At 39.4% G+C, this 72,089-nt stretch overlaps 3 protein-coding genes across 3 annotated transcripts; all 3 read right to left on the bottom strand.

The window, feature by feature from the left end:
• Window positions 1–8,172: 8,172 nt before the first annotated feature.
• Window positions 8,173–12,960, bottom strand: LOC123722896. Its single transcript, XM_045685460.1, has 3 exons — window positions 12,806–12,960; window positions 9,976–11,091; window positions 8,173–9,603 (listed from the first exon to the last, which is right to left on the bottom strand). The coding sequence occupies exons 1-3, from the start codon at window positions 12,953–12,955 to the stop codon at window positions 8,173–8,175; spliced, it is 2,697 nt and encodes an 898-aa protein (XP_045541416.1). The 5' UTR covers window positions 12,956–12,960.
• Window positions 12,961–26,498: 13,538 nt separating this feature from the next.
• LOC123723168 (putative nuclease HARBI1) lies at window positions 26,499–27,531 on the bottom strand. The gene is made up of 5 exons (XM_045685731.1): window positions 27,496–27,531; window positions 27,183–27,367; window positions 26,973–27,105; window positions 26,759–26,900; window positions 26,499–26,669 (listed from the first exon to the last, which is right to left on the bottom strand). The coding sequence occupies exons 2-5, from the start codon at window positions 27,338–27,340 to the stop codon at window positions 26,539–26,541; spliced, it is 564 nt and encodes a 187-aa protein (XP_045541687.1). The 5' UTR covers window positions 27,341–27,367; window positions 27,496–27,531; the 3' UTR covers window positions 26,499–26,538.
• Window positions 27,532–59,605: 32,074 nt separating this feature from the next.
• LOC123722894 lies at window positions 59,606–60,466 on the bottom strand. Its single transcript, XM_045685459.1, has one exon. It carries the CDS (start codon window positions 60,464–60,466, stop codon window positions 59,606–59,608), a length of 861 nt encoding a protein of 286 aa, XP_045541415.1.
• Between the last annotated feature and the right edge of the window lie 11,623 nt (window positions 60,467–72,089).

The raw sequence follows: 72,089 nt of genomic DNA, 5'->3' as shown, positions 1-72,089 counted from the left end.
GGACCACACAGATCGGTATGCACTATTTCCAGTAATGCTTTTGCCCTTAAACCTGCATGTGGGAAAGGTGATCGTGTTTGTTTACCCTCACAGCAGGGTATACAAACAGTATTAATATCTTTATTGGTAATAGTTATCCCCTCTGCACATGACTCTAATCTCTTAACATCTGCCAAATTTAAATGACCCATTCTCTTGTGCCATGTAATTATATCTGCATTATTATTTTCACATGAAATTGCATAAGCTTTATCGGGAACAGTGTTCAGTTTATACATGTTATTGATTAACTTTGCATTGGCTAATATAACTCCATTGGCATTAAGTATTTTACAGCCCGTGTTAGTAAATTCAACTTTACAGCCATTTTTTGTTAATTGACAGACTGATAAAAGATTTGCACTCAAATTAGGGATAAATAAAACATTTCTCACCTGAATAGGAAGTTCAGAACAAAATCTTGTTTTAATATTGACTTTACCCATTTTTTCAACATTGATGACATCATTATTAGCCAGCTTAATGCTAAATCGGTGAGGGCTGTATGTCATACAACCACTGGCTGTTTTTAGTCATGTGCATTGTGGCACCAGAATCTATGTACCAATTATCTTCATTAATATTATCAAAAGCTGAAAAAACTGCAAAAAAATTGTTGTGATTAAATTTTGTCTCTTTACACTGACTTTTAAAATGACCATAGTTATTACAGTTGAAACAGCGTGGGCCTTTTCCCTTTGATTTAGCATTGTTGTAAGAATAATTTCTGTGTTTTGTATAAAAGACGGTAGAATCAGAAATTTTCACTTCCTGTAAAAGTTTCGTTTTTACGAAATCTGCCGAGATTACTATTCCGGAACTTTCCAAACCCATGATCATTGGTTTACAATCATCTGGTAATCCTGCTAACATGAGTGTACCCAGCCATTGATCACCAACTTCGAAACCAACATTTCTCAATTTGTATGCGGTAGTCATGATTTTATTAATATAATCTTCTACGTTTGCGCAGTTATCCAACGTAGTATTTATTAAATCTCGTAATAGACCAACTTTCCTTGATAGCCCGAAGTCTTCGAAAGCATTTTGGAGGTTCGTCCAAACTTCTTTGGATGATTTTGCGTTTTTAATATGGACGTAATTTATTGGGTCGACCAACAAAATGATTTTTGACTTGGCTTTAACATCCTTTTTTATGTCGATATCAGTACCCGGTTCGACACAATCCCATAAATCTTCATGCTCGAGATAAGATCTGACTGCAAACTTCCAAGTTGTGTAATTCTCCCGGCCGGCTAATTTTTCTATTTGCGGGTTGAGAGCGGCCATTGTTCTCAGCGTCGGCGGGTGAATGCGTCACGACGAAATTAATACGTTTTACAAATATTGATGCAGTTTTCTTCTTCTCGACAATTAAATTATACCGAGTCGTCACAAAACTATTTAGGTATACGGCCTGGGCCCATAACCTGTTGGAATTTAATAAAACTCCCGATGATTTGATGACGACGTTTTAATGAATACATTAACAGAGTGAACAAAAAGGATGTGACACAAAAGAAAAAGCAAAGAGTAAACATAGAATAATATCATAGAGTAAATAGATGAACAGACACAATTTATGTTTATTCTATCAGGATGCACCAATAGCGTAGCGATTTGCGTCGAAATAGTTCAGGTACGATTGATCAATACATGGATGCCCAGGCAAGTTTAAAAAATGTTTATTAATTTTATCGGGGTCTGTCAAATGCGAAGGTAAATAAGTATCTTGCCTCGGTGGCACAGTCGACTTTTAATTGTGCCATAAAGGTTTTGGTCTTTTAATATTATTATTAACGTTGTGATTGAAATATGCCGTTTTTTCATTGAGTATGGAGTGGGTAACTAAGGTTTTCAAGGTTTTATAATATTGTTAGGACTGTTGAGGGTAGTCTCACAAAAGGTTTTATAAGGAAGCGTGCGCTGCTGCTCGAGGCAGTCTCTTTCCATGGGTCATTGCGGAACGTCTGACATTTTTGTTTGTTTACGTTCGGTTTGAGTTTATACTACAGCGAGGATTATTATGAAGTAGAGTTAAATTCATTATTTTGCTGTTAGTTTAATTCTTTTAAAATACTTTTGCATCAAATATCTTACATCAGAAGTGGGAAAGGATCCACGTGATTCTATCCACTTTGCTCACTCTGTGTTTGTGTTTGCATTTTCGTGAAAATAAATGCAAAGAGAAAAATGTCAGATCGTTACCGTGATAATTGTTGTAGTCGTAGCAAGTTGAGTAGATATCAAAGTCGTACCAGTGTTCGCGAAACAAGGGTAGCGTGGACCAAGCCGTGTATTCTGCATGGGAATATGTGAGTAGTGAGGCTCACGCGCTGTCTGTGTATTTCACAGCAGAAAGGATTGTGGACGCGATCTATTCAATTTGTACTGCGGTAAGATCGAACCAATATTTTTATATTTCAAGTTTTGATGCCAAATAAGTCAACATCAGACTTTTCATTTAATTTAAACATGTGTTCTTTACTAAAGACTGAAATTGAATATCTCGATCAGTTTATTAGTGAGGGTCAGGTAAAGCCGAGTCGTGGCAAGATTTAACACGTTACGTGCCAACATGATTTTTTTCATTTTAAAGTGAACTTGTAAGGCTAGTCGGTTGCGCTGAGCGTGTTAAGCCATTACCTGAGTCAGACGTATATCATTATGTCATAATAGTCATTGATGCCCTTTATTAGTTCAGTTTGCTTTGTCCATGTATTGTCGAGATGCTCTGCGTTGCGTAGACTGCGGGATACCCAACTGCAGAAGTGAGATTGTGAACGGAATGTGAGACGTTCTGTATCAGGAGATGCTTCTAGGGTATTTTCAGGACTGACAAACTGCGGGTTGCCATTAATATCATGTAGAGAACGGACTGCGGGACGCTTGCCCTACATGGTGCCACGGTGAGGGGAGTGGACTCCCGAGACATGCTCTGCTTTTTTTTTAACGGTGAGACATCTTATGTTCGTATGACACGCAAACGTCGTGCCTATGTTATACGAACGATTGTGTGATACTACTTGCGTATAATAAGCGAACGTCGTGCCTATGTTATACGAGTAGTTATGTATTTGACATGTGTATAATAAGCGAACGTCGTGCCTATGTTATACGAGTAGTTATGTATTTGACATGTGTGTAATAAGCGAACGTCGTGCCTATGTTATGCACATGTAGATGACACATGATATGCGAACGTCGTGCCTATGTCATGTGCTGAAGTCATTTGTGTAGATGAACTATGCAAACGTCGTGCCTATGGTTCACTATGTTGTTGTAAACGAACTATGCAAACGTCGTGCCTATGGTTCACTATGTTGTTGTAAACGAACTATGCAAACGTCGTGCCTATGGTTCACTATGTTGTTGTAAACGAACTATGCAAACGTCGTGCCTATGGTTCGCAAAGTTGCAAAGAAGTACAGGAGGACGAGGACGTCCTCCAGTCAGGAGAGGCCGTGTTAGGACTGTTGAGGGTAGTCTCACAAAAGGTTTTATAAGGAAGCGTGCGCTGCTGCTCGAGGCAGTCTCTTTCCATGGGTCATTGCGGAACGTCTGACATTTTTGTTTGTTTACGTTCGGTTTGAGTTTATACTACAGCGAGGATTATTATGAAGTAGAGTTAAATTCATTATTTCGCTGTTAGTTTAATTCTTTTAAAATACTTTTGCATCAAATATCTTACAATATGTTTTATGTGATTCTAACTTTGTTTTCAAATAACGTTTATGGGCCGCATTCCGAAGTCTCATCATTATTTTAATTGTATTGGTTATCCACGGCTGGTTTTGTTCTTTAAACACACAAGTCTTCGTTGGGGCGAATATATCAAAAACAGACGTGACGTAGGAATTGAAGAGACATACCTTATGATCTACGTCCGGAGTAAGGACTATTTTTTCCCAATTTACAGAATCTAAAAATAAATCAAGTTCTTTAAGAGGTCTGTAATTAATTTTTTTCCCATGAATTTTCGACTTTTCGCTTAGTAGTTCGCAAGTTAACAGGGCGTGATTGCTCAGGGGGGCGACCGGTTCTATCTCAATATGCCTTACTCTGATATTAGTACAGATAACATCTATAAGAGTTTGGCTATGATCCGTGAAGTGTGTCGGGGACGCTACCAATTGCACTAAGTCCAAACAGTTTAAAAATGTATTGAATTTGTTAATTTTCGCATCATTAGGACGGAGCATATCAATGTTAAAATCTCCAAGCAATATGATACTGTCACAAAACGCTAATGAGTTTATCGAAATGGTGACTGCGTCAAAAAATGAATCGACGTCAAGCCACGGTGGGCGGTATGCGGTACCGATAGCAAGCATCTTGTTGTTCATCTTAAGCGTTAGCCACATTTGTTCTACGAAAATGAGCGATGGTTCGACGGGGTGAGCAAAGACGTGAGCGTTGATACCGCGCTTTATGTAAAAACCAACCCCCCCACCCCGGCCTCCGCGCACAGCGCGCGGGCGCGACGCGTGCAGCAACCGGTAGCCGGCGGGGCGCGGGGCGCTGCCCTCCTCGCCCGCACGTAGCCACGTCTCGCCCACTGCCATAACATCTATAGCATGGCGCTCCACGACCGCAACAAAATCTTCACAGTAGGTGTTCAGTGAGCCGACGTTGAGAAAACCGAGCTTGAGAGATGACTTAAGGCCGGCTAATACATTTGCTCAAATTTAATGTAAAATGGTAAAAGATAAACGAGAAAATCAATAAAACTATACCTAAAAATAATAAAAAAAAAATAACGTTCATAATTCCAATTAGACTAGTATCATAAAATAATAAAGTTGTTCGCTCACTTACATATTTATTTAAGTACTTACATAGATAGTACTTCAAATGAACAATGAAAACACAACAAAGACCCCACCGGACTGCATTGCCACAATAACACAAACTATAACATAACAGCGAGACCAAAATAAAGACAACATTAGCAATATACACATTATATGAAAGAAACCAGTAAAATTTGATTTTGAATAAATCGTCTTCACATAGATTAGTTAGGTTAATTTTGTGGTGGTTAGTATAACATTTCTCCACAATGCAACAATAACAATCAATATTAGGCCTTTGCAAATTAAAACGTATAGATGCATGAATAATTACATATGGATCGTCGGCGCTTACGTTGTTTAATATTACTATTATAATATTGCACCGTAGTAAAGAGTTGTGAAACAAAAATAAAATAAAATATAACTTATTAGTAAAATGAAAGACCAATGTATACGTGGTGAAAAATTTAGCAAGGAATAGGCAAAAATTAATTATGATTAAATCGGCGGCACGCAGACTAATCAGTTTAAAAAAATGATAATTAAAAAGAAAATTGAAATAGTATACAAGAAAAAATAAATCTATTGTAAGCCTAATATAATCTACGTATCTGAATAATGAGTAATAACTACTAGTTTTGAATAAATGTATAAAATAAATGTAATAAATGCCTGATAATTTATAAGAGATACGTGTTGTGATATTATAATTTATTATAGCGTTGCTTATAGCCAAACTAATTATTGAAAAAAAAATTGTTTATATCTTCTTCGGTGCGAATGCGTTCTACAACCTTACCATCATCCTTCCTTGTAAATACTTTTTAATGTTCACGGGTTTTCGGGTATTTTGGAGTAAAACGACAGTTAGTTTGACAAATTTAATAAAGGTATTTTACAATCAACTTTAAGAAAACAACACTTTATATCTGCGCACACGCGTCGGTAAAACGGTACTTTCATCGAGAGTGTTCGCGTCTGACTAGTCACGCAGGCGCGATGGAAGGACATAATGGCGGCGCGGCCGCGGACTAATCACCGCCGGTTGAGGCGCATTCCGAAGGACGCGTTGATGGCACTTAAGAGCGCGTTCTGAAGACCTTTGCGTTATAGGCTCCCCCTCCAAGTTGGTAACACGTCCCGGGTCCAACTTGGTATCTGACTGTTTAATACGCGGCCTACCTCTACCTTTCTTTGGAATAACGGGTGTAGTCTGCTCGTTATCAGGTGTTTGAGTAAAGGGGGTCAGGTCCGAACTGTGATACTTACCTATGACAGTGTCGTCATCAGTCAAATTCGAGAGTATGAAAGTAGTGGGAGTTACAACTCGTTTAACGCGATATGGGCCATCTCGTTTAGGCATGAATTTGCGAGTTTTTCCTTTCGAGGCATTGCTCAGTACGTGTGTTTTGACCAAGACCAAATCATTCTGTTTATAAGTAGGTACAGAACGCCGTGCAGTATCACCTATCTCCTTACGCTGATCTTGCTTTTTCTCAACACGATCTCGAATATCCTGTAAGGCACGTACGAAGGAACGCAAATATGGAGTGGCCGAAGGAACAAAGTTTTCCTTATCTAAGATTGCACGTAAATCATGGTGCATCTCAAAAGGTGTGCGAAGTTCGCGAGCGAACGTTAAAAAGGCTGGGGTTTTCCCAGTGGTGGAACAGACGGCGCTATTCAAAGCGAACCGAACATGGGCAAGATATTTAGGCCAGTTACGGTGTTCGTTTTTTACTAACAAAGACAATTGTACTTTGAGATCCCGATTTTTGCGTTCGGCGGGATTAGCTTCAGGGTGGTAAACTGGAATGAGCTGTTGTTGAACACCTAAAATAAACATCGACAGCTGCATTACTGAGGATATGAACTGAGTGCCGTTATCGGACACAACTCGACGTGGCAATCCATATCTGAGAAAGTATTCTTCTATGAGAAGTTTGGCGCAATTTTCCGCTGTGGCCTCCACAAGCGAGAACAGTTCCACCCACCTAGTAGCTACGTCTTCAACAAGAAGGACTCAACGTTGTCCTTGATCTCCTTCAGGCAGGGGACCGAAAAGATCCACTGCAAGGACTTCAGATCTTTGTTGGAGCACGGGTGTCTGGAGGAGACCAGCTGGTTTCTGATTTGCGGCTTTATACTTGAGACAGTCCACACAGTTTTTTAGATACTCTGTAACGTAACGACGCATCCCGGTGAAAAAGAAGTGTTCACGGATGCGTTGCAGAGTCCGCTCAATACCCTGGTGGCCTGCAGTTGGGGAATCGTGAAACGACTTTAAAATTTCTTCCCTTTTTGAAATTGGCACTACCATCTGCGCTTCTTCGGAGTCGTTATCTGGATCATAACGATATAACACACCCCGCTGCAGTACGTATCCACGTTCCAGCCACCGAGTAGAGGTAAGTTCGTCTGTGCTTTCTAAATCTTGAATAATTTTAGCCACTTCTGGATCTTCAAGCTGCTCGGCTCGGAGCTGACTCGGCAGTGCTTGAGGTAAGTCGACGATTACGGAACACACTTCGCATTCGTTGATACCATTACAGGTAGGTCGACTTAAAGTATCAGCTAAGGTATTAACTTTACCTGGACAGTACTCTATCTTGAGATCAAACGCCTGGAGTTTCAGGGCCCATCTGATGAGACGACCACTTGGGGACTTGAGTGTAAGCAACCACTTAAGTGGCTGATGGTCACTTTTGACTATGCATAGATGGCCATCAATGTAACCCCTAAACTTTTCCACTGCCCATACGACTGCGAGGGCTTCCCGCTCGATGGTAGAGTAATTCCTCTCGGCTGAAGTCAGAAGTCTGCTTGCGTATTCGATTGGTTTTTCATCGTTATTGTCACCTTGTAAAAGTGCAGCCCCTAGAGCATAATTGCTGGCATCGGTGCGCAACAAGAAGGGCTGGGTGTAGTCGGCCTGTATCAAAATAGGAGCGCTAGTAAGCTTACTCTTTAGCACGTCAAAGGCGCGTTGCTGTGCTTCACCCCAGGTCCACGCTTCGTTTTTGCGTGTAAGTTTTGACAGTGGTTCGGCAATACGCGAGAAATCAGGAATAAATTTCCTAAACCAGGAACAGGTCTGTAAAAATGATTTCAAATGTTTGAGATTGTGTGGTTCCTTCATTTTCAGGACGGCGTCGACTTTGGTGCTATCCGGCTTGATTCCTTTGGGTGTGATCACATGGCCTAGGTATGAAATTCCTGGCGAGCGAAGTGACATTTTGCGCGGTTCCCGTGGAGCCCAAAGTGACGCAGTCTGTCAAAAACCTTGTCAAGATCCTGAAGATGGTCCTGAAAACTTCCCTGTGTGATCACCAGGATGTCATCCAAATATGCCAACAAAGTGATGTCCTGCAACGATCAATCGCTGAAAGGTAGATGGCGCGTTTTTTAAGCCGAACGGCATGCGCTTGAACCTATACGTACCAAAAGGACTTATAAAGGCGGTTTTGTCTCTGTCTTTTTCTGCTAGATTGACTTGCCAATATCCGGCACGCAGGTCAATGGTGGACATGTGACAATCCCGTTTGGTCATCTGCAATAAATCATCGATTAAGGGAATTGGATAACTATCGGTCTTGGTGATCGCATTGAGGCGACGGTAGTCGACGCAAAATCTAAAAGATCCGTCCTTCTTCGGGACAAGAAGAGCAGGCGCAGACCACGCAGACTCACACTCTTCAATCACGTCGTCTGCTAACATTTTCTCCAACTCTGCCTTCACTATCTCTTTTTTTGCTGGAGTGAGCCTATATGGTGGAACGGCTATAGGAGCGTTATCGCCGGTGTCGATGTGATGCTCTGCGTACGGAGTTGGTCCTCCCCCTGGTTCGAACAGGTCTTCGTTCTGTTTCAGGAAGTCGGACAACAGCAATCTCTCTTCGGGATGCAGCATAACTCCTTCCTCCTCACGTAGGAAATCTGCAGAGGATACGGACACGCATGGTCTGGAAAGTTCATATTCCAATGGGTAAGTAACCTCATCACCAGAGAAATACCAAATTGAAGCAGCGAAATCAAGCACCATACCCGCTGAAGCAATAAAGTCCATACCAAGAATAGTATCATTGGATTCGGTGTCTGGGAAAATAATGAACTCCAAACACAATAGTTTACTTTTTAGTTTAACATGCAGGTTAGTAACCAATAACTCACGAATCTGCACGGAGCCATCAGCGAGACGAACGCGTTTAGTGGTTTCTTGGCAGGCATGATTATGCTTATGCAACACCTGATATAAGGAAGCACCCGCAATACACCCTTTAGCACCTGTATCCAATAGTGCGGTACCCCTTACACCTAGAATTTCCACTCCAAGAATTGGTCTCCGTTGGGATTGACAAGTGTCTGACACTTGTGGATGAGCGTTTGAATTAGTTGAATCAAGAGTCGACAGAGAAATGTTCGAACATGTGGTCGCTCTATTTAATAAAAATTGTGACTCAACTTTAGGAAATAATTTTTGATTATTATTAAAATCGTCCTGCATGGTCAACCTAGTAGGCGTAATAAAATTATTTTTCAAATTATTTATAGTTCCGGATTGTTCATGGAAAACATTTTTCATGGTCACCCTAACTTCTGTGTTCGATTTCCGCGGATGTCCGGAAAAAATCATAGTCACCCTATTCTTATCAGTTGGTGTCGAAAATGAGATTGATTTGGTTGTGGTCAAATTGTACTTACTTATAGAACAATCACCAAGTATGTTAGTGAGCTTAGAAGTCGGAGGAGGCACATCATGTGGCATGCACTCAAACATATTAGTATCACGACTTAAATTAACGACACACCCATTATCACAAAGAAAGTATTCATATGGCAAGAATGCAGTAAAATCAATAGGCAAAAACTCTATGTGATCAATGTTAGCATAAAATAACTCAGGTAACACAGATATAAATTGTTTAGGTAAAAACTCTGTGTGTTTATTTTTAGTATGAAACAATTCAGGTAAAGCTGATTTAAATTGAGTAGGCAAAAAAATTTCAGAGCATTCCCATGCAATATTATTTACCAATGACGGTTTATGGTTCACTGAATCAAAGTTGGACTTGGGAGGTGGTAACATGCTTGAGGGGAAACCTTTATGTAACACACTGTTATAAGATGAAGCGGAACTCACCTGGGACTCATCCTTATCACAAGATGATTTGATAACAGTGGTGGAATACCTTGTACTGTAAGTTCCCATCAGCGCGCCTTTCGGACGGTCGTATTCACACGCAGAGAAGTCCGAATTGCATTTAGCACACTGTGATCGAGTGACACCTCTCTCGTTGCATCCGTAACATGACGGGATAGGGTCGGCGGCATTATCAATGTCCTGTTTGCCTTTAGCTGCTAACCTACGACACTCATCACGTGTATGTCCATAGCTCTTGCAATAGAAGCAATATCGACGTTTGGCGTTCGCGAACGGAGTAGAAGAGCCGTGGGGTTGTAGAGACGACGGTGTGGGCGGCATCACGGAGCAGCGAGGAGAACGGCGGTAGGTGCCGTGGCCGCTGGACTCAGCGGCGGGCGCAGGCGGCTTGGGCGCGCTCTGCGGCGGTAGTGGTGGCGCGGTCGTTGACCCCTGGGCGGCGGCGATGCTTGCGGCGTGACGAGAAGTTGGCGGGAACTGGCGTTGTCGCAGTTTGTTCTGAAGGCCACTGGTTGATAGACTCTCGTCGCAAGATTCTTCTATCTCTCTAGACTTTCTGAGTAGCGCATCGAATGTATGAATCTCCTCTCTTCTCAAACGCTCGCGTATTTTACTATGTAGTAGTCCGTACACCATGTCCATCTGTACTTTGGTTGTCAGATCGTCCTTTGGTAGACGTGATAATAACGCTCGTGTTTTTGCGATAAAGAGTTCCGTTTTCTCACTTGCTTGTTGTGGGTTGGCGAATAGCTCCTTGTATATACGATGCGGAGGTCGGCTATCACCAAACGCACCTCTGAGGGATGTGAGGGCGTGGTCCCACTTGTTCGTGGTGGTTTTAACCCCTTGCCACCATGTCGCGGCTTCATGAGTTAACAACATTGACAACCCACGTAGTGCATTAGTTTCGTTTACATTTGCACATTCTTTGTAGGCTTCTACGGCGTCTATAAAACCGTCGAGAGATTCGTCTGGCGCTCCGCTATAGCGAGCCTTGCACGAGGCGAAGTTTCCATGAGCAGGTTGAGCGGGCGGGGACGATGGCCGCTGCGAGTGGTTGAGAACTGTGTTCAGTAGTTTCTCAAAAGTTTCCTCTTGTAGAGCAAGAGCCCGTGAACCCCAGACCTTCGTTATTTTATAAAAGCTGAAAGTTTGTGAGCGCATGCTCCCAACACAGGTAAGAACGATGGACTATTATGAAGTTTGGGTTACCGTGGCTTTGGCAGGTAAATGGTACTAAAGGTGTGTAAAATACCGATCTAAATTCATCAAATAATAAAGTGTGATTTTTTGGTATTACCTTCAGAATATTATTAAAAATCACGTTATGGATTGCCAGACACTTAACATCGTGGCAACCCCTTGCCAGACACCCCTAATGTTCATGAAATTATAATTCTACTTATGTTATAGTATAAAAGCTGATTTTTATATATGATACTTAGGTAATAATTAGATGATGTTTCCTCATCAGCCAGACATTTTTGATAGTTCCAACCCCTTGCCAGACAATGATGTAGGGTCGCTGTAGGAGCGAGCGCGAGACAGTGTATGTATGGTGGGTGCGAGTGAGATGGCGAGATAGGTCTATCGCGATCCCTCACTGCGCAGTTGTTATTTCTACTGGGCATGTATTGTTTAGTACTTAGTACATGTTTACATCAGCTAAAATAATCTTATATGCTATCTTCAAGTATTATTAATTGAATAGTTATTATAAATTTACAACATAAAATATTTCGAATATATACAGACTATAAAGTATATTCAATATATTATTAGTGTATGATACGTACATTATATGCTTACAATTTGTTTATGTGATTTTTTAAATGAAAGTGATTTTGTTTAAAAAATTAAGTCATGGGTGATATGTTAATTTGTGTTATTTGTAAGAAAAGTAGTGGTAAAATAATATTATTTTCTGACGAGACATTGAAAAAATGTGAATTAATTTTAAAATTGCGAGAAAAACATAACCTTAAATATAATAACATCATTCTTCCACGTGAATATACAGAGAGTGGTTATCACAGGGAATGTTACAGGACTGATGAAAAAATATTTTACCCCAGAACCTAAAAATTCTAAAAAGACTGTTGAAACAGAGCAAGAAAAAGAGCCATCTAAAGACAATCAAACCAATCAAAACAAACACTGATTTTTAACAAAAGATGATAGGTAAAAAACAAATAAAAATGGAATACACATTGATAATTCATAATTTCAAAAACTACAATCAAAGTAAGATAAATTATTGTTTAAAATAATATAGTATTTATAACAGTTAATCAACTCTAAATAAATTGAATTGTTATCCATCATTGACCTCTATAATGGCAGGCCCACCATACATATACTGTCTCGCGCTCGCTCCTACAGCGACCCTACATCATTGTCTGGCAAGGGGATGGAACTATCAAAAATGTCTGGCTGATGAGGAAACATCATCTAATTATTACCTAAGTATTATATATAAAAATCAGCTTTTATACTATAACATAAGTAGAATTATAATTTCATGAACATTAGGGGTGTCTGGCAAGGGGTTCCCACGATGTTAAGTGTCTGGCAATCAATAACGTGATTTTTAATAATATTCTGAAGGTAATACCAAAAAATCACACTTTATTATTTGATGAATTTAGATCGGTATTTTACACACCTTTAGTACCGTTTACCTGCTAAAGCCACGGTAACCCAAACTTCATAATAGTCCATCGTTCTTACCTGTGTTGGGAGCATGCGCTCACAAACTTTCAGCTTTTATAAAATAACGAAGGTCTGGGGTTCACGGGCTCTTAGACTATTGGCTGCGTTGCCACGTGGACATCATGGCGACCATGTCGTTGACAGACATATTTCCCGTTGTAGTCGGCGGCGGGGAAGAACCGTCTTCCGCCGGGTCGAAAAACTCAGATTGTCGACGAGACTGACGACGTGTGCGCGATTTTGTCATACTTTTTTTTTACGATAATAACTTTTCACGAAGTTACACAAAAAGTTCACCTTAAAGTTTACCTTAAAGCCACTAGTTGGGCGCCATTTTAATGTTCACGGGTTTTCGGGTATTTTGGAGTAAAACGACAGTTAGTTTGACAAATTTAATAAAGGTATTTTACAATCAACTTTAAGAAAACAACACTTTATATCTGCGCACACGCGTCGGTAAAACGGTACTTTCATCGAGAGTGTTCGCGTCCGACTAGTCACGCAGGCGCGATGGAAGGACATAATGGCGGCGCGGCCGCGGACCAATCACCGCCGGTTGAGGCGCATTCCGAAGGACGCGCTGATGGCACTTAAGGGCGCGTTCTGAAGACCTTTGCGTTATAACTTAATTATTTCAATTATTAGGTCCTTACATATGAAATTGGCGTTTTGTATGGGAGGAACAAAAAGTCGAATATTTTTTAATATAATATATTTAATTAATCAAAGTATGAACCATTATTTTCTATGCACTTTTGCCATCTCATAGGTAGTTCATTGATCCTTTTACTAAAAAAATCAGTCGGACGGGAATCAATAAAATCTTTGAAGGCGATTTGGACTGCCCCATCGGAGTTGAATTTTTTCCCTTGCAAGAAGTTATCCAAATTTCGAAAAAAATGGTAATCTGTTGGAGCAAGGTCCGGGGAGTACGGAGGATGTCTTAGACTTTCCAATTGAAGCTCTTCTAATTTAGTAGCCGTCTGTTGCGCAGTGTGTGGTCTAGCGTTGTCGTGAAGCAGCAGTGGCGTGGAGCGATTGACCAGCCTAGGTTGTTTAGCCGCTAGCTTTTCCATCATGGTTTGCAATTGCTGACAATAGACATCAGCCGTAATAGTCTGGCCAGATTTGAGAAAACTGTAATGAACAATACCGGCACTAGTCCACCAAACGCTTACAAGTAACTTTTTTGGGGTTAATTTTCGCTTGGGGCAGGATTTGGCTGGCTGGCCAGGATCCAACCATTGCGCTGAGCGCTTCCGATTATCGTAAATAACCCATTTTTCATCACAGGTCGGTTTAAAATACCTTCATTATTGTGCCGGTTTAGTAATGTAACGCAACAGTCGACGCGCGTTTGCCGGTTTGCTTCAGTCAATTCGTGAGGTACCCACCTTTCAAGCTTTTTAATCTTCCCAATTTGCTTCAAGTGAATTAAAACAGTTTTATCACTAACATCGCAGCCTGCAGCTAACTCGGACGTGGTTTGCGATGGATCCGCTTCCACAATAGCCTTCAACTCTTCATTATCAACTTGAGTCTCAGGCCGTCCACGGGGCTTGTTCTGCAGATCGAAATTTCCAGAACGAAAACGTTGGAACCAAAAACGAACTGTGTTTTCTTTTGCAACACGACCGCCATACACATCATTCACCCTTCGAGTCGTTTCCGCAGCACTAGTGCCACAGCGGAACTCGTACTCGTAAATAATGCGATATTTTAAGTTTTCCATTTTGTAAAATGAGTGACGCAAACAGAAAAAAACAGAAGAAAAAAAACAAATGAATGACGGTCATCGAACCACAAATACATGAGTCTATAGCTGTACAAATTTGAATTTGGAATTCCTTACCAAAGAGGAGAAATTCGTGATTAAAGTGGCCAGTACGAAAACGCCAATTTCATATGTAAGGACCTAATATTATTTTTAAAAACAAATCTATTTCAACTACGAATGAAATGACGGGCTTATTTTATGACAAAAATTAGTAATAAATGAATATTTATTAAAGATAATTGTACATATATGACAATTTTTAATCAAAATTCAAATATTCAAAATGTTATGTTGAAAACACAATATAAGACCGTTATCGACTGCCGTGACACAATGTCTTAATGGAATCCCTATTCTGTAAAAACAACAAAGATAAAAATAGGGTCACGGCAATGGACTTTCATGGCAAAGCTAACTAAATAATCAACAAGACAATTCATTTAAGTTTAGTTTTTAATATAAAAGATATAAAAAAGTAATAAAAACGTTTTTGTTCTTCATATTCGAAAAAAGCTTTAAGGAATGTAATGTGAGAATGGAGTGAGGAGAATGTGGTTAGTTTGTAAGGGGGGTGTCAGAATTATGTTTGATAATGTCTTACTATATATTTAATGTGGTCATATTATGTCAATGGTATTCCGTATATCTATAGGATAAATTGAAATTGTATTAAGCCGGCTATACACGTACGTTTTAACCGCATGAACGATGCGCTCGTCTTTTATGATCGCTTAAATTTTTATTAATTCGTTTTTCATACTTAACACAATAGCTAATATAGGAACGGCTAAAACACTCATGTACATATGTCAGGTGTCGGCACCGACTAGTTTCGAGCTCATCGGGGCCCTTCATCGGTGCCGACATCGGACATATGTCCGTGATTGTTAGCCGTTCCTATATTAGTGAAAATGTTTTACGAAAGTTTGAATAATTTAATTAACACGATAGGTTGTTTTGGTTTTTTATTTATAAGTTGTTACTCGACTTTTTTTAGATTTTTTTTTTAAATTTATTTATTTATTTATTATTTATTATAGCCTTTATTCGGATACAATATTCGTGACATTAATTTAAATTGATTTATTATACATTTATATTTACATAATATATATATTATCCGTTTGCCCCGTGGACATAGGCCTCCTCCAATCCCTTCCATTCTTCCCTTATTTTTGCCCTCCTAGACCACGTCCTTCCAGCTGTAGCTCTTATTTCGTCTTCCCACCTCTTCTGTTGTCTTCCGCGTTTCCTTTTACCGTTTTTAGGATACCAGTAATTAATGACTTTGCTCCATTTATCCGCTCCACGTAGTGTGTGGCCAGTCCACCTCCATTTGAGTCGTTTTATTGTTGTGATGATATTCGTTAGTCCAGTTGTTTTTGTGATATATGTGCTTTTGATTTTGTCAGTTTTTTTAATGTTTAACATGCTTCTTTCCATTGATCTTTGACAAACTTGTAGTTTTCTATAGTGTTCTTTTGTGGGTGCCCAAGTTTGGCAGCCGTATGTTAATACGGGAAGTACACAAGCGTTGTAGAGCTTTCGTTTTATTTGTACGCTCATTTCTTTATTCTTCATGACTTCTTTCAGCGACCAATATCTCTTCCAGGCTTTACCTATTCTTGTTTCTACCTCTTTAGAGTTTAGACCTGTTGGTGAGATTATTTGACCAAGGTATGTATATTCCTGAACGTATTCAATTTCTGTGTCGTTTACTACAATAGGTTCTTTTAAGCTATTTGTCATTACTTTTGTTTTCAGTGCATTCATAGTTAATCCTACTTTGCGGCTTGCTTTATCTAAGTCTCTTATCATCTCGGTTAATTCAGTCGGGGAGGAAGAAAGTATAACCAAATCGTCTGCGAACCTTAAGTGAGTCAAGTTTTTGCCGTTTATGTTTAGTCCGTAATTTTCCCATTCTAGTGAGCGGAAAATCTCTTCTAGGACCGCCGAGAAGAGTTTTGGCGACAACGGGTCTCCTTGTCGCACCCCTCTTTTTATCGCGATGTCTTGACCTTCGCGCTCAAGTTTGATTTTTGCGGAACTGTCGTTATATATATTTTTAATTATTCTTATATATTTCTTGTCAATGCCTTGGTTGTTTAGGGTTTGCCAGATTGCTATATGTTCTAGTGAATCAAATGCTTTACAGTAGTCAATGAAACAGCAGTAGAAGGTGGTGCCATATTCATTGCTTTTTTCTATTATTTGTTTGATTACATGGATATGATCTAGCGTTGAAAAATCACTTCTAAATCCAGCTTGCTCTATTGGTTGGTTTTCATCCAATTTTTTGGTTATTCTATTCAGGATTATTTTAGAGAAGATTTTGTAGATGTTTGACATCAAGCTTATTGGCCTGTAGTTAGATATGTCGCTCTTGTCACCTTTTTTATGAATGAGGACAATCGTTGAATTTTGCCATTGTTTTGGAATAGTTTCTGTTGTCAACACGTCGTTAAATAGGAAAGTTAAAATTGGCACCAAATCTTCTTTTTTTTTTAAATATTAAAGTTCAAATAAGTTGTATTGTTGATTTGTTTTTTTTTTGAATAGCATCAAACGTAAATCGTGGTGCATTCAAATTTTATGTATTGTTTAGAATTCTGGAAATAAATGTGTTTATTATAAAAGCATAAATGCTGTTTTCGATATTCATATATTTAGGCCCTAGTTTGGAAACAGTGTACTTCGGTTGAATTCTAGATTTTAAGGGACGGACACTGTAATAGTCTGTAGCCGTAATGTTAGCCATTTTAAAATATCATAAAGTTATTGTATTTTTATGTAACTAAGCGAGGCGCGCTTTATGCTTGTACATTATGCCAGTACAGTAAGACAGCAACGCTGGCATGTATTACATATATTCTATTTCTATTCTATATTCTTGTAAAGGATGGCGGCGATGCAGTAGAATTGAAACACAGGTTTTCAACATGGGTGCGCACAGTACGTTCGACGGACGACATTCGACTGCAAAAGTGCCGTCCACCCTCCAAAATCATTTTATTTTTTATATTTAAAAACTACTAAATATTTTTACATCTACCTTGGTAGGTTACAGATAACAAATAGTATTTATGGAATTAATGTAGTAGAATACAACAAAGAAATTAAACAAAATTATATGTTACAATATCAGTAAGGTTAAATCACAAATAAAAACATTATGACGGCTTTTAAGTTCTATCGTCAACACCGCCCCCTAGTGCTGACTCCTCAGCACTACAAACCTATACCTCAAGCAATGCTACTCTAGTTACTGGACGCTTTAAAACGCCCGTGCGCGTTTGCACATCAACGCAACGCACTCTGCCGTCCTCTCCGGCATGGGCCGCACTCACTACGCCATGCTTCCACGAACCGCGTTCTAACTGTGGGTCGACAATCAATACGTAATCACCTACTGATAATGCTTTTGCCTCGTCATTCCATTTTTGCCTAGGTAACAATGTTGGGAGATATTCTTTTAACCAACGACTCCAAAACAAATCCGTAAGCCTCTGTGCTACTCGCCAACGCTTGCCTAAATTACAAAGGTCACCGTTATCGTACTTACCGTAAGGAGTTCCACTCGAGGAGGTACCTATTAGAAAATGGTTAGGTGTTAAAGCTTCTGGGTAATTAGGATCAGTAGAAACATGAGTGATGGGTCGGCTATTGATTAAAGCTTCCACTTCGCACATCAGAGTAGACAAAGTATCGAAATGTGGTGCTCGTTCCTTAAGTACGACCTTTAATGCCGTTTTGACAGAGCGCACCAATCGCTCCCAGGCGCCACCCATTTCTGGAGCACCTGGAGGAATAAAACGCCATTCTATGCCTCTTACCAAACCGTCGTCCTGTAGGCGTTCAAAATTCAGCTCCTGGAGACTGCGCTTAAGCTCGGCATCTGCACCTCTAAAGTTGGTTCCATTATCAGAGTATAAGATCTCTGGGGTTCCTCTACGCGCAATCATCCGCCGCAGGGCCATTATGGTCGCATCGGTTGACAAACTCTCGGATAATTCTATGTGAACGGCTCTGATGGTTAGACAAGTAAATAAGACACCATACTGTTTAAGCCGTTTTCTACCTGAGGTGATCTCCATCGGTCCGAAAAAATCAACGCCCGCAGAGGAAAATGGACGCCTGTGGTGCTGGAGACGTACCTGTGGCAGGTCCGCCATGCGCTGCGCGCGTGGCGCTGCTCGTCTGTGCCGGCAGAACAAGCATCGTGCCGCCACTCCGCGGACGGTAGGGCGTAACCTTATTACCCAATACTTTTGGCGGATTTCATTAACCACCATCTCGTTCGCTCCATGCAGGGCTCGCCGATGATAGTCCTCGACGATCAGTTGGGTAATCTTATGACGGCCATCGACTATGACTGGTCTACATGCGCTGTAACTTACCCCGTCTGCCTTATCAACTCGACCTCCTACACGTAAAATGTCCCGGTCGTCCAAATACGGAGTTAACTTAAGCAAGCGACTATTCTTAGATACACTTTTCTTTTGCTTGAAAGAATCAATTTCCAAAGAAAAACTATCTAATTGAATTTTCTTTAATAATAGTTCTTCTGCCCTCGACATAAGATCTACATTAAATGTTACCTTTCTTCTACGGCATCTATCTATAAACATAAGTACTCGAGCTGTCGAGCGGAGCAACCGTGACCAGGACAATAATCTTTCTTCGTCTGGTAAACATAAAGCGAGGTTAGTGGGAGAGCTAGCGCCGATAACATTTATACTACGTTGCTCGCAAGCTACCTCTTCAGATATTTTTTCTGAGCTGCTTAGGTCTGCGGGCCAACTCACTTCTGGAAGTCGGAGGTATGCTGGTCCCTGGAACCACTGGTTGTCAATGGTGAGCGGTGGGGCGTCCTCACGCGTAGCAACATCTGCTACGTTCAAGCCTGTTGCCTCCATTCCATGACGCGAGTCAACTCGTCTATCTCGCCCAACCTATGGGCGACGTACGGTTTGAACGTACGTGGATCGCTTCGAATCCATTGCAAGACAGTTTTAGAATCTGTCCAAAAATACCGTCTAGTCGGTGTGATGTCGGTGTGCTCCGTCCGGACCGTGCTCGCCAAACGTGCAGCTAGCAGTGCTGCTTGAAGTTCCATCCGGGGTACGGACACCGGTCGTAACGGGCTCACCCGACTTTTGCTAGTGACAAAACAAATGAACACCTTACCATCCGTGCGAATAAATCGCCAATAAACAACAGCTGCATATGCCTTCAAGGAGGCATCGCAAAATATATGCATCTCGGTGTTGATTATTCGTTCAGGATCATCTGAGTTTGTTTGGGGATAACAATCAGTCCACATACCTGTGTTGTTGTACCAACGCGGGATACGAAGTTGTGCTAATAATTTTAAATCGTTAAGCCATTTTAAAAAACATTCATAATCTTTTATATGGATAGGGCAATTCCAGCTCACTCCACTCCTATGTACATTTTGTAAAATTATTTTACCCTTTATAGTTATAGGCGTTATAAAACCTTGCATGTCATATATAGACATAATTAAACTTAACATCTTAGCTTTGGTTGGTGGTTCACTACCATTAAGTACATTATCCGATAAGCGGTTAAATGAAATGTTAAATAAAAATGTGTCATCTGAGGGATGCCACATCAAACCTAATGTGCGCTCGACTACATTTGTGGCTCCGTCTTTAAGTTGTATAGCGCTGCTAGCTAATGACTCATTGGGTAAACAATCTATTACCTGTTTACTGTTGCTCGTCCAACTTCGCATGTTAAAGCCGGCGTGCCCGTGAATTTCAGTAATAGTTTTTATTAATTTAATTGCTTCCTCTACAGAAGTCGTCGAATGTAAACAATCGTCCATGTAATGATTATTTAAAATAACTCTAACGGCCTCTGGATGTAAATCTTCGTACATGGATGCATTTTTATTTTTAACATATTGAGCTATAAAAGGTGAGCACGTCGCGCCAAATATTAAACACTGCATAACACATACCTTGATCGGTGCGTCGTCACCAGCAGAGGGGTCTTTCCATAAAAAACGAAAGACATCTTGATTATCAGGGCTTATCCTTATGCGTAAAAACATATCCTTTATGTCACCCATGATAACCACTGGATGAGTGCGGAACCGTAACATTATTCCAAACAAAGAATTATATAAGTCAGGACCTGTTAATAAAAAATCATTAAGACATAAACCACTGACCTTAGCTGCTGCGTCGAACACTAGTCGCAACTTCCCAGGCTTGTTAGGGTTCTGTACGCCAAAGTGTGGTAAATACCATACATGACTCGATGACTGCTCGCTGCTCTTAATTTCCCTCGCATAACCTTCGTCGAACAATTTTTTTATTTCTCTGCTGTACCTGTTAGCATAATCCCTATTGTTGTTAATTTTTTTGTTTAATGAAATCATTCAAGACAAAGCATTATCGTAGGAATCAGGCATAGTAAATTCGTCACTCTTAAATGGTAAACAAACTTCATATTGTTCATTTACTTTACGAAAAGATTTATCTAAAATGTCAACCGCACGAATGTGAGCTTTATTATCACGACGTAACGGCGATATTCCAATCGAATCTATAGCGAAAGAATTTGTTATTAACTCATTAAGCTTCTCGCCGTCAGAGTGAGCGAGATGGAAGATACTACGCGCGGAGGGAGTGTGAGTGCGACCGCTGTAGCCGTGAATAGACCAACCTAACCTGCATCGAGTAGCATAAGGTTCATTTTTGCTCCCACAAATTATTTGAAAAGGTGCAATAACATGATAATTATCTTCGCCTATTAACAATTTCGGAATTACATTTTCTTTACAGACATAACCCTTTATACATGTTAAATGTTTACAATTAATGTTATTTATAACAGACAAATTTTGCATAGGTAAATTGAGCTTTGACACTTTGCGAAATTGAATTTTACAATTATAAATATTATTACTATCGGTACTGCTAATGTCCACCGTAACCTTAGGCGTGTCCTCCTGATACACTTCTATACCGAACGCGTCGACGAATCTTACCGCACTAGATTCGCTAGCCACTAGGCCTAACTGGTCGGCTAAGTTCGCGTCTATCACTGACACCGAGGCACCATCGTCCAGTAAGGCATGCGATATAAGTTCAGCTCCGGACGGACCGCGTAATTTCACTCTCACCACTTTTAACAACACTTCGTCGCGCGGAGCACTGGAACCAGCGGCTAGATGGGCCACCGTGCCCACCGCGGCGGGCGACGGCGACTGCGCTGACAGGGACTCCGGCGCCGGCGGCGCGGGCAAACGCGAGCGATCAGCGGCTCGCGCGTCGGCCGGCGCGTGTACAGCTCCTTTATTAAAATGTAATAAGCGATGATGTTGAAGTCCGCATTTATCGACGTCTCATGGCGGTGCATTGCATTGCATGGCGGCGGTGTGTCGTCGATGTAAACAAACAAAGCAAAGACCTTGCGATTTTACAAATTTCCATCTGTCCCGCCGTAATGCACGCCGAAATATTCGACAATCCGTTAATTTATGTACAGATTTATTACAATATTTGCATATCTCATTGGCGTTATAGTCTGTAGTACTCAAATTAAATACATTGTATCTTTTTCGTGTCTTGTTTTCTATCTGTTGACTATTATATTTATCCAATGGAATAGTTCCCACGCTTAGTAATATCTGTGATTCTTGTTTTAAAAATTCGGCTAATAATGTAAGCTTAGGCAAATTATCTAAGCGCTTACTGTAAGCATAGTCTGTCCATTTACTAAGCAAAGTGCTGGGCAATTTAAATATAACTGCATTTATTAACTCTGGACTTCTAAGATATTCTTCTTTATTTAATGCTCCTAATGTGGCAACTGAATTAATTATTTTAGTGGAAAATTCTACTAAGTTGCTTTGATAAAATAAGGGTAATGGTGGTAGCTTCTTTAGCTGTGTTGTGATTGTGTGTACAATAAAATCAGAGCGTCCAAACCTCAGTTCCAGCGTGTCCATCACCTGCGAGGGCACCGTGTTGCCGATGAGCAGGTCTGCCACCGCCTCCTTGGCTGCGCCGCGAAGCGATCTTCTTAGCCGCCACAAGTTTTCACTGTCACTAAATTTACATATTTTCGTGGACTCCTCGTAAGCATTTTTGAAGTGAAGCCACTCAACATAGTCACCGTGAAATTCGGGAAGATCTCGTGGGGTGGCGAGGCGGCTTAGGAGCCTGTCCTCTCGCTGTGAACTCGTTTGGGTCATCATCTCCTTCAGTACATGTGCCAGTTGTTGGACGTCAGATGTAGCCTCCTGTGAAGGCTGATCGGTGGTCAGGAACGTCGGATAGGTCCGAGCACATGGCTCGAGGGCTGCACAAGGTTCCCCTTGGCTATGGTCCAACCATTCCCTTACACTTTCTCTCATACGTTCGTCTGCAACAAACCGACTTTCGGTGACGTCATCAGCCACCTCCTCCTCTTCCAATTGTGCTAGATCTGCCTCCAGCTGCTTTTCTATGAGCTGCATTCTTATCTCGGCCTTCGCCTGTTCAGCTTTTAGTTCCAATTGCTTCCGTCTAGCGATAGACGAAGATGAACACGATCTCCTTTCTGTTGCCGACCTGAACGTGTTTGCGCTGGGTGGTCCCTTCGGTGTCTCCTCCTTGGCAGCCTGGGTTCCTCGCGAAATTATAACATCGGCTCCACGAGAAGGCTGATGTGCTGCCACCGGGGCAGGGTCCGAAGCAGACGCTTGCTGCTGCCGCCGCGTAGTTGGCATCATTTACCGTTTTATCCACGCGAAATTAATAAACAATAAGCTCCACGGGAATCAACCAGTTCAAGATGCGGCTCGAAGTGACCAAAATTGTAAAGGATGGCGGCGATGCAGCAGAATTGAAACACAGGTTTTCAACATGGGTGCGCACAGTACGTTCGACGGACGACATTCCACTGCAAAAGTGCCGTCCACCCTCCAAAATCATTTTATTTTTTATATTTAAAAACTACTAAATATTTTTACATCTACCTTGGTAGGTTACAGATAACAAATAGTATTTATGGAATTAATGTAGTAGAATACAACAAAGAAATTAAACAAAATTATATGTTACAATATCAGTAAGGTTAAATCACAAATAAAAACATTATGACGGCTTTTAAGTTCTATCGTCAACAATTCTATTTTACGTATATTTTACATTCATTTTCATTCAAATTTCAAAATAATAAAATAATTGCTTAATTTTAAAAATCTAAAAAACTTTGTGTGTTTTAAACATGATTTTCGATCAGGCAAACGCAAGTTGCTTTGTTAGATAAAAATAATATAACTTAATGTCAAATCTATGTAAGACTTAGTCAGCGACTTGATTTAAACTTAGGCCTTTCGTATGCAAGGTAAACTAAATCTATGAAACGCAAATCGACTATCGCATTTCCCGTGGTCCGTACACATTGAATTGTTGCCGCGAGTCCTCTATCTAGTATCGAGTCAATGTAGGTAAAGCGACTACACGGCTGACACCTATTTACAAAATGTCAACCGTATAGATCTGCTCTGTGCCTTCTTGAGAATCGCAATGATTTTTCTATCTTTACAAAACGACTGGTAAGCGACAAAACAATAAAATGTCGCCGACGCGTACCTGTCTCTATGACATTGTATTTTGCAAGTCGCTTAGAGACTAAATTCACGTTTTATCGGAGATTTGCGTAGCTTTGTTACGAAGGGCCTATTACTTCCTTTTTATCAAATAAACGCTCAATTCCATTTGGACAATTATTGTCTAGGTTAAGAACTTTCAAGTTCTCTCTAGTTAAGAAATATCGATGTCTTGATGTAACCGTAGTGAAAATAAAATTGATAAAATGTAAAGTATTTTATTTTTATCCTATACTAGCTTTTACCCGCGACTCCGTCCGCGCGGAATAAAAAAAAATGCACACAAGATAAAAAAGTTCCTATGTCCGTCTCCTAGTTCTAAGCTCCCCATAAATTTTCAGCTAAATCAGTTCGACCGATCTTGAGTTATAAATAGTGTAAATCCGCATTCACATTTGTCTGACGTGTTGTGTCGTGATGCTTTCTGTCGTGATGGCTACTGTTCACATCTATATGACGCGTTATGACGCATTTTTAATCAGTTCCGTTATAGCTCTCAGAGAGTTTACACATTCGCAATGTTTTTTCATGAAGCATACGATTCAGATTCAGATTATGAAGAACATATGCAGTTATTGGCACTGGCAACACTTCTAATAAAACAAAGAAAGAGAAGAAGATATTGGATACATCAAGTAAATACAAAAAGAGAGACTAAAGGCGAGTTTCATTGTCTCGTTAAAGAGCTTGAGAGTGATGCTGAAAAATTTCATCAGTATTTTAGAATGTCTAACTTCTGACGCGTCACAACACAACAAAATGATGCGTGCACACTAGTCCGACCCGCTGTGTCGTGTCGCTGCGCCGTCCCCCGCACCTTACCCAACTGACGCGGACCGGCGGGGTTAGGCAGTAAAAAACTAAAAACGAAACGTTCGATCGTTTCGTCTAAGCGATAGCGTCTCTCGTTTTTCCGTGTAAGGCTAGGCAGTAACAGACGACAGTCGCTTTCGTGCAAACGAAGGTGAATCGTCAAAAAAAAACAAATTATTGTCTATACTTGACGATCAACATTGTGTCATTTGAATTTGACGTATAAAGTTCAAATATTCTCGCGGTAAAAATACAAAAGTTTAGTGAAGTGTTTGTGTTTCAATTTACGTTTTGTAAAATGAATTCTAAAAACGCAAGCAGTGAGCAAATCGCCATAATGGTGGAATTTATGGAAAGGTACGTCAATAACGTATTTAAAATGGTAAACACCCCGCAGGGAAGAGTGAGGCGCCAGGAACTTTGCCAACCATTAAAGATATTGCTGGGTCAGGTAGGTAGTGATCCTGACAAGTCTATGGAGCAATGGATCAAGGTTGGTTCTAATGTAATAATGATTGTAAACATAAAACAAGACATTCATTCTGAAGCATGATTGTTATGGCAGACACATCCTTTTTTATTTTACTTATCCTTTGCAAGTGCCCTTGCTATTGAATCATGTATTTTATACAACAATAGTTTTGTAGTTGCCATTTTCCTAGCTACAAATATCACGTTTCATCACCCAAACTTTATATTTTAGGACTACCAGTAGAGGAACAGTCAAATGAGGAGCCTCCAGTTGAGGAACCATCTATCCAAATACAAATTTTTGAGCAGATCACTGACAGTAATTTATTACAATGCTATGTTATTTTATTTAGAAAACAGATATGCAAATCTTGTTGAAAAAGTTGATAACTGTATTTATAGAAAAATATTTAGTACCTCAATTATTTGCCCATGTTTCTTTTTAATCATTTGGGTAAAATAAATTAATTAAAATCCATTGATATAATTTAATGTTTAGTTTTATCTTATTATATACAGTTTAAACATTAATATTTACTAACTTTATCATGATATTTCAGATGATGAACAAAATGATATATATGTTGCCTCCTCTTCAAGAGTATATGCTGCCCCATCATCAGTTCAAAGGAGAGGGAAATGGCATCCAGGACCCTCACTCACTGGCTTATTAATGTAATGCTTATGCTTTGAGATGCAGTCTCAAATGCAAAAAAAATGTAACATTTACATTGGTTTTGGTTGTAACTTGTGAAATTAATGTTTAAATTAATTTTGAAATAAAAAATAATTGTATATAAATAAAGTTTATTTTTAATTTGTAAAACATTCATCTTCATCATATTTCTTCTTAAAAATACACTTTTAGACATTATTGTGTGGGCTTCTTCAACCAAACTAAAAACTGCCAATAATTAGTCTATTACTAACAGCCCGCCCCACAATCACATCCAGCCCGTTTTCAACAACAGTTGGTTGTGTAAGAGCAGTGGACAAAAGTACTTCTGCATCATCTGTAGGAGTTCCTCTTGAATCTATGAGCATGTTATGCAGTACCACACATGCAATAACAATTTCTGCTGCATAATCAGGTTGATAATAAAGGATACGCTGACCTAACAAATATCAAAATCTATATTTAACCAAATGCCCTTTCTATGCAGTTTCGGGCCTTGACATGCACTCTAGTGTAGTTCTCTCCTCTAGATCCTGGTTCTGCATTCAGAATAGGTGTCATAAGGTAGCTCCTTTGAGGGTAACCACTGTCACCTAAAATGTTATAAGTAATTTAAAGTTACAAATAATATTTAACATAGAACATCACCTATTAAATATTTTTCTACTAAAAATGCAATTACCCAACAACCAAACTGACTTGCCAGATAGTTGCAGAGCCTCCATATGGCTTTGCAGTCTTCTACTTGCCCAGATATGACTGTTGTGACTTGCACCACCAAACTTGGCATTAACATTAGTGATTCTGAGATCACTGTCACATACCTAAAATATTTAATTGAGATTAATCTTTAATTTATCTTATAATTATTATAACAAACATAAAAAGGTTCATACCATTTGGACATTAAGAGAATGAAAGCCTTTTCTGTTATAAAAACAAGGTACATCTGCAGCTGGACGAACTATGGCCACATGGGTGCAATCAATGGCACCAATTACACCAGGAAAATTAAACTTAGTATAAAATCTGTAAAATAATATTTGTAAGTAGTTGTATGTGCTCAAGGTAATAAAATGACAGAATTTATATATAGTAACCCCTACCCTTGCTTAATTTTAGTTCTTTGTGTGCTTGTTTGTGGGAATTGTATCCATTTATTTGAAATCTCATTCAGAGCTTTTGTCACCTCTCTGATACACCGACTTACACTTTTTTGATTCATATGTACCTCATTAGCAACACCTTTCTGATATGAACCCATGGCATAAAAGCTCAATGCTGTCAGCACCTAAAATATAATAATTGTGTCAGTATAAGACTCAAAGTGACTAAAGTTAACATTAATCATATTAAATACATAATCACCTTTTAACACACATATATTAAAAAAACATATATCATAAAAAATCAATTTACCTTAAGTTCCAGTGAAGTTGTTTTCGAACCTTTTAAACTGGTTGCTGGTGTTTAATTGTGCCAGAGCTCGTCACACAACGAGTGGAACTCTTCCTTATTCAGCCTGTAATGAGCTCTAAACTGCCACTCCGGAATTTTTTGGAGTAACCGTTCGCGATTCTTTAATCTTTGTAGAAGCATACGCTGCCGAGACATCTTTTTAGCTTCGGCATCTGCAGCTTCTAACATCAAGGCGTTCCACATGCGAGACATATCTATAATATGCCAAATCATAAATTGTTTACTTTATTCAACTAACAAATCATTTATAACATAATACCAAATTGATTTCTCACCTTAGAAGTTTTATTTAATATTTAATAATAGTTTATTGTCCAATGAATTTATTGTCCCAATCATTACCTACCTGGTCAATCTATGCTTTGAGCAGGGTATTTTTCCTTCTGCATTAAAGGAAGCTATAGTCACCCCTGTGCACAAGAGTGGAGACAAGACGGTTATAACAAATTACAGACCGATATCAGTTCTAACGCCCCTTTCAAAAATATTAGAAAAAATTATTAATTTTAGACTAGTAAATTACCTTAGTAAGAACAATATCATATCGTCATCACAATTTGGGTTTAGGCAAGGCATGTCCACAGAGGACGCTATCTTGCAACTAGTTTCTCTTGTTACTAACAAAGTAGACAATGTTGACAAATGTCTGGGTGTCTTCCTAGACTTAAAAAACGCTTTCGATTCTGTTTCTGTCTCCATACTATTGCACAGGCTGGAGGAGATTGGCATTAGAGACCAACCTCTTAGTCTTTTCAATGACTACTTGACTAATCGTAAACAGAAGGTAAAAATAGGTGATTTCATTAGTTCATCGGAGACCATCACCTATGGGGTTCCCCAGGGTAGTGTACTCGGTCCAACTTTATTCCTCCTATACATAAATCATCTTTGCAATATCAAGGTTCATAATGGACACATTTTCTCCTACGCAGATGACACGGCTCTAGTTTTTTACGGTAAAACGTGGGATAGTGTGCGGACAAATGCTGAATGTGAGCTAAAGCGGATAGCAGGCTGGTTGGACTCTAACTTGTTAACTTTAAACACTAAAAAAACAAGCTACGTCTGCTTTACCAAATATGACAGAACCCAACCGCCAGACAATTTTACAATAAAAATTCATAAGTGTTCAGATTTAAATAACCACACATGTACATGCACAGCCATTGACAAAGTAAAGCGTATTAAATATCTTGGTGTGATGGTTGACCAGCGCCTTTCTTGGCATGATCATATAGAACTTATCTTGTGCAGGTTGCGGAAACTTATGTGGACCTTAAGACATGTAGCCCCAAAAGATATTTTACGACAGATTTACATTTCACTTGCCCAATCAGTTATAACGTACTGCTTACCGATCTGGGGTGGAGCATCCAAGGTTAAATTCTTGGAAGTTGAAAGGTCCCAAAGATCCCTCCTAAAAGTTATTTATTTTAAACCGTATAGATTTCCAACTGAAAACCTTTATACAATTGCTGAAGTTCTGACTGTCAGAAAATTATTTATCTTACAAACTATATTAAAATTTCATAAATCATTAAAATATGACCCAAAGATAGATAAAAAAAGAAGAAGAAATGTAGTAGCGGCTCATTTATTTCCCACCCGAGATAATAGCTGCCTGGACCACATATTACTTAAAACTACGAATAGCGCGACAGCCTTAGTTTTGGATTCTTATATTACTGATCATGCCCCTATTATATTAGGTATCGATTTAAAAACTAAGTTAGAACAACCTAGTTGTTGCATCCGTCGTATTGACTTTCCGAATGTAGTAAACGATCTACTGAACACTAATTTCACCCCAGTCTTAAATTCTACAGATCCTAACAAAGCTGCAGAACTCCTTGTTTCGATCATTTCAAATATTGTGAACTCGCATACTAAAAATATTAAAGTACCACAAAGAAAAAGAATACTTAAACCGTGGATCACTCCTGGCCTTCTCAGATGTATAAGAAATCGAGACAAATTGCGTTCCAAGTACAAAAAAGATCCTCACGATATGATTAAAAAACTTACTTATACTAGATACCGTAATTTTTGCAACAACCTTTTGAAAAAACTAAAATGCGAGTATGAAACCAACAAACTACAACAAGCCAAAAATAACCCTAAAGCAACTTGGGATATAATTAAGTCCATTATGGGATTTAACAAACGTATAAATAATTCATGCGAATTATTAAATCACCCAGGTACTACTAACACAGTAAACTCCATTAATGAATTTTTTGCCAATATTGGGAAAAACTTAGCCATGGGTATAGATACTGAAGCATCTATGGTGAGTCCTCTAATCAACAACCCCGAAGTACAAGTAAATTCCTTATATTTGACTGAAACTGATGAACGTGAGATTAATGACATAATTATGGGTCTTCGCGATAACTGTGCTGTTGGTTGGGACAATATACCGGCCTCGGTGATTAAATCTGCCAGACACGTTCTCATACCTTCTATTACACATGTGTGTAATCTCAGCATTTCTAGAGGTATTTTTCCGACCGTTTTTAAAAAAGCAATAGTACATCCTATCTATAAAAGTGGAGAAATTGGGTTAGTTAATAATTATAGACCGATTTCTATTCTTACCATTTTATCTAAAATATTAGAAAAAATCCTTAACAAAAGATTAGTTCGCTTCTTAAATAAATTTAATATATTAGCTCATAACCAATTTGGATTTCGGACTAACAAATCGACAGAAGATGCAGCACTTGAACTAATCAACACAATAGTTAAAAATATTGACAATAAAAACAAAACTGTAGGTATTTTCTTAGACCTGTCTAAAGCTTTTGATTCGGTTTCAATCCCGATTCTCTTGTCCAAGATGGAAAGCATTGGAATCAGGGGTCTAGCTCTGGACATTTTCAAGGACTATTTAACAAACCGATCACAATGTGTCAAATTAGGAAATCTGGTCAGTGATGTAGAGAACCTTACTTTTGGTGTCCCTCAAGGAAGCGTTTTGGGTCCAACATTATTCCTGATCTATGTAAATAGTCTGTGTCTACTAAACCTGCCGAATTCTAAACTATTTTCTTATGCAGATGATACTGCTATAATCGTTCACGGCGATTCGTGGGAATCTGTACATCTATATGCCGAAAATGCTCTTTCTACCGTTACGCAATGGCTTTCTTCTAATTTACTGACTTTGAACTTGGATAAGACAAAATACATAACTTTCAGCTCTCGCTTGTCATCTCAACCTCGAAGTAATAGTTTCAAAATTTTGGTACATACCTGTCGACCGTCGCTGAATCTAAATTGTCAATGTAAATCTATTCAAAGATGTTCGGATACGAAATATTTAGGCCTTGTAGTTGATAGCACATTAAATTGGCGAAAACACATATCTCATACAGCTTCTCGTATCAGAAAGCTCATGTACTCGTTCAAAAGGTTGAGATCTTCTGTCGAACCAAACTTATTAAAATGCATTTACTTTGCCTTAGCCCAATCGTTGCTAAACTATTGCGTTTCAGTATGGGGTGGGGCAAACAGAACTAACTTACTTCCGTTAGAAAGAGCACAGAGGGCTATACTAAAAATTATGCTGGGCAAGCCTTTCACTTATTCAAGTTCAACTTTATACAAAACCTGGAATGTACTAAGTGTAAGGAAATTATTTGTGTTACAAACTGTGTTACGTCATCACAAATCAATCCCATATTTAGATTCCGTGCTTAACAAACGGAGAAAAAACGTCGTCTTTAAATGCATAAAATATCGAACTAGCGTCGCTGATCACCACTACTCTGTATTAGGACCTCGACTTTATAATACCATTAACAAGGCTGCCAACATATACTCCTTGTCGACTAAGAAGTGTAAAAGAGCTGTTACGAAGTTTTTGCTAAACCTAAATTACGAAGAAACCGAAAATTTACTTTGGCCTTATAGTAAAATATTATAATAAGAAGAACACATACGAAACATTATTCACAACGACACACAATAACACCACACACACACACACACACACACACACACACACACACACACACACACACACACACACACACACACACACACACACACTCTACACGCACAACACGTTACACACAAATGTAACATACCGCACTACGCACAAAACACTAATCCAATAATTCAAGTTCATTGTAAAGGAAAGGCGCCGGTGCTTGTCACACAGTTCATACTATGACAGGCTCCAACGCTCAACCTATTTGCATAACCTTATGTTTGTAAAAAAATTTATAAATAAATAAATAAATAAATAAAAAAAAAAAATAAATAAATAAATAAATGTTATCAAAGTAAATTCTACTTTTGCTGCTAGACAATACCCACGACTATCCTCTTATTTATACAATTTAATAAACAAAGAAATTAACATTTACCCCCTTAAATTCTCAAAATGCAAAAAGACTGTAACTGACTGGTTGATGACTAAAACTTTTGATGAGACTGAAACGTTGATTCAAACAATACCAACAATATGAAATCTGCGCCTTATTACACTGTCACATAGGTACAAACTTACACACACTCACACACACACACACACACACACACGAAATTTACTCTCATATACACTCAACGCACATACTCTCGCACACATTACTTATTTCATTATATATTTTGTTTTTGTATAATTGTTAGATTGCATTTGACAGGTTAAGTTACCATCATAATGTAGTTACATGGAAGAGCGGGACTTCCTATCACAAGTACCTACCGGATACTTAAATGGAATTCCCAACACTAGTTTAACTTTGTACTATGTATTGTTAAGCCAATAAATCATTTTCATTTTTTTTTTCAGTTTAAGATATTTAACTAAAGTTGATTCGGTTGACTTCGCGGCAAAACGAGACACCTTTGACGATCGTCTCAAAAACGAACGATCGTGTCGCTTTTAAAACGATTGGAAATGTCATTTCGTGTTACTGCCTATGAATTTCAAAGGAATTAGTCGAAAAACGATAGACGATAGACGACGCTTTCGTCTTTCGTGCGTGTCACTGCCTACGGTTTTAACGCGTGACGTCAGACGTCAGTCTCTCAACCAATCACAATCGAACGATAGTCGCTTTCGTTTCGTTTATGTTTTTTACTGCCTTTTTTTTTTTTTTTTTAAAGTCTGGAAATGCATTTACGCACCCCCTACGCCGGGCTGTGCAATGGCGTAGGGGAGTGTGGGACTCGCCGGCCGCAGAAGGCGACCGGAATACCCACTAAAACCAGACTGCCCTCTCACGCGTTACGGCGGGGCCACGGGAAACGCGTTAGCTTACTTCCGTGACCCCGCCTGCGTTTGGCCTCTACGGGCCCTCAAATCTAAGGCGTGGGGAGAAGGGCAGCAGCGGCAAATTGCCGCCTCCTTCTCCCCACTCTTCTCTGCCGGAGCGGGGGCGCTAGGGGATCCCCTTCGCGTTCCCGCTCCTTCTCCTCCTTCTGCGACATAACTGTTTCGCAGAAGGAGGAGACCGCGTTCCAAGACCTCTCACTTCCCAACATGGCGCGTACAACGCCGGGAAGTGAGAGGTCGCCGCCTATCGCCGCCACCAGGGTGCGGCGCTCTTCTGTCCAGGCGCAGCACACTTCAAGTGTGTGCTGCGCCGTATCCTCATCGGCGCCGCACCCGTGGCAGCGCATCGTCTCTTCCCTTCCGATCCGACACAGGTACCGTCCGAAACAGCCATGTCCGGACAGCACCTGTGTCAGTCGGAAGGTAAGGGAGCCGTGGCTCCTCCCACACCACTCCGGGAGCTGTGGGCGTATGGCCTCTATGGTGCGCACGCCATATTGGGCGTGCGCTAGGCCACTCGCCCAGAGCTCCACGGTCGTCTTTCTCCTCGCCTCCCGGGCGCGGGAGCGAGAGAGCGAGTCCGTGTTGTATGTGTGTGTATGCGTTTATTTTTATGTGTGTGTGTATACGTGTGTGTATGTGTGGGTGTGTTTGAAATATTACAAGATCTTGAACCGAGAAGATAAAAGCTGGTTTTGATTAGTATCCTTACATGTTTTACTCAATATTCTGGAATTTGATGAAAAACTTGACTTTGTCAAAATCTTGTAACATATTAGAACACAGAAATGCAATCGTGGAACAAATATCTACATATTAGTGAACTAAACCATTGCCATCCCTAGCGCTCAAAATGATGATCCCTAGCGCTCAAAATGATGATCCCTAGCGCTCAAATGCAAAAAACATTATTAATTTAACACTCTCAGATATACTAAATAAAAATTCACCATAAAAAGTTTTGGCTCCCAGCTGTTACCTTTTTTTATTTTGTAAACAGTGAATTTGTTAAGTATCAAAAACACCAAATCTAGATTAGAAAATATAATTATTAGGCACTTGACTTGCAATCTGCAGGGCCTGGGTTCGAATCCCGCTATGTACCAATGTGTTTTTAGATTTAGATATGTACATTTATCCGACGTTCCTACGGTGAAGGAAAACATAGTGATGCTGCCTGCACATATCTGAGAAAAAATTCAATGATATGTGTGAAGTCAACCAACCCGCACTTGGCCAGCGTGGTTGTCTATGGCCTAGTCACCCCTAATTTGGGGTAGGCTCCGAGCCCCTCAGTGGGGATGTATAGTGAGCTGATGATAATAATGATGATGATATATTACATGGTTATCACTTATTCAAAAGTACATTTAATAACTCGTAAGTATGAAATAGTCACATTTTGCCAGTTGTAAAATTTTATATGGACAACAACTAGACAGTTTACTCCAGCAAGAGAAACTGATTGTTTCAAACAGCAGCAGAAAATATTACGCGCTTAAATTCACGAAAAAGTACGTAAACAAACAAATGCGACAAGTGCCGAAAGGCCGCGCACGGACTGCGCGTCTCGCGCCGCGCATTTGGATCTCTCAGCCGTCGTAAAGTTCCGTTTTATCTCCGTTATAAAAGTTGCGGAAACAGAAGCAGAAACGGATGTTGAAAAGCATGCGGAACTTCCGCACTTGCGGAAACGGAAACAGACATCCGTTGCATCACTAGTATTAGGTATATTTATTGATTTAAAAAAAGCATTTGACACTGTTAGTCACCAAAAGCTATTAATCAAATTAAGTAAACTCGGTGTTACTGGAACAGCCCTCAAAATGTTAACAAGTTATCTAAAGAATAGGAAGCAGGTCGTTAAAATCGGTAATTCTAAAAGTTCAATTCGGGAACTGAATGATTTTGGTATTCCACAAGGATCAATATTAGGTCCACTGTTGTTTTTGACTTACATGAACAATATTAATACAATAGGTCTCACAGGCCATCTTACGCTATATGCGGATGACACATGCCTATTCTACTATGGTAAATCTTTTGATACTCTATTAACGGATGCTCAAAACGATTTAGACAGACTTAATGAATGGTTCCTAAATAATTTGTTAACAATCAATATAAAGAAAACGTCTTTTATAATATTAACAGCAAAAAATAAGCCCATACCAGATTTTGTTCCCCCCAAAATAAATAATGACACTCTTCAAAGATCATATGAAGAAAAGTATTTAGGGTTAGTAATAGATGACAAACTAACATGGAAGCCGCATATAGAAGTTAGTTAGTAGTAGGGGCTCAGTTCTCCGCAACTCCACGACAAGCGCGTATTTTGCGTGAAGGCAGGCTGTGGGTTACTCCAGCCAGCCCAGCTCGCCAAAGAACCCCAGCAATCCCTTAATGTTGCTGGTGATCTCTGGCGGCGACCTCGGCGGACCGAGGTATCTGTCCCTGAAGTCGGACACTGCCGGGCAGTGTTGTATAACGTGCAATGCTGTTTCTTCTTCCTCCATGCACGCCCTGCATAAAGGACTGTCTGTGATACCTAAGTTAAAAAGGTGTTTGTTAAAGTGGCCGTGACCTGTCAGAGCAGCTACAGCTATTCTGAGCTGTGGCTTACTTAATTTAAGTAGCGTGTTTGAGATTCGCTTATTAATTTCCGGCAGAACTTCTTTGGTCTGCCTGCATTCACTAATGCAATCCCAAAGCGCGCTGTGCTGGTCGTGGCTTCTGCTTGTTACCTGCGACCTTAAGTATCCTAAAGGCAGGGGGACGATGGGTTCAGGGCCGATTGCTCGGCTACTGGAACCTTTGCGGGCCAGCTCGTCCGCTGCGTCGTTGCCTCTGGAGCCGCTGTGACCTTTAATCCATCGAAGGTTGATATTGTTGACTGCTCCTAAATCATTCAGAATTAGGTGACACTCGTATATAAGGCCTGAGTTAACTGTGTAGCTGTTAAGTGCCTGGAGCACAGCCATGCTGTCGGTAAGTATGCAGATGTTTTCATCTTTTGCTTTCCTTGCAGCTATGGCGTGTGCACACGCCGCATATAGAAACGATTAAGTCAAAATTAAAAGCAGTCCTAGGAGCTCTTTACAAAGCAGCTCACTGTATCCCTAAAAGAGTTAAGACAGTTATATATAATTCTCTAGTAAAATCGCATATTGAGTACTTAATAGAAATCTGGGGATCAGCAGCATCGACTAATTTACTTTCATTACAAAGAACACAGAATAAAATTATAAAGGTATTATATAATTTTGATTACCGAACTCCAACTAATGAACTTTATAACAAAACAAAATTACTTAATGTCACTAAAATGTTTAAATTTAAAACCTGTACTCTCATAATGAACATAACAAATAAAAACATTAAGTCTAACATTAAACTCGAAAAAAGAGATAACAAACATAACTTACGTAACAAACACAAATTAAAATCAATTACTCCGCGAACTAACTATGGAAATAAAACTATTTTGTTCGAAGGCGTTCAAATGTTTAACAAACTGCCGGACGAGATAAAGAATTGTAACAGTATTAATGTTTTCAAAAATAAACTTAAATCATATATCATCGCTGAACTTTAATAATCTCTCAATATTATCTACATATATAACTTTGTAATTCCTGTCAATTTAGATTCTTTTCTATAGTTGTGTTAAGGTTTATTTTGTTTTATATTAATCCTGTATTCTGTATCGATATTACGTATTAACCCGCAAGCCTGTATGTTATATATACTTCTTTTTTTATTTTTCTCATTGTAAGTGAAACATTGTGTTTTTTATGAGAAATAAAGATCTTTAAACCTAACCCCGCGGGATCGCTTCTGACGCGACACAACACAAGCCATCACAACACGCAGTGTGTTCAGAGAAGTGTGCACGCAACCATATTAATTGTATGAGACCGATACCTTTCTGATGCATCACGACACAACACGTCAGACAAATGTGAATGCGGCTTTATAGTATGTCTGTTTAAGGATGATTAGTCACTAGAGAGGGGGTGAGAAAAATTTGTTATGAATCTTGGATTTTGGATATTATCTTACTATAAAATAAATGCGAATGTTTGGATGAATGTTTATTTGAAGCTATCTCCAGAACGGCTCAATGGATCATATTTAATTTGGTGTAGATGTAGAAATTTCAAGCGGACAGTCGCGGGCGACAGCTAGTTATAAATTAAGTAAGATTAGTATAGGATTTTTGGTGTACTCTACGCCCAACAGGGAGCGCTGTTCAAATTTTATATAAATTTTGTCGATGACGATACGATGGCGCTTGTCACCAATATTCGCGCTAGGCCCACTGAAAATTTTAAACCTAAAAATGATTTGTTAAATGTTTGTGCAGTAGATTAATTTTTAAAAGCGCCATCTTTTGTCGTTTTAGTAGTATTCTAAAAATGAAGATGCGAGTGACCTATAGTTACCTTAAAATTATATGAGATGGCGCTATAAAACATTCGCATCCACACAAATAAAAATGGAAATTGAAACTCTTTCATAGTAAATTCATCTTCAGTCGTTTCTTAATAAAATAATTGTTTGGGTACATAAAAGATACATCTATCATCAGGATTATTATTTCGAACTTATATATTCTGCTAAAAAAAATAAAATTAATAGAAAGTGTCGATCAATCTTCTTTTTATTTTTAATCTTCAGTGTTTTTTCTTTATTTATCTTATATAGGTTATTTTCAGATATTCCACGAGGAAAATTTGGAAAATAAAACCAAAGAACTTCACTTAAAAGATCTTAATTGTAGGTTTTTTGAAAATAATATTTCAATTATTGCAAATAACAAATAACATATTACTTAACCGTGAGTTTTTTTAATAAATTAAACCGTAAATAGTACAAAGATAATCCAACTGAAACCGTTTAATGGCAAAGCTGTAGTGATTGAAGTGTAAGGATAAATACGGCGGCAATCGCCAAGTCTTTTGAAAACAGAAGTTATCTTAAGATTCTGTGGAAGCACCGAAGTGGAACTGAAGTGGTTTTATATAATCACTGCTGGGATACTGCTTCAACACCCGATTACAAAATAGAAATATCCGTAAAGTTTATTTCCATTTTATTTTCAACTGAATCTGCCAAAAACAAAGTAAAAATGATGTTCTAGTCTTATTATAATTATGGTTTAGAGCAAGCAAAAATGTACTGAACACAGAAAATACGATAGTGTAATATGCTATTTAAACTGCCTTGTTTTGAAATTTTACAAAACTATGAGTAAGTAAAAAATAAATCGCTTTAAGATCTAATAATATAAACTTCAGTTATATTCTATACATTCTGGTCTGAATTTTCGTTGTAAGGTTTCGCTGGTCATGAAGGATCTTATCATAACAATTGGCAAGTGATCAGATAGTACCCTCATTTGTGCGTCTATTCAACAAGTTAAGGCGAGATTCCAACCAATTTTGTTATTGTTGATCGGAACGGAACACACTTTTAAAGTTTTTGCATCTCGAAGTTATTAATACTATTGTATGCTTTTCGAGGCCAAATTATAGTGTCAATTTCATACAATAAAGTTGAAAATTAAACAAATAAAAACAGAAAGACAAATGCTGGCAGTTCGGTTGCCCGAGGCACTTGCGGGTTCCCCACCCTATGCCGGCCATGTCCGCTCCAACTGTTTCATTTTCGACAATATGAAATGCTAACAAACGTTGAAATTAAATTATTTCTCATTTACCAAGGTAATTTATTAATAAACATTTTTCACGTTGAATCCACACTACGGGTGTATTGCAATGTTATGACATAAATTGTGGCATCCCTTCGTACGTTATTCATTTCTGTCACATCTATGGTATGAAAAGATTATCTGATCTGGTTACGCATCTGCGATTCCTCTGGTATTGCAGATGTCCATGGTCTTCGTTAAACACCTTGGTGTTCCAGCTGCTCGTTTGCCCCCTTCTCATATATATAAAAAAAGTGAGGCTCTGTTGTCGCGTTTAGTTCTGTCAGAAAATATGTCAACCCATAGTCATAGTAGATAGCGTAAAATGCGTAAAATAAATCACATGTCATGACGGCTACGTACGAAAAGGGCCTTGTGACACTTATTTGATATTGACAGGAAGGCACTAGTCAGTTGTCATAATTTATTTTGACTTATGTCCAAAGGGGCAGAAAGCCTGTCGGTTTATAAATTGTATCTCTTGTGGTGACAGTTTGCTAAACGATATTTGATCCTAAGTGGGAAGCGAATTTAATTGACTGTAGTTCATTCGATTATCCAAATAACAAAATTAGCACTTTGATATTTCTATAATGATGTTTATTTTTTGATATAATAAGTAGTTAATAATATAGCTGTCGCTCTCGACTACATTAGCGTGAATATATAAAAAAAACTTAGTAGCATATGTTTTATTCCAGGCTCTACATCTATGCCATATGCTCTATATCTATGCCCAAAGCTGGGCATTAACTCGTTAATCCCTTAATCGTTAATTAACGAAGTTAACATTTTGCTTAACGGATTAACTTTTAAGTTAACTTCAAAAAGTGTTAACGCTTTTGTTAACTTCCGTTAAATTCAACTTCCGTTAATTTAGTCCGTTAATCGTTAAATTAGAAACTTGGAGACGTGCTGTAATTTTGTTTTAATTACGCGCTACGCCATGCTCGTAAGTTCAGCTGTGTTGGGCGATTGTCGGCGACTCGAATGATGAACAAAAGAGTTATGTTCAGTACAGAACAAGAAATAAAAAACTGCTTGCAATTAGATTAGATGCGTTTTTATTGAAAGGTAGATTGGTAGAATGAAAGAAAGAATGAGTAATTGAATGACTTTCCCGCGCCGCTCCGCCAGGTGCGTGAAGTTTGGCGCAGACATCCTCCGGGGCCTTGAAGGAGACATCCTTCAAGATAATTCTTCTTCCGGGGAGCGAAGAAGGCATAGGCGATTGAGTGCTCTTCGAACGGTTCCATGAGAAGTCACGACGTCAGCGACACGAGGGACATCATCAGGGCCAGGATACAACCTGTTGACTCGACCGAGGCGCCAACATAATGGAGGTGTATTGTCCTCCTTTACAAGGACAAGATCGTCGATCTTCAAGTGTCTTGATTCAGTACGCCACTTTGAACGTTGTTGTAATTCCGCAATGTATTCGTTAGCCCAACGTTTCCAGAAATGTTGCCTTATCTGCTCTAGGTACTGAAACCTGTCGAGTCGATTGGTGTTGCAGTCAAGGAAGCTCGGTGACGGTAGTGAAGTAAGCGGCCTGCCAATCAAAAAGTGTGCCGGGGTGAGAGGTTGGAAATCATTAGGCGAGGGACTGAGGGGACACAAGGGTCCGCTGTTTAGGATGGCAACAAAGAAGTTAGCTCTTCAAAGGTTAAATGACTATTTCCTAAGACCCTACGAATATTAAATTTAGCGGATTTTACTCCAGCCTCGGCTAAACCGTTGAAGTGAGGAGCGTAAGCAGGTGAGAATTTAAAATCGATACCTCGAAGAGCTGCATAATCACAAATAGCATCAATATTTGACTGTAAAAAAGATGAAATTTCTTTAGACGCGGCAACGAAATTCCTACCGTTGTCACAGTAAATTAATTTAGGCAAACCTCTGCGAGCTATAAATCGTTTTAGTGTTAAAATAAAAGCATCTTTACTTAATTCGCTTACGGCTTCCAAGTGAACGCATTTGTAACGAAAGCATATAAAAATACACAAATAACATTTTGTTATTTTACATCCGCGGCCCTTTCGATCACTGATCAAGAACGGTCCAGCGAAATCAGTACCAACGGTATTAAATGGAAAACCTGGCTCTACTCTTTCGTTAGGCATATCGCCCATAATGTTACTCATCGTCGTACCTTTAAAACGACGACAAACTAGACAGTTACGAGTTACTTTTCTTGCTAAGTTACAGCCACCAAGAGGCCAATAGCGGTCTCTAATTGAAGCTAGAACTTGTTGGGGTCCAGCGTGTAAAAGACGCTCGTGTTCATTTTGAAATAAAAGTTTTGTCAATAGGTGATCAGATTTTAAAATAATAGGATGTCGTTTGTCATAAGAATAGGCGGAAGAATCGATTCTACCTCCTGCTCGAAGAAGTACATCCGAAGAAAGAGATTTTTTAGACTTTAATCAACTAATTTCATTAGAAAAGGATTCATTCTGAGCTTGTCTGATAATAAACTGTAGGGATTTATTAAGTTCATCTACGTGCAGACAGCCAGTTAGTTTATTTTTAGGATTACGACTGTTGTGTAAAAATCTAATAACTCTTGCATAAGTTCGTTGTAAGGTACGAAATTTAGAAAATCTTTTAAAATCTACCACAGGAGACGTCGTTATCATTTCCGCTGATAAAGTAGAAACTGTTTTCAACTCTGGCAAATCGAAAACCGGTGAAATTTCTTGAGGCCATAAATAATCGGGTTGCGAAAAAAAAGGAAGGGCCATGCCACCAAAGGTTACAGCCTTCTACATTTCGTGGATCTACACCTCGAGACGCGAGATCAGCGGGATTTTCGTTGATAGGAACGTGACGCCATTGAGACAATTGAGTAAGTTCTCCTATAGCAGCAACTCTGTTGGCAACGAAAGTTTTAGTTTTGTTAGGTGACCTTAACCAGCCTAAGACCACGCTGGAGTCGGTCCAGTATATGTGTCGATCTACATGACGACGCAAGGCCTTAGTAACTGAAATGCTGAGTTGTGCTTGGAATTGTAGTCGCCTTTAAGGGGGAAACTCGTGCCTTGGCGGTTATCAAATTAACTTGAACTTTATTATTTGCGTCAATAGATTTAATATAAATACAGGCGCCGTAGGCTTGCTGGGCATCGCAAAAACAATGCATTTCAACTACTTTAGAATTTTGAATTAAAACTGGTCTTGGTACTTTGAGAGATGAAATACAGTGCAGTTAATTAGAAAATTTAAGCCAAGTAGCAAGAATATCTTGAGGGATCTCGTCATCCCAGCCTATTTTAAGAAGCCATAGTTTTTGAATAAGAATTTTTGGTTTTATTGTACATAGGGATAGCAATCCAAGAGGGTCAAATATTTTAAATGTAGTAGATAAGATCGATCTTTTAGTAATGTCCTCAGCCGGGGAAAAATTGACTTGAAAATTTAATTCATCTGAAGAAGGAGACCAACCGAAGCCCAGAGTGCTTGTAGAATTGCTGATAATTAAGTTACCTTCTTCTGGATTTATCGCATCGGACATCGGACAACTCGGGAACGTTAGACCGGTATTTTCTTAAATTAAAACAACCTTTTTTAAGTTCATCTGACACAGCGCGCTGAATGTGACGAAGCTCCGCGATGGAGTCAGAGCCTGTAAGCAAATCGTCACAGTAAAAATCCTGTTGTATTATATTTTTTATTTTATCGTCATCACATTCCTCGCCCAACTGCCAGATGCATCTAGTACTTAAAAAACTCGCACTGGAAAAACCGTATTTAAACGTAAAGTGCGTAAAGGGTAATTTTCGTTTTCCCGCCAAAGAATAAGTTGTAGGTCACGATCTGACTCTCTTAAGCTAACCTGACGATACATCTTCTCTATATCGCCCGAGATGATATATTTATACTGTCGGAAGCGAATTAAAATGTTGAAAAGTGAATCTTGTATTGTAGGCCCCATCATTTGTAAGTCATTTACTGACAAACCTGACGTAGAACGAGCCGATGCATCGAACACGACACGTAATTTAGTTGACTCGCTCTTTTCTCTGATTACAGGATGATGGGGAAGAAAGAATGAATTAATAGGTTTAGGTACTTTAGATTCATTTAAGTGACCAAGCTCGGCATACTCGCATATAAAATCGGCATAGGCTTTTTTAAGCTCTGGTTGCCGTTTGAACCGCGCTTCTAAATTTAAAAACCTTTTTTTGGCTAGTTGATAAGAATCACCTAAACAGTCTCGATCATCACGGAGCGGTAAACTGACGCAAAACCGACCGTCAGTTAAACGCGTAGTAGTGGAAAGGAAATGCTGTTCACATAATTTTTCCTCTTGTGTTATGGGCTTATTGTGGGGAAAACTTTCTAATTCCCAAAATTTTGACAAGGCCTTTTCGAAATAACAATTTTCATGTTGATCTATAGAGAAATTATTAGGAAAATTATCATCCTTTAGACAGAAGTTACATATTGATGAATTATTTGGAATAGAAATTTTAGATAAATTAGGTAGGGGACCAGCAACAAGCCAACCAAGTTTAGAGCTACGAAGATTAGGGGTTTTAATTTGGTCCCCTAGACAGCGCTGCTCTGAGCCTATCAGGTCCCAGAATAGGTCAGCGCCAATGAGCATATCAATAGGAGATGGTTCGTTAAAACTAGGATCCGCTAATTCAAGCTTAGGTAAATTTATGTCCTTGTAATCAAAAGATATCTTTGGCAAATTGCTGGATATTACAGGCAAAACTAAACAACTCATTGTTACGTTGAAAGAGCTATTATTAGATTGTAATTGTAAAATGCATCGTTTCGTATTTAGGTTGACTTGAGCATTACCAATACCAAGAATATTAACGTTTGAAGGCTGAGGAGTCAAGCTCAATTTCTGTTGGATCGACTCGGTTATAAAAGAAGACTGACTCCCGCAGTCAAGTAAGGCTCGCACTGTAATAGAATTTTTAGTTTGACGTTTTTTTAGATCGACAAGAACCTGGAAGCTTGCAGTTTTCAGCAACATGACCTGACCTCAAACAATTTTTACATAATTTCAATGTTGCTACTATTGAGTTCCTGTCTTCTGGTGATTTGCCCTTAAATGAATAACATTCGTAAAGGCGATGGTTACCCTTACAATATGCACACTCGAAAGTTTTACTAGAATTAGAAACAGTGTCTTTAGAAGTAACTACAAAAGACTTAGTTTGCATCTTATTGTTAGGTGCAGTAGAATTTGTATATTTAATTTTGTTTTGTTTTTCTTGTTTATTGCGATGCACAATTTCTAAAATATCTGCACGTTTTCTTAGGAAAGCAAAGAAGTCACTGAGCGTAGGTATATCGGACAGATTATTCCTATGTTCCTACCATTTAAAAGAAGTAGCACTGTCTAACTTTGCTGTAACTATATAAATTATTAAAACGTCCCATTTGTCAGTAGGTAGGCCCAGTGTACTGAGGGCGCGCAAGTTTTTAGTAATGTGATCAGTGATGAAACGAAGTGACTTGTCAGTCTCGCGGACGTATTCAAAATTAAAAAGTGATTTTAAATGATTGTTGATCAATTGTCTTTTGTTATCAAAGCGTTCACATAAGAGTTGCCAGGCTTGTGAATAATTAAGATCTGAAACTTCTAAGTTACTAATGACACGGGCGGCTTCACCTTCCAAGTAAGAATTAAGATAATTAAATTTGTGAATATTTTTAATTTTAGAATTTTCATGAACTAAAGAACTAAATGTTTCCTTAAACTACAACCACTTGAAATATGTTCCATCGAAACTCGGTATTTTTATTATAGGTAATTTCAAACCAAGCGTTTCATAATCATCCTTATGTTGACACGAACTATTAGAGTGATTTGAAGAATTTGAATGAATTTCACAATTAGCTGACTTGGAAGTTGAATACGTTTTTATTATATTTTGAGCCAGAGAAATGTAGTGATCAAAGTCTTGATCAAAAATATCGCGAGTAGTCAATTCAATTTCTTGATTTGAAATGTTTAAAAATTCTATTTGGTTTTGCAACTCTTCGAACTCGACAAACAAAGCTTCAATTCTAGATAATTTCATCGCAAGCTGAGTTAATTCTACTTCTGAAATAGATTAAGATTAGATAATTCTTAAATTTAGTTAAACGTCCTTTTATATTGCTACGTTTAATATTGAGAACCTTAAGTTCTTTAGATTCGGTTTCTGTAGACATTGCGATGAAATAAATAAAAAAATTATGAATGTATTAAAAAAACAATTTCAAACAAAATGCACTAAAAAGAAACAAAATAATGTCATGAAAACTCTCTAAACTCTAGTAGTTAGTAGTAGGGGCTCAGTTTTCCGCAACTCCACGACAAGCGCGTATTTTGCGTGTCTCTAAACTCTAAAGAAAGTTCTCTTCTTTCTTGTAACATGTCTATATTGTATAATTATTGTTATTTCGCAGTCGGTGTCGGCCGAAGTAAAAAGACAAAATTTTATATTTGAGATGTATTAGACATACTTACGTTTATGTCCCTACTTAGGAACAGGAACAGTCCCAACTTCGAAACAGTTTTTTCTGGCTTTTGCAGGTCCTGTCACGGTCGCCACTTTGTTCAGTACAGAAAAAGAAATAAAAAACTGCTTGCAATTAGATTAGATGCGTTTTTATTGAAAGGTAGATTGGTAGTGTTTTACAAGTGAGCGCGTGAATGCGAGAATGAAAGGAATGAAAGAAAGAATGAGTAATTGAATGACGTTCCCGCGCCGCTCCGCCAGGTGCGTGAAGTTTGGCGCAGACAAGTTAATATGTCAAGTTCGCGTGGAAGTGTGATGCATCAGTGCGTCCGGGAAGCACGGGAACAACAGGACAAAATCAAAAGGAGATTAGAAATAGTATATTTCATTACGAGTGCGGAAAGCCTGTCAATGCAAAGAGTTCCGACAAATGTCTACCCGACAACAAGTTGCAATGACAGACTTTCAGCACGTGTACAGAACAACTATTTTTTATACAGTTGCGAAAAAGTTAAGCAATTTAATAGAATAATAAAAACACAATAAACTCAACTAACAATTTTTTTAAATGGCGCCGTAGGCCGCCGTAGGAACATTGGCCATACAGCCAAGTCTTCAGTAGATTTTTTTTATTGAAATGGTTGAAAATGAAATTTAATGAGATGAAATGAAATTAAACCTAACCTAACTCTTTGAATCAAATCATTAAATCTCATATTAAAACAAATTAGTAGCTTCTTTTTAGAAATATTTGCAAGAATCATAAAATCTTCTATGATTTTTTTTGTAAAAACTACGTGGTTGTTTTTTTCTTTTTAATAGACATTATTTTGGCAGTTGGGAAAGAAAGTGCGCCAATTCCGAAAAGGTAAAGAAAAAGCACGATTATGTAATAGCCCACATCTCGAACGCTCTACGTGACACCACTTTTTGAGCAACTGTATTGAAAACACTTTTTTACTCGTGCTTTTTCTTTACCTTACCTTTACCGTTACTATACTGCATTCATACTTATGTCTAATACTCGAGATACAAATACACTTACACACTAACTGACTATAGGTTCAATTGCAATCAAAATAATCAAGTGTGAAAAGACCGAATTAATGTGTTATACTATAACACATTACATTTTTTATAACAGTTATAGAATGTATAGTGAAATTACTACTTTAAACAAGTGTCGCTTCAAAAAGTGTGAAATTAGTATGTATAATTTTGGTATGGTTAACTGTTAACGATTAACTTTAACTTGCGTTAAATTTTCGAAAATTTAACGGTTTAACGATTACCGAAGTTAATTTTTTAATTAACGAATTAACGTTTAACGAAGTTAACTTTTCGATTAACTGTGTCCACCGGTGTCTATGCCAAATTTCAGAAACATTCATTAAATATTAGTAAGATAAAATCAAATGCATCCGTTATAAAATAACTTTTCCTTACCTATTTCTCTCTCTCTCTCTGCCTAGCTCGTATCCCACATGGTGGTGGGGGTCGGCTTTTCCAATTAGTTTCCTCCACCTCGCCCTGTCCTCGACATCTTCATCTGAGACTTGGCACTCACTCATGTCTTTTAGCACTACATCTTTCCATCTAGTTTTGGGTCTGCCTCTGGATCTGCGGCCGGGATGGGAAAGATGTAGTGCTAAATTACCGATGTAGTCCGGCGGCCTCCTCCTTATGTGACCATACCATCGCAGCCTACTCTCCTGCATCTTATCAGCGATATCGCGCACACCGAGGCTACCTCGCACGAACTCGTTGCGGATCTTATCGAGCCTGGTTACGCCGCACATCCATCTCAACATCTTCATTTCAGCAACTTGAATGGTATGCACGTTCTTTTGAGTTATGGTCCACATTTCACTGCCGTACATGAGGACTGGTCTTATCATGGACTTATAAACCAAACCCTTAAGTTTCACTGGCATTCTTTTGTCGCAAGTAACACCAGTCAATTCTCGCCATTTTTGCCACGCTGCGGCGATACGGTGTTGAATGTTGCATTCCAAGTTCCCAGAAATGTGCATCATGCCTCCCAGATATTTATATTGATCGCACATGGTAACTAGTTGACCGTCGATGGGATTCGGTCTGTTGTCGCTTGAATTTGGGTTATTAAAGGACATGTACTGGGTCTTTGCAACACTCAACACTAGGCCACCGGTTTGCAACTGGTGTTTCCAAGCCAGGAGTGCCTCTTGTAGTTTTGCGTGGCTCTCAGTACAGATAGCTATATGGTCTGCATAGATGAAGGTCCACGCGGCCGAAGTCTGCGCTAACTCGGTAAGTGAGTCCAAAACCAAACAAAACAGAAAGGGACTGAGTACAGAGCCTTGGTGCACACCTTCTGTGACCGCTATCGGTTTGGTTTCACCCACCACAGTCCGAACCATTGATCTCGCATTCTTGTACATGTCGGCTATGATATTGATGTACGATTCCGGGATTCTCTTTTTCCGTAGACTCCACCAAATCGTGTCTCTCGGAACTCGATCAAATGCCTTTTCCATGTTCAAGAACGCCACATATAGAGGTCGGCATTTTGCGCGATATTCTTCAGCAATCCTGGTCAGAGCAAACATAGGATCAATTGTCGACCGCCCGGGTACAAAGCCATAATGATTGTTGGACAATGCTCATTCAGATCTTATACGATTGTCGATCACTCTTTCATACAGCTTCATAGTGTGGCTATGGAGCTTGATGCCGCGGTAATTATTGCATTCGTATCTGCTGCCTTTTCCCTTATAGATAGGAACTATAGTGCTCAATCTCCATGCCTCTGGCATTTTAGAAGAGAACATTATACAGTTAAAGAAGTTGGCGAGCAAGACTATTCCTTGTGCGCGCAGACATTTCCAGGCTTCTACTGGGATGCCGTCAGGTCCTACAGCCTTCCCGTTTGACATCTTTTTTAGAGCTATTTCAATTTCGCTCGGGTGTATTGGAGGGATAAGACCAATATGCTTTTCCAGTTCTGGTAGTTGTGTAGCAGCTACATCTGGATTCAGTAACTGATGGTAATATTGATGCCAGGCTGATATGACATCTTTATCTTTGTACAACAACTCTCCATCAGAACCTATCACCGTTTTACACCTTAATGGATCCTTTGTGCTTTGACAGCGTTGCTTTGCAACTTTATAAATTCGTTTTTGACCTTCCTTGGTGTCCAACTGCTCGTAAAGGCTTTTTTGAGAATTTGCTCGTTGCACTGCTATTATTTTCTTGGTTTTCTTCTTTACTCTCCTGTATTCTTCATGGTCTTCTTGGGATTGGGTGAACTGCCATGTTCTGAAGGCTACTTTTTTATTTTGAATAGCGTTTTTAACTTCTTCTGACCACCACCACGTTTCTTTGTTGTTTCGTTTCCCCTTTTTTGTGCGACCAAGAACAGTATTAGCAGCTTTTAAGATGGATTTGCTGAGATTATCCCATAACGTATCAACATCCAATTCAGTGTCGACCCTGAGATCTTCAAGATGTTCGCAAAACTTGGAGACTTTGTCGCCTTTCAAATCCCACCATTTGGTGATCTCCGGTGTTTGCGTTGGTATCTCTTTACTTTTCTTCCTAAACAGCATATCCATCACAACGATGCGATGTTGGGTAATGGCACAGTCTCCCGGAATTACCTTGCAATTTGTTACACGACCAATATGCATCCGATTGATTAAAATGTAGTCTATCTGCGTCGATGTTTGTCCACTTTTGTACGTTATAATATGTTCAGGCTTTTTGACAAAGAAAGAATTGACTATAGCAAGATCGAAGGCTGCCGCTGTGAAGAGGATAACTTTACCCTCGTCATTGAGAGTACCGAATCCGTGACCGCCGTGCACTCTCTTAAAGGCTTCGTTCTTTATGCCTATATGACCATTTAGATCACCGCACAACAGAATTGTCTCTTTGGCCGGGGTTCGTTGCAATTGCTCTTCTAGTGTTGTCCAGAACAAATCTTTTTCATCTTTGCTACAACCTGCCTGGGGAGCGTAGACTGAGATTACATTCAAAACTTCTCCTTCTACGAGCACTTTTATAAACATTATTCTGTCGTTTATTCGGTTGACCTCTAGGATGTTAGAAAGATGTTTATAATTTACAGCAACTGCTACGCCATTTCTCCCGTGTTTTGCGCCGACGTACATAAGTTTATAGCCCTCTCCGATATCACGGACTTTGGATCCAGTCCATCTAGTTTCCTGAAGGCAAGCAAAATCTATCCTTCTTCGGTTGAAAAGTGAGTCCAGTTCTCTAGTCTTCCCTGTTAGTGTTCCAACATTTAACGTGGCGAAGCGTACCTTAAGGTTACAATTTGGGACTAACTTCTTTAGCCGAGTTCGTCCTCTGCTCGGTAGCCCTCGCAAACTATTCGCAGATGTAGGGCGATATGTCTGCGCGTCGTTATGTGGCGACGCCCTATCTGTCATCGTTTCTGTATTTTGTAACCTATCCATCTTACATTCAAAAGATTTGGCGATGTTTGGATTTATTACTACGGTGCCGATTGCCATCTGACACACGAAAACCTACCCTCTTGAGGCAGAGAAATCCTCGGATATTAGGTGATAAATCCGTACAGGTCTAGTTACCCCGCCAGACTGATCGGTCGTCAGAGCCTCGTTCGTTGTTCAGCAGGGTGTACCACGTGCAGGTGAGGTTGACATTTGGTATGATAAAGATATTGGTTTCATACACCTTACACCCCTTCGTTACCTATTTCTGTAACGATACCTATTTCTGTTTCATTACCTATTTCTGTGCCGGAAAATAAATGCTTTTTTATCTGATTCTATTTAAGGCGAAAGTTATTTTCTTCAGTTCGCTATAGGCGTAAGTAATAAGCTTTGATATCTATTTAAGGAACATTCAAGGATTGTGCGTGGGACTGTGTTAGATCTTTCCGATATTTATAGTCAAAATCTATATATTTAAAATTGACCATGTTTATAATCTTGGATGAAATATTTAATTATAGAGGTAAATTCTCTAAAAAATAAAAGTTTTTTTTTTTAAATACCAAACGCGAACAGACAACGTATCAGAAATAGGCCTAGCATGAATTTTTGTGACAATCACCTTCATATAGTCATTGTCAATTATGTCAAAATTACTATGGGATATAAAGGTGAATATACACTAGAACATTTTCTTAAGCATTTATATGTAATGTAACGTTTTAACGAATGATATGATCCCTCAAATGGAAAATAATGATGTGGATATACACTGTTGTATAAAATTATTTACTAACACTATCAGGAGTAAATGTCAGTTTTATGATGGGTATCTTTTGCTAGAGGAGTTTGGTGAAATTTATTTCGTAGTATCGAAGAATATTAAAAAGGTTCCATAACAAAAGTTTATTGTTGTCCGTGATATCCAATCTGGAAGTTATGCCAGTAACACACGAAGGCAGAACAGTGAGGCAGAGCAGAGGACAGTACAGTACTGCTATATTAACGCACACAGTTTCAAACCAGTTTTACTACGAGTATATCTCGGCATATATGTAACTGTTGGTTTGAACCGCAATGACTATTATAATAATGAATATATAATGTTGTCTCTGTTTGGTCAAAGAGAAAATGTAAGGGATGGATATATGTAATAATGCGCTGCACCTTAACCTAACTGTTTTACCCGCGTATGAAGAAACCAGTTTTTCTTTGTCCCATAAAGTTAAACTGTTTTTTTGGAAAGTTTCGAGTCTGTCCATTCTTTTTCAGTTTATTACATTATGTAACTTTTTAAATTAAATTTTAAATCTAAAGTGAAATAAGCTTATTTTATAATGAGTCAATATTACTACATGTTGTTTATGAAACTGGCAATAAAAAAATCTCGGACTGTGTTTATGTGTTGATTGTCTACTTTTATGTGTAATTACAGCTTTATTTCGTTGTTTCCTCTAACCGCGAGTTTTCACTTCTGACACAGAAAGTATAATGCTTCGGCATTGGTGTAACCAAAGGTTAAAGATAAAGGCAAGATTCTTAAACAATGGTTTCACATAATTTATAGACTACACTACAGAGATATTTCTTTTCATATTCAGATATATATTCAGTTTTTCACACAAGGTCAGAGTAATGTTAATATTTTATGCGGGAATATAGCAGCGACACCTGTGAGTTATATTGTGTATCGATCGTTGCGATCTGCCTCCCGCTGGCATATAATTCACCCTAAGGACTTTTGCTGCAGGCTGCGATGTTAGTGATAAAACTGTTTTAATTCACTTGAAGCAAATTGGGAAGATTAAAAAGCATGAAAGGTGGGTACCTCACGAATTGACTGAAGGAAACCGGCAAACGCGCGTCGACTGTTGCGTTACATTACTAAACCGGCACAATAATGAAGGTAACTTATATAGAAACGGCTAAAACACTCACGTATATATATCCGGTGTCGTCACCGACTAATTTCGAGCCCTTCGGGGGCCCTTCATCAGGGTGAGTGGGATTGGTATTATTTCGCGGACGCGGCCCGTCGCTCTTGCTTGCTTGCTTGTTTTCGGAGATGTCGTTGCTGTTAACCCTATTGACGGTTTTTACAGCTTCATCGAATACAGGGCTCTCGATCTCGGATGACCGAGAGCTAAAATAAAATACTAAGTCCCTCGTGTAACTAAGTCCCTAGATGCCAGAAGAGGCTATAGTGTCAGTTTGTAAATTTACAACGTAATTGTGGATGTTGTCTACTTGATCGTCGAAGGAGAGAGCGGTCTCGTCCTCCGACGGTCGTCAACTGTATGAGTGGTTTACTAGGGGCGGTGAGAACTGCCCTTGTACGCGGGTGAGACGGGTGTGCGCGGTGCGGGGTTGACGTCGTACTCGGAGGCGAGGACGGTGTGAAGTATTTCCTTGTATTGGTGACGAAGTGTGTAGTGTGGTTTGCAAAAGAACGTGTTTGGGTCTGCGATTTCTAACTAGGCTGTCTGGATTTGGAACGTAGTCGGTGGCTTGGACTATGAGAGGGTTAGGGTGGGTCTGCGCTTGTTCAAAGTAGCGTTGGGAGATGGCTGCAAAGTAATCCTTGATAGTTTCCATTTCAAGGTCGTTATGAATGTCGGCGTTACGCTGGAACCATCGGGCACCAGCGGCTTTGCGTAGGAAGCGAGTTTGGAGGACTTGGAGTTTGTTTAACTTAGTTGGACATGAATGGGCAAATACTACACTGGCGTAAGATATAATTGGGCGGATACACGCTTCGTACAGGTGTAGTTTATGTCTTAAGGATAATTTGCTGGATGAGCAGGTTAATGGGTGGAGTTTTGCATTCACAAAGTTAGCTTTGCGAAGCACGTCTTTGATATGGGCACTGAAGTTAAGTTTCGAGTCCAGAGTGACTCCTAAGTATTTTACTGATTTTTTCCATGGGACAGGTTGTCCGAATAGAAAAATTTGACTTAGAACGCGTTTGCGCTTAGGCTTATTGCGCTTATTGGGAGTTCCCTTTTGAAAGTGTATTGCTACACTTTTTTCGGGATTAAGTTCGATTCTCCACCTTGCAAACCATTCCGCTAGGCGAGTGGCTGCGGTTTGGAGACGTATGACGATCCTACCTAAGTGGACGTTCGAGTAGTACAGAGCTGTGTCGTCCGCGAAAAGAGCTAAGTTAACCTGTGGGTCTTTGGGGATGTCGCTTGTAAAAAGAGAGAAAAGTAATGGGAAAAGCACGGAGCCTTGCGGGACTCCTGCCTTTAGTGGATGAGGTGTTGACAAGGTGCCCTCTATTCGATATCGGAAGGAGCGATTTGACAAGAAAGCTTGTATGATGTGAACAAGCCTATCTGGCACTTTGAGTTGGTATAGCTTGTAAATAAGGCCATTGTGCCAGACTTTGTCAAAAGCCTTTGCGATATCGAAAAAGAGGGTGCAAGAATTAATGGACTTTCTTGCAGTGAGACCGGTAAGAATAGACTCCGTGAGTCTATGTACTTGTTGTACACACGAGTGACGGGGGCGAAAACCGAATTGTTCGTCGGGGATAAGATTATTAGAGAACGTGTAAGCTTTAAGCCGCCTTAGGATAACGTGTTCGTAAAGTTTACCCATTGTGTTAAAAAGGCTAATCGGGCGGTAGCTAGAGGGGTTGTCCGGCGGTTTGCCGAGTTTGGGGATTCCTATGACTATAGCTTCCTTCCACGCGTCCGGAAAGGAGCTGTTCGCGAGCAGGATGTTAAAAACGCTAGTTAGGAGCATGATGAAATGAGCGGGAAGTAACTTAAGAAGGCTGTTGTTTATACTAGTGATGCAACGGAAGTGTCTTACCGGAACCAGAAACGGAAACAGATGTCAAAAATAAATTTTAGCAGAAACGGAAACGGAAACGGATGCGGAAACAGAAGTGTAAATAATAATAAAAAACATATTTACAAAAATATTTTTTTGGGTAAAAACAGTTTGTATTCGTTTATAATTTATTAAGACATTGGATATCGGTGTCCTTTAGCCTTCAATGTATGTATTTTTACTGCGCTGCAATAAGTTAAAATACGCGTTTTTTTTTAATTTATTTTCAGGAAACAAAATTACACTATTTACAAATTAATGTTCGCCAAACCACTCGTGTTGACAAACGACAAATATATTTCTTTATTAATACATTCACTGCTGACCACTGGGATACGAGTGGGCAGAGCAATAGCTCTCCTATACTAATATAGTAGCAGCGCCTCCCCCACGGATCCGAGCGAGGAGCCCGTTCACTTTGTAGTAGCCAGTAAGCCGCCGGCGTTTGAAGCGAGTCCATTTTACTTTGTGTGACAACTCTGGCAATATATGCCCGAATACTGAAACGTCACTTAAATATGTAAGAGCGTCTTAAATTATAAGACCACGCTTAAACTCCAATATGCAATTTTCGTAAGTCAGTTAAAGACGCATCTCAACTTTGATGCCAATCAAATCGTACCATGCTTAAAGGCCACTCAATATCACATTTCTTATACTGGATCGTCACTCAACGACATTTTGCTGTCAAAAGAACTGTCATGTCGACTTAAGTACGCCAACAATTTAAGAGTGGTCGCGAGCTATCTTAAAATTGAAAATCTAAGGTGTTAACATGTCTGCTTCATCATTATCATCGTTTTCGGAGAAATAAAATTCTCATGTCGCAATGTTCGTTCCCGTACTCCTCCGAAACGGCTTGACCGATTCTCATGAAATTTTGTGAGCATATTGAGTAGGTCTGAGAATCGGCCAAAATTTATTATTCATACCCCTATTAAGTTTTTTTTAACTGCGCGCGGACGGAGTCGCGGGCGACAGCTAGTAGTTATATAAAAATGCCGACTGAACGAGAATATATCGGAATCGCAAATAGGTTTATAGCGACATTTGTCTGCGCCCGCTTAAACTGCTTAAAAAGTGTCTTGATGATATTAAAATTTATTAAAACTTTAATTCAAACTTTCAAAATATGAACTAGATGTTGCACCGTTAACTTGTCAAAACAAAAGGCCAGAAGCTTTCCATTCTACAAAAGTAAGGTCAAATTTTTTTATTTAAAAATAATTTAAACAGAAAGGATATTTTTTAACAACCTTCTTTGATTTTTGAGTATTTAGTATTTTTATTTTTATTTTCTTTACTATTTGGGAACGAACACGTCTTACAACAACTATAGGTTGTCCAAGCCATGCTGCGTGAAACGGATACGTTAAGTGAATTTTAAGAAAACGTAATCGAGAACAAGTATTTTTTATACACTCTTTGACCGAAAACAAAGGATGTTGCCATGACGTAAAAATAATACGTCTACTTACGGAATCACGCGCTTACATGTCTTGATTTACGTTTGTGTATTCCACTTAAGTTTTGACGTCTGTTAAATTGTAAGCAATGCTTACGAAACGAGATATTTAAGTAACGTTTCAGTATTCGGGCAATAGTCAACTAACGAAAAAGAGTATTAGTTTCATTCTTACAGTGTTGTAGTGATTAGTACCACGTTCGTACGGAGGCAAACATAAAAATATCTTGTATCACATGAAGCTAAGGCTGAACTTTATGTTATTTATGTATATTTTTTAAATATGTGTATGTCCTGTATGCGTGTGTATGTGTGTATGCGTGTGTGTATGTATATGTGTGATGATGATCCCTAGCGCTCAAACGCAAAAAAATGTGTTTTTTTTTTATTGAAATAATTAGAATAACATTATTAATTTATCTATATGTTCAACATTCCCAGATACTAAATAAAAATTCATCATAAAAAGTTTTAGCTCCCAGCTGTTACATTTTTTTTATTTTGTAAACAGTGAATGTGTTAAGTATCAAATACACCAAATCTAGATTAGAAAAAGATATAATTATTAGGCGTCGGTGGCTCGTGGCACTTGACTTGCAATCTGCAGGGCCTGGGTTCGAATCCCGCCATGTCCCGCAATGTGTTTTTCGATTTTCGATTTTCGATTTACATATGTACATTTATCCGACGTTTTTACGGTGAAGGAAAACGTAGTGATGCTGCCTGCACATATCTGAGAAAAAATTCAATGATATGTGTGAAGTCAACCCGCTCTGGGCCAGCGTGGTTGACTATGGCCTAGTCACCCCTAATTTGGGGTAGGCTCCGAGCCCCTCCGTAGGGATGTATAGTGAGCTGATGATAATAATGATGATGTTATATATTACATGGCTATCACTTATTCAAAAGTACATTTAATAACTCGTAAGTATGAAATAGTCACATTTTGCCAGTTGTCAAATTTTATCAAATTTTATATGGACAACAACTAGACAGTTCACTCCAGCAAGAGAAACTGATTGTTTCAAACAGCAGCAGAAAATATTACGCGCTTAAATTCACAAAATAGTACGTAAACAAACAAATGCGACAAGTGCCGAAAGGCCGCGCACGGACTGCGCGTCTCGCGCCGCGCATTTGGATCTCTCAGCCGTCGTAAAGTTCCGTTTTATCTCCGTTATAAAAGTTGCGGAAACAGAAGCAGAAACGGATGTTGAAAAGCACGCGGAACTTCCGCACTTGCGGAAACGGAAACAGACATCCGTTGCATCACTAGTTTATACCGTCTGGACCCGGCGAGGATTTTGGCTTGATACTTTTAATTATACTAATTAATTCATCCGGCGTAACGGGATCTAGTGGGTCTCCTACCGGTGGGAGGGTCGCCCTACGTTCCACTTCCGTGTCGATGGTGTTGATGTGTTCTGTATTAGAGAATGCTGTGGATGGAGTGCACTGAGCTTCAAGACAGTTAGCCAGACATTCGGTTTTATCTAAGTCATCAAATGCTATTGCGTTATCGTGTACATTAATAAGGGGAGGCATTGTTGAGTTGGGTACTGTTTTCAAAGATCGAGCCAGCTTCCAAAAAGCGGAGCTTGAGGGTTCGAGGTCTGAGAGCAGATGATCCCAACTGTCCGATTTAAATTGTTTTACTTGCATTTTCACCTCTCTTTGGAGTGTTCTCAAGGTGGTTCTATTATGTTCAGTTCTACATCTACTGTATTGTCTTAGTGCGGCAATTTTTGTCCTAATCAGTCGTCGAATGCCCGCCGGGAGATCTCCGAAGTGGTTTCCCGTTTCAGTGACCATCCTTGTGGATTCTTCGACGACTGCTTGGAGGTGAGAAGTGAGAGATTTAATTGCCCCGACGGCTGCTGCGTGGGTTTCAATTTGATCTGGGATGTCTTTAAGATGATTGGAGTCCGTGGATTCGAGTTTTACTTCGATTGAGCGCCAATCTACTATGGGTTTTTTAGCGGGAATTCTATGCAAGGGATTTCCTAATTTAAGAATTACCGGTCTGTGGTCTGAGCTTAGTTCATTAAAAGGTTCAATGGAAACTATATCTAGCGTTATGTTTTTTAATATGGCTACATCTAGAATGTCTGGCCTACATCTTGGGCTTTTGTGATAATGTGTGGGCGTATCTGGTGCAATGATGTCCACGCTTAATTGATTTAAAAGGTTGTACAAGATTTTGCCGTTTGTATTTGTACTTTGTTCTGAAGGGACTTGGTCATTCGGAGCTGACGCGGGTCTGTTCCATGCCGACTTTGTCGGTAGTGGAGCGGGGACGAATGTTTCGCGAGCAAGTGTTCCCGACCTCGGATTTGGTACGCGAGATTGTGACAGCGTATTCGGATAATTTGGTCTCGATACTATCATCCTACGTGGTGCCTTTGGGCATCCGCGGTTGTTTGTCTCCTACGCAACTTTGTCCGAAATTCAGACGACTCGACCAACGCAACGAAACGAACGAAACTACAAAACGCAACCGACATCAATGACAACAACGAACTACCAAAACACCAAAATCATTCAGGACCCGCGGGAGGTATATGTGTAGCGAGACATGTCTCTAAACATCGCGATTAAATCAAACGATGTCTCGCTACAACGCCATCTCTTAGGGCGCAGCAGAAACGGCGCCAACAGCGGTAATTCGCGAGATGTCCATCATTGGCGCAAAGGACACACTGGGGAGGTTCTTTCGTGCCTTTTGCACGGGAGCAATCTTCTGTTGCATGATCCCCGGCGCATTTTACGCACCTGGGATGTGCAAAGCAGTTGCGAGCAGAGTGACCATAGTACTGGCATCGGTAGCATTGCCCTATAATTCCTGTTTTACGAGGGGCCTCTACGGAGATGCCCGAGAGGCCACACAGGGTTTTGATATTATAAATGGCCTTACCTTCTGAGGTGAGATCTAAAGTGGCCATAATTAATGACGTCTTCGTCTTGTACTTTGGGTGGATCATTCTAGCAAGAGAAATGATTGGGAGGCCTTTTTTTTTGAGTTCCTCGTCTACTAGATCAAGGTCCTCTTCTAGTGGGTAGCCTCGGATGACTACCCGCAGTCTTTTCTCTTCTGGGAGAGAAAAGGTGTGAAAGCCGAGATTTTGTGATTTGAGGTGTTTCGTAACGGTACGAAACTCCTCAACACTGGCTAAGTGAAATTTTACGCCCTGCGCTGTTGACTGCGCTTTTAGGCTCATTATTTTAGCTGAGGCCATCCATTTGGAAACAGTTGACCATTTTTCCTTTTCCTGGAGGATTATCGGGGGAGGGGGCTTCTCCTTGCGAGGTTCGGAGGGCACGGTGGACTGTGCGGTTTTCTTGGCAGGTGCGGCGGTTTCGCGCGGAGATTTGGCTCCACGCTTCCGCTTGTTCGTCACCAATTGGAACTCGACCTCCATGTTGGAGTCCGAGGTTTCCGCGTCGGAAGAGTCGGAAATGTTGGCATGGGCCCATTGGCCCGAGGAACCCGGGATGGGAGAGGTGGCATTTGTACTGTCTAAGTACAAGAGGGATGAGGTGGCGGATTCGGGACGCGCAGAGGGCGCAGGAGCTGGCTTCGCGGCAAGAGCGGGCGACGGACGCGCTGAGGGCACGTTGCTAGCGCGAGTGATTGGTGCGGGTGCGGGTGCGGGACTAGCGGAAGGCGCGGTCGGATGGGGAACTACGGGCGTCGTTGGAGGTCGCGTTGGCGCGGTTGCGGTTTTAGTAGCCGGTGCGTTTTGCCGACTGGCGAGACGGGGGTCGCGAATGGCGGGTATTGAAGCCCTACGGGTTGTTAAGTAGCTTTCCCAGACTTGGGGATGTTGCACTTTTAGAAAGTCCATGAGTTCGGACTCCATCTTGAGTATGCGGTGGTTTTTTAAAATATACCAAGTGTGAATTTAGATGATCTAGTCCCGACGCTTTAGGTGCGCCGGGCTGTGTACCTAGCTTGCTGCCTATTGCAATAAGCGGGGGGGTTGTTTGTTTTTGGGGAAAATAACTACACTAACTTACGTGTGGAGACTCGTTGCGCCCACTACACAACACAATAGCACTTCACTGAACTAGCAACGCTTGGCCCCCCTCGCGGGTGGCACAAACGGCCGGTACGGCCACGCGATGACGTCACCGACGCACCTGCACGATTTTGAGCTTCTTAGAATTCACCCACAAAGAACAGCGATATTGCACAAAAGGCACGTAATTAGCTTAGAGAGCCACCGAGACATGTGAACGTCATGGCGGTACCAGAGCGAATGGGCCCGTCGCTCACTGCGCGCCTGCGCTTTTAGGGCGCGTCTTGAGGGGGCGGGGGGCGCGGTGTGCGCCGGCGTCGTTGACGAGGTTGATACCAAAGCAGTGTTGGTGTTGTTATTAGAGTTTCCGGGAGCACAAAATGTACTGATAATATCCACAATATCGTCTTCAGCACTGTTGATGTTGTGTCGCGCCGCGTTCATTAAGACGGGTTCCCATGTACGCGGCAGAGCCCATGACGGGTTCCCATGTAAGTTAGTGATAATGTCTCACGAAAATTTGAATAATTTAATAATGAAGGTATTTTAAACCTGTGATGAAAAATGGGTTCTTTACGATAATCGGAAGCGCTCAGCGCAATGGTTGGATCCTGGCCAGCCAGCCAAATCCTTTTTTTTTTTTTTTTTATAGTCAGGAAATGCGTTTACGCACGCCTACGCCGGGCTGTGCAATGGCGTAGGGAGTGTGGGACTCGCCGGCCACAGAAGGTGACCGGAATACCCACTAAAACCTGACTGCCCTCTAACGCATTATGGCGGGCGCCACGGGAACGCTTTAGCTTTCTTCCGTGGCCCCACCTGCGTTATCGCCCTGAAGGGGCCTCCTCCTCACGCATGGTTTTGTGGGAAGAAGTACGGCGGCGAAATCCCGCCTCCTTCTTCCCACTCTCCTGCGTCTGAGCGGGGGCGCGAGGGGGTTATCCTCGCGCTCTCGCTCCCTTTCCGTTTCCTCCTTCTGCGAAATAGTAATTTCGCAGAAGGAGGAAACTGCCTCCCATGACCCCTCACTGCCCAGCATGGCGCGAATTACGCCTGGGAGTGAGAGGTCATCACCAATTGCCGCCACCAGAGTGCGGCGCTCTTCGGACCACGCTGTACAAACCTGAAGGGTGTGTTGCGCGGTGTCCTCATCAGCGCCGCACTCGTGGCACGACGTCGTCTCCTCTCTTCTGATGCGATGAAGGTATCGCGCGAAGCACCCGTGACCTGTAAGTATTTGGGAAATTCTGTATGTTATTGCACCGTGGCGCCTCCCGCACCAGTCCGAGAGCCGTGGGCGTATGGCCTCTATGGTGCGAGCGCCGTATTTGGCGTCCGCTAGGCCAGCAGCCCACAGCTCCATGGTCGTTCGCTTTCTCCTCGCCCGGGAGCGGGCGACCTCCCCTGGAGCCGGGGCTTCGCCCCGAGCTCTTTGCTCGGCCCGCTCCCGGTACGCTTCGGCCAGCACACCCGCTTCTATCTCCCACGGGGGAGTGCCGGCCAAAGCGCAGGCCGCTGCGTGGCCCACCGTGCGGTAGGCCATGCATGCGCGCACCGCAACGATGCGCTGCGGCCTGCGGAGGAGGGCCCTGTTTGGCGCGTCCAGGGCTTCTGCCCATATCGGTGCGCCGTACAGGGCCATACTGCGAACGACCATGGCGTACAGGCGTCTGACCTGTACGCCCGGACCTCTCAGGTTCGGGAGGAGCCTGGTGAGGGCGGAAGCCGCGCCGACGAGTCGGGGGGTTAGCGTCCGGAAGTGATCTCCGAAACGCCAACCCCCATCGAGGATAAGGCCAAGATATTTGATCCGGGCCTTAACCTCGACCCCATCCCCGTTGATCCGGAGGGTAGCTCCTGCGGGCACTCTCCACCTCGGCCCTTTGAAGCAAAGGGCTTCGGTTTTGTGGAGTGCCACGCGGAGTCCGAGCGCCTCGATCCTCCGGACCAACAGCCAGCCAAATCCTGCCCCAAGCGAAAATTAACCCCAAAAAAGTTACTTGTAAGCATTTGGTGGACTAGTGCCGGTATTGTTCATAACAGTTTTCTCAAATCTGGCCAGACTATTACGGCTGATGTCTATTGTCAGCAATTGCAAACCATGATGGAAAAGCTAGCGGCTAAACAACCTAGGCTGGTCAATCGCTCCACGCCACTGCTGCTTCACGACAACGCTAGACCACACACTGCGCAACAGACGGCTACTAAATTAGAAGAGCTTCAATTGGAAAGTCTAAGACATCCTCCGTACTCCCCGGACCTTGCTCCAACAGATTACCATTTTTTTCGAAATTTGGATAACTTCTTGCAAGGGAAAAAATTCAACTCCGATGGGACAGTCCAAATCGCCTTCAAAGATTTTATTGATTCTCGTCCGACTGGTTTTTTTAGTAAAGGGATCAATGAACTACCTATAAGATGGCAAAAGTGCATAGAAAATAATGGTTCATACTTTGATTAATTAAATATATTATATTAAAAAATATTCGACTTTTTGTTCCTCCCATACAAAACGCCAATTTCATATGTAAGGACCTAATATAAAAGAAAGTTGTGTTAGTTACACTATTTATAACTCAAGAACGGCTGAATCGATTTGACTAAAAATTGGCGGGCAGGTAGCTCCGAACCAGAAAACGGACATAGGATAATTTTTACCCCAGTTTTCTATTTTTTATTCCGCGCGGACGGAGTCGCGGGTAAAAGCTAGTAGGCGATAAATGGAAATTTGATTATTGCTCGTAAACAGCAGATTTAATGTGGATTAAATGTAGAGAAAAGCGAAAGTATTGTTGCATTGTGCAGTAAAAGACTGATTAAGTAGTATGGAAGACTAGTAAATACTGGCCGTGTGACATTTTTGATTGGTGTAAAACTAAACATAACTAATCATCAATACTAAGTGATTACAGTTTATCGCTCAATCGTAATTTATTAATTTTGGGACTTCAATGAACGTTTACAGAAGGATCATAGTTGGTTTAACTTTTAAGCCCTTATCGTAAGTTTTAATACTTCTACTTACATATACATAACGTGTCACGAACGGTGTAACATCTTGCGTTGTACGCTTGTCCTTATAAACTAATTTACCGCGTAAAACTAGTGCCGTGTTGACTGTAAACAATAATTTTGTATAACTTAATACCACTCTTTAAGTTTAGTGTGTTAAACACACACTAAACTTAAAGAGTGCAAATTTAAGGTGAAAATTGATATAAACAGTATTTCATTATAAGATACTTTTGCTATCTACCCTCTCCTACTCAAAATAAAAACACTTGTCAAGACGATCGATGTTTTTAACCCTTTGGTCGCCGACCCAAAACAACTCACTCTAAATTATTTATTGCATACAAAATTTTGTCGTTTAAAAGGGTTCGTTAATACACTCGGCGTCAAAAAAATCGCACATCCGAAAAAAATAATTTAAATACTATTTTAACACAACAGGCCAATGGCAATGTTGTGGTTTGAGGGTATCATTCGAAAGGTAATTTCATTAGCTTTCAGGAAAATTGAATTTTACTTTTATTACGAGACGAAAGAGAAATTAAAGAAAAAGACAGGGTATGTACACATTTGCAAATTAATAATTAAAAAAAAAGCTTAATAAACACAAAAAGAGTTCTTAAAACCTAGTGTTAACCCCCCCTTGCCTTGATAACGGCTTCCATGTGATCTTTCATGGTCCTTACAAGGGTCGCAACAGCCTCTTGGGGTATTTGTTCCCAATCTTCAAGTACCGCATCTTGGAGCTCTTGAAGAGTGGTTGGAGCTGGATGTCGAGCTCGCACGCGCCGTTTTAGATCATCCCAGAGATGTTCTATTGGGTTAAGGTCTGGACTTCGTGCTGGCCAATGCATAACAGGGAAATCGACCTCCTGTAAATAATCCCGTACAATAGCCGCGGTGTGGCAACGAGCATTATCTTGCATTAACATGAATCCATCACCGACATAACCAGCATACGGGACCTCATGTTCCTCCAGGATTTCAGTAATGTACCGACCAGCATTTAATGACCCTTGCCCACGGCCAACTTAATAAACCAACTTAAAAAGCCAATAACTTTTTAGGTGGTGTAACTACCGTTCTTACTAACGAGCATTTGACAGTGTTTATTTTTGACGCGCTATAATGATAAATGTTTTAATGATTTCATGATTTTTTTTATTAATAATGTAAAGCTATTCAAATACCCATTTCAAACATACCAATATTTATATAAATATAATTCGTTTCTAGCCATTACAGCCATTTATCGCGCAAACTCAGAGAGGTGCGATTTCTGTGACGCAGAGTGTAGTAATAATAAAATAAAATAAATAAAAAACAAGGAAAAATGCTGCAACCCAAGGGCAACAATTCCAATAGTCCCATGCAAGTTTCGGCCCCCTCCGACAATTCAATCGTTACTCGTCGTAAGGCTCAGTATCTTTCGCAACAAGGAGCCTCCAAAATTACTTTACCTAGCGAAGGCTACGTGATGCGATCCGAATTAAGGGAGATTATCCGCGAGGAGGTACAACTTGCTGTCAGAGAGTGTATGTCCGAAATAAACATATCCTTGACAAGTACTCTCTCTAAAATTAATGAACAAATATCTACATTCCAAGAATCTATGAACTTTCTTAACGGCGAAATTGAAAAGCTAAAAAGCGATATAAAAACTTGTCAAAGTGACATCACTTCGTTTAAAGAAGAGAAACAGGCCTGCACCAGTATGGGTACACTTTCTAATAAAATCATGGAGATCGACCAAATAATGCGAGCCGCCAATATCGAGTTACAGTGTGTACCTGAGCATAGAGGTGAGAACCTTGCGTCCCTGACGAAGCAGTTGGGCCGTACGGTTGGCTGTCTAATAAACGACACCGACATTTATTATTGCTCGCGAACAGCGAAAATGAACCCCAACAGCCCGCGTCCTAAATCGATATTGGTCAAACTAAGCTATCCACAGTTGAGGGACTCGCTCCTTGCTTCCGTGCAACCACAAAATAAACTTAATACGAGCGATCTTGGTATAGCTGCAAAAAGTTGTACCCAAATCTACGTTGTCGAAAATCTATCTCCCGAAAACAAATCCTTGCACGCTGCAACCAGACTTCGAGCTAAAGAACTTAACTATAAATTTGTATGGGTGCGTGCCGGCAGAATCTTTATAAGAAAGTCTGAGACTACTAATGCCATTTTGGTGCGCAATTTGGATGTTTTAAAAAAGTTGTTATGAAGGTTAAAATTCCTGGATGGGGTCAATCTGCTGCCAGTCCGGCTGGACTACAGTGTGGTCTGCTCTTGTGTAACACCCACTATAAGGAGTGAGGTGAAGGTATTATACTCGGTACTTCTAATGGTTCTTTTTATGTTAATTTCAAATAAGGCAATACATTTTATGTTCTTTCGCCAAAATTTACCAGTACATTTATTAATTGCTGATCATATATTTTATTGTTGTTTAAAATACGATTTTGCTCATATCACTATTTTAGTTTTTTTATTTTTATTTTTGTATGTTATTGTTATCACAACTCTGATATCTATAACGTTGTATTATAGTACAGAAAGATATAGATTTTTTTCCATATGTAAGGCACCTACTCGGTTACAAGATAGTGTATTAACGAATATAATATTATTACACATTCATATAAAGTTTCAAGTTATAACTTATTACAAGGCTACAGGACATTTACATTGCACTGATGGCTAATACAACATTAGGGATTTTTTATCAAAACGTGCGCGGAATGAGAACCAAATGTAACGAATTTTATAATAACGTACTGTGCAATAACTACGATGTTCTACTAGTGACAGAAACCTGGCTTAAAGACGACATATCTAACAATGAAATTTGTGATAACAGGTACCAAATTTTCAGACAAGACCGTGATTTAAATTTAACAAGTAAAAAGATGGGTGGCGGCGTTATGATGTGTATTAAAAATAATCTACAGCCACGTTTCCGTGATGAATACTCTTGTGATTTCTGCGACCTTTTGTGTGTATCTATACCGGCTCAGAATGCATATCTCCCCACTGACCTTCATATTATATTGACTTATATACCTCCTGACAGTGACAAAATTGTTCCCAGTCTGAATATTATTAAACAACATACACGCAGTCTCGTCGAAAACTACCCTGAACATCCTATCCTTGTGGTTGGGGACTTTAATTTGCCCTGTCTACAGTGGTTCGATGAGGGGTATACTGTGCTCAACTTAAGCGCTCGAGAAGTACAGGATGCAGCACAATTATTTGTAGATGAATTAACTTACTTAGGCTTATCACAGTTTAACCTTGTCAAAAATGAAAACGGTCGTATATTGGATTTAAGTTTCTGTAATCATTTTCTCACAATTAATAATCAGTGCTCTCCCATTCTGCCTATCGACCCGCACCATCCGCCCCTAGAGGTAACTATAAATGATTGGCGTTTCAAATCCATGAAAGAAAAAGCTAGGATTAAACGTAATTTTCATAAATGTGACTACGACGCAATAAACATTTTCTAAGCTTTGACTGGGATTTAATACTGAATCACGATATTAATACTAGTCTTCAATATTTTTTATGACGTCATATATGAAAGTTTTGATCTCTTTGTTCCCGCGTCTAAGAAGAGGAATAATAACTACCCAGTTTGGTTCAGTGCGGGGCTGATAAAAGTAATTAAAGAAAAAAGTAAATTACATAAAAGGTGGTAAAAGTATAGAAACCCGCGTGATTATTACGAATTTTCTTTACTTCGGACTAGACAAAGACAAATACAAAAGAAATGTTATAAAAAATATATATTATATACCCAAGAGAATATTAAACGTAATCCGAAAGCGTTCTGGTCATATATAAAATCTAAGCGCGGTGGCAGTCAATACCCTAGTCGTTTCACTTATAACAACCAAACCTTAACGGACAGCGAAAGTATTTGCACTGCATTTAGTTCATTCTTTCATAGTGTTTTTATATCTTCGCATAGTTCTGGTTCTGAAGATAATAATTTTGATGATTGCATGTTTAACAACACTTTGAGCAAGGTTCACTTTCAAGAAAGGGAAGTCTTCACTGTGCTTAAAGAGTTGGACAAAACTAAAGGAGCGGGTGGTGATGGCGTGCCGGCTATATTTTTATCTAACTGTGCTAAAAGTTTATCATACCCCATTTGTATCCTATTTAATAAGTCGTTACAGGAGTGTACTTTCCCAAATATCTGGAAACAGGCTAATATCGTACCAGTTTATAAAAAGGGCCTTAAAAATTTAATTATCAACTATCGTCCTATTTCCATCCTTAAAACACTAAGTAAACTAATGGAACTACTTGTTTACAGAAGGATTTATCCCATTATAAAACAAGGTATTTCAGAAAACCAGCATGGTTTCTTGAAATCACGATCTACTACGTCTAATCTTGCTATATTTTCTGATGATGTTTTTAACGGTATGGAGCACTCTGGTCAGGTCGACGTGATCTACACAGACTTTGAAAAAGCATTTGATCGTGTAGATCACGCCATCCTACTATACAAGCTTAACAAGCTAGGAATCCATGGAGATCTTCTCAGGTGGATACAGTCTTACCTGAAAAATCGTTCCCAGGCTGTTACCATTGGCGGTCATCGATCCAACTACATCGAAATCCCTTCCAGTGTGCCCCAGGGTTCACATCTTGGACCTTTATTTTATTGTGCTTACTTATATGATATAGACAAATGTTTACAGAATGCGAAACACTTGATGTATGCTGACGACACTAAGATATACATGACAATAAGTAATCTTAACGATTGCAAATTGCTACAAATGGACTTGGATTCACTATACGATTATTATATAAAAAACAGAATATCCGTCAATATTAAGAAGTGTCACTGTATAAGCTTTACGAAGAAGAAGGACCCTATTGTATACCCTTACAAATTCGAAAACGTGGCTGTAGAACGAGTTGACGAAATTCGCGATCTTGGTGTTATATTCGATTCTAAAATGGTAATGCAAAAGCACGTAGAATATATCCGAAATAATGCTTATCGTAACCTCGGTTTTATCGCTCGTACTTGCAAACCTTTCAGTGACCCCTTTGCCCTTAAAGTCGTCTACTACGCCTACGTCCGAAGCCTCCTCGAATATTGTTGTTCAGTTTGGTCTCCGCAGTATATGATCTATATTGATACCATTGAACATGTTCAAAAGAAATTTGTGAAAATTCTCAACTTTAAATGTCATAAGCAACGTTCCACTTACCGGGAGGATTGCAAGCACTTTAAATTACTTCCGTTATCTGATAGAAGGCTCCTATTAGATATGGGTTTACTTTACGATATCTTACATAAATTAGATCATCCAACATTACTAAGCCGTATAACATTTTGCACTCCTAAAAAACGTACTAGAAATACCGTATTATTTTATACAACATATCACCGAACAAACTATGGAAAAAATTCTATATAGTCTAAGAGCCCGTGAACCCCAGACCTTCGTTATTTTATAAAAGCTGAAAGTTTATCAGCGCATGCTCCCAACACAGGTAAGAACGATGGACTATTATGAAGTTTGGGTTACCGTGGCTTTGGCAGGTAAACGGTACTAAAGGTGTGTAAAATACCGATCTAAATTCGTCAAATTATAAAGTGTGATTTTTTGGTATTACCTTCAGAATATTATTAAAAATCACGTTATTGATTGCCAGACACTTAACATCGTGGCAACCCCTTGCCAGACACCCCTAATGTTCATGAAATTATAATTCTACTTATGTTATAGTATAAAAGCTGATTTTTATATATAATACTTAGGTAATAATTAGATGATGTTTCCTCATCAGCCAGACATTTTTGATAGTTCCAACCCCTTGCCAGACAATGATGTAGGGTCGCTGTAGGAGCGAGCGCGAGACAGTATATGTATGGTGGGTGCGAGTGAGATGGCGAGATAGGTCTATCGCGATCCCTCAATAACAGATTATAAAAAAAAAAACCAAATAAATAATACTCAAAAATTTAATTAAAAATATATTAATAACATTACAAGTTATTATAGAGCAAGAGCCCGTGAACCCCAGACCTTTATTATTAGTAGTAGTAAAAGTAGTATCCATTTCAATGGAATTCTCTGCATATATTCTCTCCAATGAATCAGTATATAATTCATGTAAATGGAATTATATACTGATGACAGCGGCCATTGTTGATAATATCTTCTTCTATGATGCTACAAATTTCATTGAAAGATTCTTGGTGGTACTCTCGATAATGATGCCAATCACTTTTAACAGATATTTTCGCCAATGAAGATATTTTATTATTAAACTGAATCCTACAGTCAGTGTGATAGTATATTTTCGGATTTGCAATACTTTCCAATCTACTTAACAACTCATTATACTCTTTTTGATTTTCAATGCTAGACATTATACGAGACTGAAATTGGTTTTTATCACCTTCATGGAGTGGAAGCATTTTTGATCTCACTTGTCTCTTTTTTTTATTACAAAATAAACAAATTTTTTTACTTATATCAACACTGGTATCACTTGAATCGAACTATTTACTTCTGTGGTTGCATTAGCATTTTCACTCACTTCTTCAAGTCCGCGAATGTCCACAGCTGCCTGGGAAGGTTGAAGTTCTGATGATTGAGAAGCTGAAGGTGGGTGTGATACAGTTAACTCAGACAAATGCGATGAACCTGGTATTGAATCGTCTGTTGATATATTTACGTCTTTAGATGGCTCTTTTTCTTGCTCTGTTTCAACAGTCTTTTTAGAATTTTTAGGTTCTGGGGTAAAATATTTTTTCATCAGTCATAAGTCATTAGTCATTTTAATCATAAGTAAAAAAATTTGTTTATTTTGTAATAAAAAAAAGAGACAAGTGAGATCAAAAATGCTTCCACTCCATGAAGGTGATAAAAACCAATTTCAGTCTCGTATAATGTCTAGCATTGAAAATCAAAAAGAGTATAATGAGTTGTTAAGTAGATTGGAAAGTATTGCAAATCCGAAAATATACTATCACACTGACTGTAGGATTCAGTTTAATAATAAAATATCTTCATTGGCGAAAATATCTGTTAAAAGTGATTGGCATCATTATCGAGAGTACCACCAAGAATCTTTCAATGAAATTTGTAGCATCATAGAAGAAGATATTATCAACAATGGCCGCTGTCATCAGTATATAATTCCATTTACATGAATTATATACTGATTCATTGGAGAGAATATATGCAGAGAATTCCATTGAAATGGATACTACTTTTACTACTACTAATAATAAAGGTCTGGGGTTCACGGGCTCTTGCTCTATAATAACTTGTAATGTTATTAATATATTTTTAATTAAATTTTTGAGTATTATTTATTTGGTTTTTTTTTTTATAATCTGTTATTGAGGGATCGCGATAGACCTATCTCGCCATCTCACTCGCACCCACCATACATATACTGTCTCGCGCTCGCTCCTACAGCGACCCTACATCATTGTCTGGCAAGGGGTTGGAACTATCAAAAATGTCTGGCTGATGAGGAAACATCATCTAATTATTACCTAAGTATTATATATAAAAATCAGCTTTTATACTATAACATAAGTAGAATTATAATTTCATGAACATTAGGGGTGTCTGGCAAGGGGTTGCCACGATGTTAAGTGTCTGGCATTCAATAACGTGATTTTTAATAATATTCTGAAGGTAATACCAAAAAATCACACTTTATAATTTGACGAATTTAGATCGGTATTTTACACACCTTTAGTACCGTTTACCTGCCAAAGCCACGGTAACCCAAACTTCATAATAGTCCATCGTTCTTACCTGTGTTGGGAGCATGCGCTGACAAACTTTCAGCTTTTATAAAATAACGAAGGTCTGGGGTTCACGGGCTCTTGCTCTAATATTAACCAGATTACCTCACCTTTATAATGAAAACTTTAATAATATAGATATTTTTCACTTATCAAAAAAGAACTTTAAAAACAAAATTATTTGTAATATTAATATAACATAAGTCACAGGTATAAAGTAATGTATAATGTCTGTTCTTACACTATCATTTTGGCTACTTATAATGTCGTTATACACACTATTAGCTAAGTTATCACTTGTATGTACTCTTTCCGCTGTTATTACTATTTTAAGATAATTTTAAGCTGTTGTGTATGTAGATAAAAATAAATAAATAATTTAAATGAAACTATTATATGTAGTCTAGCTGTGCCCGCGACTTCGTCCGCGTAAAATTCTGTCTTCGGATAGAATTTTTTTAGGTTAATTATTTTACTTAACCGACGTGCTATGATTTGATGTATGGATGTAGAAGAACATAGAGAGAGGTGTGCCAGGACCGCGCCAAATGTCTAAAATATTCCCAATCAAAATTTTATCCCCTATTTTTATTTAGCATCCTTGAAAGTAATATTTTTTCAAACGTTGAATTTCATATTTATTTATATCAAATTAGCAGCCACAAAAATAAGTTCTAAACTTGTAACTGTAAAAATGACGATACTTCCATTCACCCCCACGTTCAACCCCTTGCAAACCCTTTTTCGCGTTAAAATGTGCCCTATGTCCTACCTCAGGCTCTAGACTAAATATTGGTAAGGGTAATAGAAAAACATATTAAAGAAAATATTCAACAAAACCTCACACATTGCCAAACAAATTTTCATCCCCTACTGTTATTTAGCTCCCTTGGGGGTAAAATTTTTACAAAAAATTAATTTCATAATTATTTATATCAAATTAGCAGTCTTGAAAATAAGTTTCAAGCTTCTATCTGTAAAAATAACGATAATTCCATACAAAATTTCACCCCCACTTTCAACCCCTTACAACCCCTTTTTCGCGTTAAAATGTAGCCTACGTCCAAAGGTGGGCATTAACTCGTTAATCGTTAATTAACGAAGTTAACATTTTTCTTAACGGATTAACTTTTAAGTTAAATTCAAAAAGTGTTAACGCTCTTGTTAACTTCCGTTAAATTCTACTTCCGTTAATTTAGTCCGTTAATTGTTACAACAGACACTTATTGACGTGTTGTCATTTTATTTAAATTATGCATCAGGCTCAAGTCTATGACACGGTAATAATAATACCGTGAGTGAGAGAGATACAGTTATACCCAATTCCTGTGACGTGACAAAGACAGTGATAACTATCTTCTGTCCCTTTCTGCGTACCAGGCTTTGGTTTGTTTGGAACAAAGGTTGTCCCCATCAAAAAGTCCTAGGTTATCCCAAACAAAGTTTGACATTCGTGCTATTTTTCGAAAATTATGAGTATTTAGTTGCTGTAATTGTGCAAAAATATTTTGATATTACAGTTTTAGTAAGATCAAGTGTATAAAACATGGTGTACTGCTGTATTGTTGGTTGTAAAAGCCGTAGTGAGCGAAAAAAGAAAAACATAACCTTTCACTCGTAAGTACTGAAACTACGCACCTATTCACATGTATTCATACAAAATAAGGAAGAAAATACAAACTAGTTGTTCTTTACAATCTTTGTAATAACTAATATGTTAAAATACGGGTAAAATCAGCTAAAATAAAATAGTATTTTTCGAACATTATGCGCCCAAACGCAGATGTCATTTGTGTCAAATAATATACTGTAGATCTGGGAAACAAGCGGCCATATTAAACTTCTTTTCAAATTGGTTGGTTATTACCCGTAAAAATAATACCACCATCTTGTTGTAAAAATTACCCTGAATTTAGGGGAAATAAATTATAGTATGTATAATGTATATAAATGAAACAATTCACATTTTTTATACTATTTTCAACAGATTTCAAAAGGAGTTTTTAATTCTGGTATATGCTGTGTTTTTTAAATATTTGATACTTTCTTATCCCGTTGATTTTAAAGAGTATGCTTTTTAATTAGTCCCATGTAAATTTTATTTCTTAGAAATTACAATCAAAATAGTTAAATATTAAGTAGTTTTACATGTAGTGTTCACTGTAATGATATACAGAGTAATTTAAAATTATATGACTATAATATTGGTATGTTTTTTGTAGCTTTTAATGAAGACTTAGGGCTTCGTGCATATCGAAGAAAAACAGGACATCGTTTGAATGCTCGTCTAATGGACCTAAGACTGAAGAGATGCCGCGCTTTGTTGAAGCGGTACGCGGGAAAAAAATATCAGGAAATTCTTTTTTTGGAGTCACTCAAGACATCCTTGATTAAGGCAGCCGCCGATATTGACATGGACCTCGTTCGTGCTGCGATAGACGGCTGGCCGAGCAGATTGAAGGCC

The sequence above is a fragment of the Papilio machaon genome, chromosome W (assembly GCF_912999745.1).
Source record: "Papilio machaon chromosome W, ilPapMach1.1, whole genome shotgun sequence".
In the NCBI taxonomy this organism is placed as follows: domain Eukaryota; kingdom Metazoa; phylum Arthropoda; class Insecta; order Lepidoptera; family Papilionidae; genus Papilio; species Papilio machaon.
This window is presented reverse-complemented; position numbering and strand designations above follow the sequence as displayed.

Bases quoted from the DNA above. Each gene is read 5' to 3' on its own strand.
- LOC123722896 (XM_045685460.1), bottom strand. From the start codon at position 12,955: ATGACAAAATCGCGCACACGTCGTCAGTCTCGTCGACAATCTGAGTTT. The intron at 11,092-12,805 runs TAGTCTAAGAGC...CTTGCTCTACAA, and splicing joins CCACGTGGCAACGCAGCCAA to GAGGAAACTTTTGAGAAACT. The intron at 9,604-9,975 runs GTGAGTTCCGCT...AATATGTTTGAG, and splicing joins GTGATAAGGATGAGTCCCAG to TGCATGCCACATGATGTGCC.
- LOC123723168 (XM_045685731.1), bottom strand. From the start codon at position 27,340: ATGGGTTCATATCAGAAAGGTGTTGCTAATGAGGTACATATGAATCAA. The intron at 27,106-27,182 runs GTAGGGGTTACT...ATTATTTTACAG, and splicing joins AGAACTAAAATTAAGCAAGG to ATTTTATACTAAGTTTAATT. The intron at 26,670-26,758 runs GTAATTGCATTT...ATAACATTTTAG, and splicing joins CAAGTCAGTTTGGTTGTTGG to GTGACAGTGGTTACCCTCAA.
- LOC123722894 (XM_045685459.1), bottom strand. From the start codon at position 60,466: ATGGTCGTTCGCAGTATGGCCCTGTACGGCGCACCGATATGGGCAGAA.